Raw genomic sequence first — 72,089 nt, 5'->3', positions numbered from 1 at the left:
GTTAAAACATTGTTTTGACGATACTTTGATCTACCAATCAAACTACACCCCGAAGGTGTTACCTTTGAGTAAACCTATGATCTTCCATACACTATATGCAAATAAGATCCTTGAAGAGGTTATGGAATCTGAAATTCCATATCTAAGTTCAATTTTGTGATTTGTTGTACTTAACTCATTGTGTGAGATAAGACATCTCTTTCATTGTTGACCTATTGATAAAGATGCAGCACTGCGCTTACATGCAACCACTGAATTGGTATTAAAGACGTTTTTCCCTTACCCTGAAAGGTACTACGGATTTGGGCTAATCCCAACGCATCTCGAGCGGATTCGACCCCCTAATCCTCAGAATGATGCTTGCCTTGTTTGTTACGTTGACGCATGGTACTTATCAAACTCGCACAAGGCACATCCTCGAATGGTTATGTCTTTACCATTAGGGACATCGCAATATCTTGAGGTCCACGATATGACCTTAGTTACGAAATCTTTGAATCGTTCCAAGACTCACCTTGCTTCACTATGCCACATGTGAAACATGGTTGAGATATCTTGTTGAGCATATTCGAAGTACTTGTTGTTTTCATCCATCGTTGAGTCCCGACAATGATCCATGATGACTATGCCGCATGTATCAACCCGAACAAGACATGATACATCAAAGAAGCCAACACCAAGACATATTGAGTCTACATCTACGTCTACGTCTACATCTACATCAGTAAAGCAATAGGAGATTGAAGTCATGCAAGCCGATCCCAAACAACCTTGCTGACCTCTACACGACGTCACTACCGAAGTCAACCTTCTAGAAGCTTGTCCGAGGAATTGGTATGCCTAACTATTCATATGCAATGCTTATAGTTCTCATTTGGAAGTTCTATCAAACTTAGGGAGAGTATCCAGAAGTATACTTAGTTGATCTTAATGTACTATTTTTCCTACGATTAAGAGCATTTTTCCCACTGAGCCTTTATTTTACACACTCAAGGAGGAGTGTTGTAGTCTTATTAGATTAAGAATGTGATTGTGTAAATCCTAGTGTATCTAGAGATACATTGGAATATTCTCTAGGATTATATTTTATCCTATTAGAGTCTATGGGTAAGGATTTAACCTTCCTTACTACTATAAATAAAGGCACGATGTGGTGATACAATACACATATCACAATTACACATCTCTCTTCTCTCTATGTGCCGCACCCTCTCTCTTTGGCCTTTTGTTCAGTAAATTATGCCAACAATGTAACAGGATTTTTAGAGTGCCCCTTTCTTATTAGGTATTGAAAGATTCGACACGGGCACGTTGTCCACATTTCACATTTCACATACTCCACGAGTCCGTGATGTTGCAAGGGATTTGTAGTTGCAGTTGCACACGCGTTGAGTGAAACAGTCACTGAATATATTCTTATAAGTACAACCCTGCGAATGGCGGAAACTGTTCCCATTTCCACCGATCCTGCATTCCGCATTTTCTCAACCAACAGCAATGGCTGCTTCTTCTTCTCTCTCTTTTAGGTCTTTCTTCAGCTCCGTCGCCGCCGATTCCAATGACGCCGTAAGTGCTTCCACTCCCATTCTTGCTTTTGTGTTTTAGTATGTGTTTGGATGCCGAGAAAATGCACAAACTATTGCTGGGTTAGGGACGGATGTTTTTGAATGTGAGAGCTAGCATCCCAGCTCGCCTGACTTTTATCTCCTCCTGCCTTCTTATTGCCCCATTCCTGAAGTAGATTTAATTTGGGTAAATTCAATTTATGGTCCAGTTTAGGTGGTTCAGTTTGGAATTTGATTCAATGGTTTTAAATTAGGTTTATAATTTAGGATTTTACTGAAATTTGGATGTTTTTTAGGAGTATTTCAAGTATTTTCATTACATTTGTTATTGGTCCAATGTCTACAATAATTTACAGTCTAGTGGATCCTTAAAATTGGTTTACATCCAGTTCTAATTGGTGGATTTTTAGGGTTTAACGCCTGGGAATTTCGGACCAAGCTTTGTCGATTCCCGGGTCAGTTTTGGGTTCACAAAGGCAACCAAATCAAGGGGAAAGACGTTGTCCTGTGAGAATAAATTTCAATTCAAGTGTTCGGTGGACAGAGATATGGATCTGAGCACTTCAGCAATATCTGATGGTGTTGCAGACTGCGTAAATGGTTTGTGTGGCTCTTCTTTTGTTGTTGTTGTTGTTGTTGTTGTTGTTGTTGTTATGCTTCATATATAGTTCATGTTTGCTAGTCTGTTAAATATCTCACAGAAGTTGAGCCGAAAGAGCCAAGTATCTCAACTATGCTGATGAACTTTGAGAACAAGTTTGATCCGTTTGATGCAATGAATATGCCACTTTACCAAACAGCTACGTTTAAGCAGGTAACACACGGAGATGAAGATATAAGACTTGTTGCTAAGTTTTGTGTGGTCATGATTATTCTAACTGCTATAGTTGTTAATGGTAGTGAAGAGTTTAAAGTCATTATAGTTGAATGCTGCTTAGGGACATGATAAGCTATTGTAGGAGTGTTTTTAGTAGGAACTAATGTGTATGAATCTGACGTATTTTTAATGCACGGTGAGAATCTGGCGTGGGGTTGTTGTGAGGAACCATGGAAGTCATAACTTTATTCTCTTGTTTAAGGCATCAAGCTATGTTCTTACCGGTAGGGGGTAGGCCATTTCAGGCGAGTTGAAGAAAGAACTAATTTTTGAACATGTCTGAATGTTTGTATAAGTTTCTCTCTACTTATTATTCTTTGCATTCATAAGAGGAGGGTGCTTGTGCCCGTTGTTCAATTTTAGGCTTGAATATGTGTTCAAAGGCATCTTGATTGTGGGAGAAATCTCTGGCTTGTGATGTCTTTGTTAGATGATATTCTGTAACTGAGTTTCATATTAGTTATGTCTTCAATATGTAGCCTTCAGCAACAGAAAATGGTGCTTATGATTATACTAGAAGTGGAAATCCCACACGGGATGCCTTGGAAAGGTCTGATTTTACTTTGTTGAACGTTAAATGCTGTTCAAGTCGATTTGACAACTCTTGAATGTTTTATATTCTTATTTCTCTACATTTGTTAGCTTTCATTCCTTTGTATTTCAGCCTTTTGGCAAAGCTTGATAAAGCAGATCGAGCATTTTGTTTCACTAGTGGAATGGCTGCTTTGGCGGCTGTTGCTCATCTTTTAGGAACAGGTATTATTTTCAACTATAGTACCTTTTAATGTTGTATAGATTAGTTTAGTTACTACATTGAAGTAAGAGTGTCAGTTACACTATACACGTACTCCCTTAATACACCTCAAAATTCATCAGATACTTGGATTGGAACATGATAAATAATTAAACGTGTAAGGGATTTACCTATCAGAAAATGTATATACAAATGATTCAGGCTTTGAGGTCGTTCGAAATGTAAGTGTACATGGGAAAACGCAAATAAAACATATATAAGAAAAACGAAGGAAAAAGATAAGTCATACTTGTCCCTGAAAAATAGATGGTACGGATGATTGAAATAAAATCTGCAGATGGGCACCGTAATAGGGCCAGTCCTTGTGCAGCACAAGATCACCCTGAACTCTGAACTCATAAAGTGCAGCCCCCAAAGTTCTGGGCGATATGGTTTTGAGCTAGTTAGGCCGGATTAAGAGTCCTGATTTTTATCTTGCAAAGGGTTTTTAGCAGTTATTCTGTAGAAATCACATTAGCTGGACTAAATTTTGTTGTTAAGACCTTGCTCTGAGCAAGTTAGTTTTGTATGCGAGTACTCAAATAAATTTCATTTCTTTTTGGAAGCTGTCTGAATAGTCAATGGTAATGATGCCATTTTAGGTGAGGAGATTGTTGCAGGAGACGACATTTATGGAGGTTCTGATCGGTTGCTATCACAAGTAGTTCCAAAGACTGGAGTTGTGGTGAAGTTAGTATGATTTTCTCCTGTTCTTATATTCATTCACTTTGATTGAACTCTGAAATTATAATGATTTACCAATCAGACGAGTGAACACAAGTGATTTAGATGAGGTTGCATCTGCTATTGGCCCCTGGACAAAGCTTGTGTGGCTGGAGAGTCCCACCAATCCTCGACAAATGATTTCTGATATTCGTGTAAGATATTTATATCCTACCACTAGACAAGCTCACAAGTGACGGAGATTTTTTTATATTATTATTAGTATCTTTTTATATATGACAATATTTGATGCTTGATTGTTGGTATGATGTTTGCGAATAAATATCCATTTTCTTATGATGATCTAGGAAGTCAACTACCCTTTGAGGTTGTATTGTAAAATATGTTGCAAAGCAATAGTATTTGTCTTTAGGAGTATAGAATTTTGTAAATGATATACAACGATATAGAAGTTGAATAAATACTATTTAATCAAGTCCTTCGAGCTTCATATTATTTTTCCATCCCAAAACTTTTAGTGCTTGCTTTTCAGTTCATCAAAACTCTTGGCCCAATATGCAATGTGGTGCTTAAATTTTTGTGGCAATCTTGAATCTTCTGATCCTTGTGCTCTAATAGTGAAGTTGTATAAGAACAACTGGGAACTTTCTTTGTGCTTTTATGCCCAGGTTCCATGTACTTGGATATAAATTTATAGATATAATTTCCCTAAATTAGCTTTACGTTAGTAACCAAACAAGTCGTACCATGTAGAGTGTTAGGTTCATCCATAAATTCTTAAAAATATGACCTGAATACAAAAATATTGATAAGCAACTAACCCGGCCATTCTACTTGAATGGGTATCATATTGCATGTAACTAAAGCAATTCGGGGGTGCTATGGTATAGTAGAAGGGTTATATAAAATTCTGGCCTTAAATCTTGAAAACTAAAGGAAAATAGCCTGCGGGTTCAATAGAAGTTTGAAACAAGACCCATGGGTCACCACCACCACCCAAATGTAATGCAAAGTATAATAAGTGCCTAACTCTTTTTTATTCTATATTTGCGTTGATGCTGGGGCATATTGCTGATAGATGATGCAATAGCACTGCTGCTCACTTCTTTCGTTTAGTGATTTTCACCATTGATTGGATATACATCATAAAGTTTCTTGATCTTTTCTGTAATAACTTTGATTTCAATATCTGTCTTAATTTCTTTTGTTAACAAAATTAGGATGAGTACAACAGGGTGCTATCTTCTAAAGAAAATTTTGTTTCATGCCTATCCCTTGACAGAAAATAGCAGAGATGGCTCATGCACATGGTGCTATTGTGTTAGTGGATAACAGTATAATGTCTCCTGTATTGTCACAGCCACTGGATCTCGGAGCAGGTATAGAAAATAAGCTGCCAACTTCCAAGATTTTGCAAACTACAAATCCTTTTCAATTGTTATTGATTTTTGTTCGTCTATCATTCTTCCAGACATTGTTATGCACTCGGCCACAAAGTTTATTGCTGGACACAGTGATGTCATGGCAGGTGTTTTAGCTGTTAAAGGCGATAGGTTGAGCCTCTTACTCTATCTTTACCATTGCTTTTATGTCTTACTAGCCTTCATGCACGAGCTCACGCGTGTGCAGAAGGTTTTTTTTTTTGAATCACGGCATGGTAGGTGCGACTTACACGTTTTAAATGTATTTATATGAGTAAATTGACAAAAGGAAAGTCAAATATTTAAAGTAAATGAATAATTCATAAACCAATTAAAGCAGCTAAATTCACATAATAAAATCGGTCTCTATAGAATTTACATTAAGAATAGAGAAAATAATATTTAATAAACAATTGATTGAATTATATTATTGCTAGCTTATTGTGAGGCTAAGCTCACCTCCTTTCCCCTTTGTGTAGATAACATCGTTTATTTAAAAATAAAAAAAACAATCATTTGACAATTAATTTAAGGGGACTTTAAAGAAAAGCTCCCGGTACTGTTAACTTTAACGAAAAAACACATTTTTACACTAAAAAGTCAATCATAATACTATTTACTTTACCTTTTATTTTGTCCTTATGGTTAAAACTCAAAAGTTTTCAAGCCCTTTTCATTAGTTTTCCTTTAATTGAATCACATTATTATTTGTGTGCGAAAGACCTTTGACAACTTATTTAATCACATTGTTATCCGTGTGCGAAAAACTTTTTTTATTCTTTTATCTCTTCCCACTTATATTTATATTATATTTTATAATGATCAAACTACCAAATTACCCTTGCATTATTTGATATATTATATTGGGCTGCTTTTGGATTTTTTTGGTTGAGGGGCAATTTTGTCCTAATTGTTTTGTCGAATGGCGTGACCCCAAATTTTTGTTGGCATGCGTGGGGCGCTGGCTTTCTATGATATAGATATCCATACCTGACTTCCTACTTGTTTCCACTGTTAATAGCTTGGCGAAACAGCTATATTTCCTACAAAATGCAGAAGGCTCTGGATTAGCTCCATTTGACTGTTGGGTCTGTTTACGAGGAATTAAGACAATGGCCTTGCGTGTTGAGAAGCAACAGGTGTAGTTTCGATTGCGCTTGTAATTGTGCCATTTCAGATATCATACGTTTATCATTCTAGGATATAGATACTACATATGCTCTCTTTTCTACTGTTTTTGCAATGAAAGATTAGTGAGTTTTGTTGCAGGCTCTGTGAAAGATTTGGCTTTCCCCAAAATTTTACTGATTAGAATCTGCTGTATTTCTAATGCTTCTGCACATTTGGCAGGATAATGCTCAAAAAATTGCTGAGTTCCTCGCTTCCCATCCACGAGTGACACAAGTTAATTACGCTGGGCTTTCTGGTCACCCTGGACGTGCCTTGCATTATTCTCAGGTATGAACCTCAATAAAATTGTAGATTCATAACTCAACACGATCAGTTTTTCCAGATTCTCATACACACCTCTTTCAGGCAAGGGGTGCAGGATCTGTATTGAGTTTTCTGACAGGTTCATTGTCACTATCAAAGCATATTGTCGAGACTACCAAATACTTCAGTATAACTGTCAGTTTTGGTAATAATTCCTACTCAATTATCAGCTTTCCATTGTTCTGACAAATAGTGCACCGATATTTGTGAGTGGTAGATAGTGAGAACCGTGTCAAAAAGGTTTGTCTTTTCTATTAAATATGAATAGAGATGAAAGGGGAAGGTTCAATAGGAAAACTGATTCCGAAGGCAGACTGCACTCACGACTAGTGCATGTGTACTATGTAAATCTCTTCGTGTATAATGCGATGCATTATAATACATGATTACTTGTAGATAGACATACTGTTGATTTGCAGTGTTTTTATTCAAAACATGTGTATTTGAAAGCTCTTTTGATTATCATCACCATTACTGATGCTATTGTTTTTATGTTTTGTTCTATTAGTGAGTAATCTTGAGCATCAACATTGTTGGGTGAGAATCATGCAAAACAATTCTATAATTAAGCTGACCTTAGATTGCTTATAATTACAGGGAGTGTGAAGTCCCTTATAAGCCTGCCGTGCTTCATGTCTCATGCAAGCATACCATCTGCAGTGCGTGAGGCCAGAGGCCTATCTGAAGATCTTGTTCGTATTTCTGTGGGGATCGAGGATGTGAATGATCTGATTGCTGATTTGGACCATGCACTTAAAACTGGCCCTCTGTAGTTGCCCAAGGGTTATGACTGGCAGCCTTGAATTGGCATAATGATATCTGCCCGCCGCGAACGGGTTACAGAGCAATAGGTAACTAGTCATTCTGATTTTCGTTGCTCCCAAACAGTGGACAATAATTTTATTTTGGTTTAGTTGATCGGCTACGCAGTTGTTAGTTGAGAATGCATGTTTATTTTGGTTTAGTTGTACAGGCGTGGTGAATCGATCATAGATACTACTTCTCCTCCATATATTAAAAGAAATTAGACAAAAATAGGACATTTTCTTAATCTTAGGATTAAAATAGGATTTTTCGAATATGCACACGTCATGCACAACAATCGGACAGAAATATGATTTGTCTTGCACCTTGAAATGACCAAATTGCCTTCGTATATTTGTGTTATTTCCTCCCATTTTTTTATTTATCTCTCTCTCTCTCTCTCTCTCTCTCTCTCTCTCTCTCTCTCTCTCTCTCTCTCTCTCTCTCTCTCAAATTGATATTTATTGGATGTTCTTAGATTAGTGAAAGACAATGGACAACCCAGTTGGAAGATTTGATTTATCTGGAGATTGGGGAATGAACATATTTCATGCTTGCAGATTAGGGATTTCTTCCTCAAATCATCTTCTTCCCCAAATTCAAAATTCCATTCAAAACCCATCTAGGACAAAACTAATCTGGAGTCCAAAAAAATTTCAAATGTCGAAGAAAATCCATTATGAAAAACTAAAAAAGCCATTTTTTTTGTTGCAATCTCTCTCTCCCCTCCACCGATGGATGCCTTCTCCTTCTAAGTTCAAAGAAAATCTAAAATTTGTTATCTGTACCAATACGTGCAATGACGTTGGTTTTGTTGTGGACGTGCATTGTGCAATTAACGACGTTGGGGGATATGTGAGGGCCTAGATTCTGGAAATCCCTTAGAGATCTGTAGTTTATAATTCTTTGACCTAAACCTAGATTTTGGAAATCTTATTAATAATCATCTCTTTCCAGTGACATGCACACGACATAAACACGACATGCATAGGACATAGACATGATATGCTCACAGCTCTCTCTTCGAAATTAGAAAAATGACTTCATCACCTGTGACGTCACCACCATATACACTATAAGCATACCATATGCATAGTACACGCACATGATATGCACAGAACTGGAGATCGAGCAACGAGTAGCTTTTCTCATTAATAAGAAAATTTAACGGGATCCTATTGGTATAGTGGATACAATTAAAATATAATTGTTATGTATATAAAGTTACAGTGGCAGTTTGAAAAGTCATGTTACGTATATCAATCACTGCTTAACCGTGCACGTGGAAAATATGATCCTCGTTGTCGTTATTTCTTGGACACGCATGACCCTTAACGACCTCTAAGCTTTTTCTTAATTTTGTTTCTTGCCGAGGCTAACTAGGTTGTGGTCATACTCGCTAAATTCCGGACCACAACATATTTGCATCCTAACTAGCGAATATTCCCACTCCTCATATTAAGATGTAGTGATGTTCATTATATGCACACCACATGCACATTACGGAGAAAGTTTCATAGAATTCTACAATTGAACACTTGAAATAGAAATTGTTCCATCCCAATTTTGTAGCACGTCAAAACTTGAAATTTATTCCACAACCCATAAGCCCTAACATCAAACACAAACCCTAAATTAACTTCTAAGTATTAATTCATCTTACAAACAACTCATCTATTCCATAAACCATTGATGAAGAAACTTGGAACTAAACACCCTACCTTACTATACCTGCCGAAAGTTTAGTCATCGAAAAAAAATGGAACTTTCCGGCCAAAACAGAAAATATGGTACAAAATTCAGCTCACTATTCTCACCTCTCTCTCGCATCCCTTTGTTCAAAGTTAGAGGTATGAGGTCAACCCAAAATCTAGCTCACTCTTCTTACCTCTCTTTGGACTTCCCTTTCTTTGAAATTGGAGCTCAGAGATCTAAGCTCAATCCAGAAACCCAAAGTTCCCAAAGCTCTCTTGACATCCATTTCTTCTAAATGATAAAAGTGATGCAATGGGCTGATGATTTTTAGTATTTATATGTCGGTATTTTAGTAATTTTGGTTTTGTGTATGGTGTGCATAGCCGGTTTGTCTTATTTTTGTCCCAAGATTAAGAACATGTCATATTTCTGGTTATTTCCCTATATTACCCTATCACGCAGTCGCAGTACGTACCATCAAACTCTCTCTCTCCGTAACCCTCGCCCTCTCTAACCTACCTATTCTAGTATATATATGGTAGCTTTTGATCTCCCGTTGGGTTACAAGTTTCATCCAAGAGATGAGGAATTAGTAGGATACTCTCCTTATAACAAGGTTTCGGGCGCATCATTTAGGTATGAGCATGTTGTTCCCGAGGTCGACCTCTGTGGTAGCATATAGGCCAAAGACATATGGAATAACAATCGCGGATAGAATTTAGAAAGGGATGAAGACCTTTACTTCTTCACCAAACTGAAGCCAACGAGTACAACCAAGGTCGGTAAGGGATCTGTGTAGCTTGCACGATAGGGTCAGGGACAGGCACGGCGAGAACTCAGGGACCAAAGTCAAAGATCCCAAGACTAAGGAGACGATAGGTATATGGAAAATGTTTAACAGCAGGAATACTAAATATCCTCAAGAAAACGATTGTTGGATTATGCACGCGTTTAGTCTTAACCATAAACCGTTCATGCACATTAAATCAAGTTCAAGTGGTCGTCAAGATGATGTCGGTGAATATGTAAACTGTCGGATTTGAAAGAATTATGACAGAAAGAGAAAGGCAGAAGACCGGTATCATGACTGTGACGAGGCTAGTCGAGTAGTAAAATCCTAGAGGCATGCAACAAGATTCAAAGGCAATTAGAGAATATTGTTAAGGAGGTTAATATTGTTCACTACACTTAGCAGCCGCGGCAGGAGCAGAATAATTATAATATGAATGCGACTAGTGTTGATGTGTAAATTGAAGAACTAAGTTGAAGATGATTACAAGTTTTAATTATGTAATACTGCAGCTCATAGGCTGAGCTTATCTAATTAAAGTGTAATTAGTTTGTTAAATCTCATAGGGCTTGATGAGTGACAATTGTTCTAATCTCAGTATAGTATAGGATGAATGACTGAGATTGAAACTTGAGTTGTATCACTCTCCCTCTTCTCTCTAACGGTCATATTTTGCCTTGTATGAGCTCATATGCTCAGTGTGCCCAGGTTTTATGGAATGCAATGCATAGTCATATTCTTTATGATTTATGAATGAAAATTTTCTTTTTTCTTCTTCGAGTTTTTGTACATTTCTTTATAGCTTTCAGCACCATTTCTTCCTAATTTTATATTTGAGAACCATCACTAACATGGCATCAGAATTAGGTTGGGTTTGAATTTATGGGCATCGTATCTTTGAAGGATTGAGCTTTAATTCATGGCAAAAGCTCATACAATGATTCGAGTTCGTATTTGTGATCTAAGTCTAACATGGCTAGATCTAGAGGAGGAGAACTCAAAGCGCCAATTTTCAATGGCGAGAATTTTGATTTCTGAAAAATCAAAATGAAAACATTTTTCCGATCACACGAGCTTTAGAATTTGGTTGAAAAGGGTTTTGATACTCCAACAAAGAAGGAGAAGGAGTTCACAGACTCCGAGAATAAGCTGATGCGAGAAAATGTAGCCAAGGATGCCAGAGCACTTGGAATCATCCAAGGCACAATTTCTGATCAAATTTTCTTGAGGATTGCAACACAAGAAAGTGCAAAGGCTTCTTGGGACATTCTGAAACAAGAATTTGTTGGTGATAAACAAGTATGGACTGTGAAACTTCAAAGTCTTAGGTGAGATTTTGAATATACTCATATAAATAAAGATGAATCATTCTCTTGTGTATTTGGCTAAACTGTTTGATTTGATTAACCAAATGAGAAGCTATAGTGAAGATCTGAGTAATAAAAAAATAGTGGAGAAACTGTTAATTAGTTTGCCTATGACAGTATTATATCTGTGATAGAAAATACTAAGGATCTGGAGACCAAAAATGCTCAGGATGTGGAAGGTTATTAGCAAAGACTTGATAGGCATGGTGAGAGAAGCACAGAAAAGCTATAGTGAAGATCTGAGTAATAAAAAAATAGTGGAGAAACTGTTAATTAGTTTGCCTATGACAGTATTATATCTGTGATAGAAAATACTAAGGATCTAGAGACCAAAAATGCTCAGGATGTGGAAGGTTATTAGCAAAGACTTGATAGGCATGGTGAGAGTAGCACAGAAAAGGCATTTGCTAGCTTGAACATTGCATCTAAGCCAAACAAGTTTAATGGTCAAGCTAACAATGGCAAATATCAAAAGAGTTTTAAGCCAAAAGGAAAACAGTGGAGTAATAAGGCTGATTAGAGCAATGAGGCTATTGTTCTTGTGAAAAATGATGCAAACAATACTAGAGATAAATGTGATAAATGTAAGTTTTGTGATGAACTTCATTATGGAGAATGTTGGGTTAAAAACAAAGTTAAATGTCACAAGTGCAATAAGATTGGTCATGTTGCTAGGTATTGCAATTTGAACAAGTTTCAAAGTAATCTGGTGGTCAATGTGAATGTGTTTGGAGCATGGTTATTTTCTTCTGTTTGGAGACTATAGAGTGGATGTGTTTGATGACAAATTTCTAAGTAATCTGGTGGTCAATGTGAAACAAAAGAAAAATAGATGTTTTCGTTTGATCTTCAATACAAACAAGGAGCTTGCATTGAGTAGTGTGCAAGAATGTGCAAAAATGTGGCACATAAAACATGGTCATCTAAATTTCAGGAGCCTCAAGTTATTGCAAAATCAAGGAATAGTGTTGGGGCTGCCTAAAATCCAAGATAGTGAAGATGTGTCTCAAGGGTATGTACTTGGGAAGCATCACAGAGAGTCATTCCCTTAGGAAACTACTATGAGAGCACAAGAACCACTTGAATTGGTGCATGCAAATGTTTGTGGACATATGCAAGTTCCAACCATAAGTAGAAACAAGTATTTCCTCACATTCATTGATGATTATTCAAGAAAGTGTTGGATCTACTTTATGAGGAATAAATCAGAAGTATTTAGGATATTCAAGAAGTTTCGAGCCATGGTTGAACTGCAATGTGGTTACTAAAGAAGCTGAGAACTGATAAGGATGGAGAATTCACTTCCATTGAATTTAATGCATTTTGTGAATCAATTGGGATGGAAAGGCAGCTCACTGTGTCCTACACTCCATAGCAAAATAGAGTTGTCGAAAGAACGGAACTATAGTGGAAATGGCTAAGAGCATTCTGCATGAAAATGAACTACCCTATAAGCTATGGGAAGGGGCAGTCAACACTGCTATTTATCTATTGAACAGGCGTCCTACAAGTGCATTAAACAGTGTTACACCATTTAAGGCTTTACAATGGAAGAAAACCTGGGATTAAACACCTCAGGGGTATTTGGTTCTGTGTGCTATTCTCTAACACTATGAAATCTAAGACATAAACTGTAAGAGTCAAGTGCAACAAGGATCTTCATTGGATATGGTTCATGTGAGAAGGGATAGAAAATTCTCAATCCTGTTACAATGAAGGTGATTATGTCCAGAGATGTAATATTTGATGAGAATGGAAAGTGGAATTGGGAGGAAAACGAAGTAAAAGAGGTATGTGTTCCTCTAATTTCACTTGAGTATAGAGAAACTAGTGAAGGTGAAACTGGTGTGAGACAAGCAATGCTTAAGACCTCAACCAATTCAATATCTCCCATCTCTTGTGAAACATATAGTGCTCAGAGCACAATTGTGCAAATGAGTTCTGTTGATACACAAGCCTTTGATTCAACTCCTTTAAATTGGAGAAATCTCCTTGAAGTGTATGAGCACTGCAATTTATGCATTGTTGAACCTGAGAACTTTGATAATGCTGCACAAGATGATGCTTGGAAAGTTGCAATGCAGGAGAAGATTAACATGATTGAAAAGAACTAGACCTAGGAATTGGTAAAAATACCATTTAACAAACCAGTGATTGGAGTGGAGTTGGTATATAAGACTAAGTTGAACTTAGATGGGTCAGTTTAGAAAAACAAAGCAAGGTTAGTGGCAAAAGGCTATACACAGAAGCTTGGAGTGGATTATGATGAGACATTTGAACCTGTTCCAAGGCTAGACACTATATGAACACTGATTGCTTTTGCTACAAAGAATAATTGGCAGCTGTTTTAATTGGATGTTAAATCTTCATTTTTGAATGGGTACTTCAAGAAGAGTTGTATATGGATCAGCCAGAGGGTTTTGTTGCCAAATGATAAGAGGATAAGATGGATAGACTTCACAAAGCACTCTATGGGCTGAAACAAGCACCAAGGCTTGGTATGAGGAAATTGATTCTTATTTTGAAGAATGTGGGTTCAAGAAGAGCAGCAATGAAGCAACTTTGCATACAAAGGGAAAATAAGGTGCAGGAATGCTCACAGTGTCAATTTATGTGGATGACATCATTTACACTGGGAGTAGTGTTGAATTGATGGAAGATTTCAACGTTGACATGATGAACAAGTATGAGATGATTGATTTGGGCCTGCTGCATCACTTTCTGGGAATAGGAGTTATGCAAACTGAATCTAGTATCTTCATTCACCAAAAGAAGTATGCCACTTCTCTTCTCAAAAAGTTTCTATTGCAGGACTGTAAACCAATTAGCATTCCTTTAGTTCCAAGTGACAAATTGAGAAAATATGATGAGAGTGAAGTTGCAGATGAAACTTGGTTCAGGAAAATAGTTGAAAGCTTAATGTATCTCACACTAGCCAGAGCTGATATCATGTATGCTTTTTGTCTACTTGCAAGATTCATGCACTATCCAACAAATAAGCACTATAGAACTGCTAAAAGAGTGCTAAGGTATATACAAGACACTTTAGATTATGGCTTGGAGTACAAGAAAAGTCAAGGAGCAATGTTGTTTGGATGCTGTGACCAGTGATTGGAGTGGATCTGAAAATGATATGAGAAGTACATTTGGGTATACTTTCACAATTGGAAGTGGAGTATTTTCTTGGTCCTCAGTCAAACAATATTATGTTGCACTATCCGCTGCAAAGGCAAGTATATTAGTGCTGCACAAGCCACAACATCTTGGTTGAGATTTGGATTGGAAGATCTTGGTGAAACACAAACTGTGGCAACACCACTGAATTGTGATAGCACTTCAACTATTGTCATCACCAAGAACCCTATTTTTCACCAAAAGACTAAACATGTCAAAATGAGGTATCACTTTATCAAGGAAGCTTTGCAAAATGAGATCACTAATTTGGAGTATTGTCCAACCAAAAAATAGGCGGCTGACATATTCACAAAGGCTCTAGCTAAAGATCAATTTTGCCATCTAAAAGAACTGTTAGGAGTGAAATCAATTCACAATTTAGAAGGAGTGTTGATGTGTAAATTAAAGAACTGATTTGAAGAAGATTACAAGTTTTAATTAGTGTAATACTGCTGGTCATAGGCTAAGCTTATTTGATTAAAGTGTAATTAGTTTGTTAAGTCTCATAGGGTTTGATGAGTGACAAGTGTTCTAATCTTAGTACAATATAGGATGAATGATTGAGATTGATACTTGAGTTGTATCACTCTCTCTCCTCTCTAACGGTCATATTTTGTCTTGTATGAGCTCATATGCTCAGTGTGCTTGAGTTTTATGGAATGCAATGCAGAGTCATATTCTCTGTAATTTTTGATCGAAAATTCTCCTTTTTCTTCTTCAAGTTTTATGTACATTCCTCCATAGCTTTCATCACCATTTCTTCCTAATTTTGTATCTGAGAACCGTCACTAACAACTAGTACTCTTAGTAGTACTTTTGGTGTGACTAATGTGGATCAGCCACATTATTACTGTTCGAGCAGGAATTTCGCTAGGAAGGGTCCCTGGCTCGAGCACACAGCTCCTCAAGGAGTTGGCACTTTGGTTGTTTGTCGGCCTCCTGCTTGTCGAGATGCTTCAAGAGGAGGACACAGTTAATTCTAAAAGGTGCTTTTGCGGGGCCTTAGGTGTAGGCCTTGAGGCTCACAATCAAAACTAACTGAGTGCGAATGCGTGCCATTGCCATCCCTGTATGACAGACGTAGAACAAGTGTATTTAATCTGATCACTTGCGCCCCAAGTTATTCTGACTTCTTGTTATCAAAGGATTGTCGTGGATAGGTTAAGTTCACATTAAGTTCTTGTCTATGCCTTGAGACCAAGGACTTTTAGTTCGTTATCTTGTATGCTTAACAGGTGAAGGTCCATATCTGATTAAGTCATCAATTTAATCTATTTCAATCGTCCTATGATGATAAAACCATTAAATGAACCAGATCTGAGAACTAATGAGGCTTTGAGTCATCAAAAGACTGGAAACAATTTGAATATAAACTGGGGAATGCATTATAACAACAGATCTATTAATTGAAAGACGAAACGAAGAGAGTCAGGCAAGATTTCAACTTGTCGGGCAAGGTTAAACGTCTTACGATCTTTTCTCTTGGCAGTTATGAAAGGATTGTATGTTAAAGGGGATGACCGGAAAAGAGTTTATACATGGGAGATCAATACTACAACATTTAGGATAAGGTAGGAGAGCTTTTACATAGACAAAGGATGTCTTCCTAAGGAAATCTAAAGCTAAAAGGGTGCAAAGTCTGGACAAAGCACGGCTTTCTGGGTATTTGTTTGACTGAGAGACAAGTTGTATATTTGTTTGTTTGATTGATTGAGTGTTTTTGTCTTTGGGCCCTCTTCCTCCTTTTATAGACGAATTAGCCCGACTGCCTGTAACTTTGTTCTTACCCGAAAGCAATTGAAGGGTAGTGACTCATCAGTATTTTACTTGTATTGCCACTGAAAAATACTTTTGGGCTAAGAGTATGTTGATTTTCATCAGTTGTCACTTCTCTCGTAAGCACCTAGCCTTTGCATTAATGGGGGAGCGCCAATTGGTCTTGAGATGGACGGTCTGGGCTTGGTGTTGGGCTCTGGGCAAAACCTCTTCTTATTGAATTCTTTTGGATTTTCTCTCCTCTAAGCCCAAAGTTAAATATTAACCCAAACAACTACTAGTACGAACCACAAATAGTAATGTTACTCCCATGTCTTCGGAAGTTTTCGGTGTTAATGTTGGTCATTATTATAATCAGCACCAGTAAGAGCAGATCATTACCGACTTACCACGATACTGCTACTACCAACGAAACACAAGGCGCAATGGCAACGACTGCGGTCTCATCATCGTCATTAGGTATAGCTGCTCGGCCAGATGATTTCGTTGCAAATGCATCATGTCTCCCGCATCAGCCAAACCCCGATGCTAGGCAAGAAGGCTTCTTCAGCAAAACGGTGTGGATAGTGGTACAGGCTTGTCAACGTACCTTTACAACTCCAGCATACAAGAAGCACCAGCATGCCCTCAATTGCAATATGGCATGGACCAAGACCAAACTGCAGCAGATTTTAGTAACTTTGATGCCCGCATGAATGTAGATGACATGTGCCTTGATCGAGGTTGATGCGATATGATGCGTGTCCTTCACAGAAGTAATTCTTTATTGTAATTTCGTTGTTAATGTTGAGAATGAGTCTTACATTGATGGGAAAATGGACCTTGCAGGGGCTAATAAGAGATTGAGCTACTTTCTATATTCTCAATTGATTTTATGGTGGAATCCTAACTTCTTTCAGTTAATCCTTTTCTGTACTGTGTAATAACACTTAATTAGGAAGACATCATATATATCGTTATTATTAAAGACATGACTTTCTTTTTTAATTTGTTGGTTCCACTAATTTGCGTTTTCGTCGGCAAGTTAATGTTTAAATTACTTATTTAAGCACTTTTCCTTAATGCTCAAATTAATGGAGTTCGAGAATCAAAGAAAAAGATGAATTTGGAGTGGTATGTTTGTTTGATAGAGATCATCTTCATCTTACATCATCACCATTAGTCAGGAAATGGGGGTGGGTGAATTCACTATAGTAATATTTAATTTATTTTTTTAAATTTATATATAAAGAGTTTATGTAATTTCTCAAACGTGATAATGTTTCGTAGAAACATAATGAATCTCATAACTATTAACTATCTATTTAGTTCAAAAGGACAGCTTATGTGAACAAATCAGTGTGGATATTGATGGAGGATTTCCAAAGTTGTTTGGTGGTCAATGTCTGGGTCAGCAATGTCGATATCATTATCATTGTGGCCAACAAAACATGCGAACGTTTTATCATACATTAATGAATCACTACAAACACAATACTCATGCAAACATCCCTTCTTTCAAACCACACGCATTCTACACACAAATTTTTGATAGTTTATAGGCTTAATTGGATTATTAATCTACGTGATGATATGATAGTTAGAAGATAACCTTTGTGGTAAAAAAAATTAGGATTTAAAGCTCTACAGTGAAGTCTGTTAGGATTTAAGCTTAAATTTGAAAATTTCATCAACTGTACGTTAATTGTTTGAACATAAAGGCTCACCTCCGAGACTAAAAATAAAAATAAAGTTAGCCTCACATATAGCCCCACGTGCTAACAATTAATAGAGAGTTCTGTTTTAGCCTCATATGTGCAGCTCACGTACTAATAATTAACGGAGAATTGTTGAAATTTTTAATTTTTAGCCTAAATCCTAACGACTTAACCACAGGAGCTTAAATCATATTTTTTAACCACATGAACTATCTTTCAACTAAACTATCACTATGAGACTATCCAATTAGACGTAATCTATAGTAGGGGTGGACAAGGGGCTGCGGGCCCAATTTTGAAGGAACCAGACTGGACCTATTCTAAAATGTAACGAGGCGAGGCAAGGCGGGACGGTATAAGAATTCTGAACTTAAGAACCGAACCTAAAAACGGGTTGGGTCCACTGGTCCAATTGCTTTTTTTTTTTTTTGAACAAATTATTGGAAACCAAATTGGAAACTCAAACACCCGACTACGGGGTGGCTGCCAAATTCAAAACTAAGTCATGCACCAAAAATCTCAACCAATATCTCATCTCCACCGCATATAATAATAGAAACCAAGAGCTATTCATTTAATCACAATCAGTACCGGTTTTAGGGTTAAAAACCACAACGAAATTAATTTATTCCACAAGCAATTTGTAAGTGCAACCACGACATTTTTGAGTTAAAAAACTTCAAATTTCACCATGTCTGCAAATTTACACAATACATAAAAACTTAAAATCCCGAACCTTATGTACCCGCCCTGACAAGCGGGTCCAGGACCCGTTTGCCCATCCCTGATTTATATCTACCCACTTCAGAAACACTGATTTATATTCAACTACATTTCTTCCGTCTGACGGAAAAAAAGACTACATTTCTTTCCAGACCAAGAAAAGAAAAACAAAACTACATTTTGTATATCAGATCAACCAACCACAATACCCAAATTTCTTTATCGACTATCAACAATTCCAACTGCAGCACTGGTTTTCCTTTTCCTCCTTTTTTTAGGGTGATAGGCGACATATCACATCACGACCATCATCGTCATCAAAACAAACTACATTTGTTTCTAAGATAAAATATACCTCAAAAAAAGCAACTGAATATAAAACCTGCAGCAGCTAGCAGAATATCCAAGATAACAAAAACCATTTCCATAACGGCTTCCAGCATTGATGTCCTCTTGTTGTAAGGAACCACCCCAACTGTCATTCTCACTACCATCAGTAAGTGCCTATGTAAACCCTTCTGTCCTAGGGTTGAAATTTTACCTGTATACAAAGCCGAGGCAAAAGTCAGTGCCTATGTAAGTACATATAGTAATTTTAACAGCGTTATATGAGCTAAAACTCTTGGCCTACAAAACTTTGCATATCTGCAAACGTGATTTCCGGGTAAGCAGCTATGGAACTAAGATTCATTTTCTCTAATCACATTCAGTATAAAGGTGAAGCTACTGATGTAGTAAGTTATCATGGCCTCTGACACAGAAACTGTGAGCTTCAAATGTATCCACAGAATGAAGATCCAATAATTAGATCTTATCGATGTTAAACACAATTTCTACGTACGCAGCAACATAAAAAAAATTTGATATAAGAGGTAAAATGTATTGGAGGAAACAAAGATATATTAAATGTCGGAAAACAGAAAAGTTATACAAGTGATTAACTTACATTTGGAATTTTATAACTATTCACTGCCAAAATCTTCATAACTTACACCTTCTGAGACGGTGTCCAATCTGTTATTGTCTCCTGTAAGAGTGACGGATCAAAATCAGAAAGCCCCTTGCAGTGAAACAAGGAAAGATATGTCTAAGTCCTCACCTTGATGTTCTCTGTCACGAGAATCCAGGAAGTTGTTATTATCTGTAGCCAAGAAGGGTGATCTAGGATAGCTCTCCAGTATGTCTAAAACATTTAGAACAGGGATGATTAGATAGAAATTTCTCATGTTTAGTGTAAAGACTTCTCATGGTTAGTGTTTAGATAAAAATTTCTATAGAGAGAGAGAGAGAGAGAGAGAGAGATCACCTGAACTCTGAGAAAAGTCAGTTGCCAGATCTGAAAAGCTCAAAATTCGAGGAATCTGACCTAAAAGACCAAATGATGAACTGTCTGCATCAAGCAGTGATTCATTTAGGGGCTGTGAATTGGACTCTACGCTATTGAATGCTGCAACAGAAGCATCTCCAATAGCGGGCCGGGTTTCCAGGAGGTTTCCATCAGCACTAAACATGTACGAACTTCCTGAATATCCAACTTCTGATTTGACAATTCCCCCATTCATTCCATGCATCAGACCTATGTTGGAGATCTGGTTCGAAAGCATGTTTGGTTGGACATCAATCCTACTGGTATGAGCAGACATTTTACCAGCATTGTGCATACTGGTGTGCAGTGAAGATCCACCATTAGTAAATGCATTAGGTAGGCAGGAACCAACTTGGTGGTGTATATTTTCTGTCTTCAGCGTTGTTCCTACATGCTCTGGTGCGTAGCATGTTGCGTTTTGGCGCACTGTGAGAGAAAGTATTACATTGTCAATTTTTTTTTCAAAATTATTACACTGTTATACCCTCAGTTCGAGCATGGATGACATCTAAAAGCAAGAATAAGAAATTGAAATGAAACATGTGATCAAATGGAGTAAGAGTTGTCTACAGGATGGAAGAGGGTAGAAGGGCAAAAGATTTTGAGGAGACAAATAGTAGTCGTTACGTCTTGGTATTTAGGTTGTGCGCATCACTGTTTACTCATACAGAATTTAAATCCATATATTTCATAAGAATATGTTGCCAAATTAAGTAATACCAAGAGAAAATATTTAAGTGGTTGAATTATTTATACCAAGGCCCTACAATTTAACTGCTTAAATTGAAAATGCAGCAAAATACCCTGAAATCAGGTTACGGGTACAAATCTCTTGGTCCTGTTAATCTGTAAAAACTTTTTAAGAGACAAATCTGTAACCTTAGTGATGATATATTTCTAAATGGCAACTATTATTCCTATATGCATAATGAAAACTTAATTAAGAGAAAAATTTGTAACCTTAGTGATGATATATTTCTAAATGGCAACTATTATTCCAATATGCATAATGAAAACTTAATCACAAAGCTGTTTAAGGTAAAAAGAGAGACCAACGAAGAGAGGAAGGAGAGGGGGGGGGGGGGGGGGGGGGGAGAGGTCTGCATGCAAACTACATCAAGCATTTAATTGTGAATGCCCCTCACTACTTTCTTTCTTCCGATCTATTACATTGCTTATTTTAAGAGGCATACCATTACTGTGAAATAAGTTAAATAATCAAAACGACATATTGACAGATCAAAACCCACATGAATCTATAAAGCTTCATTTGCACGGATACAAAAAAAGCCCCTAGCTTAAGCATAATAAAATTTCCATCTAAGTGAGAAGAACTCTTACTTGATGAAATGTGAGATCCATTGGAACTAGATATTGAAGTGACTCCACTTGAGTGTAACTGACTCATCAATTCCACCTGTTGCTTAAGCAAGTTGTTATATTGTATTATTTGGTGCTTCACCATCAATCTTAAATAATAAGCCCTGAAGAATTCCCGATTCTCTTCCTCAAGTTTCTGCCAAACTGGAAGTGCAGCCGGAATTAATGTAAAGATGAGCATACAAACACAGAGAACATCACTCTAAAATTCTCTAACTATTGACACAGAGCAGAAATAGTTAAAAATAAGTTAATATTGGATATTAACATTTCATAGTCATTGCAATATAATTATATAACTAAAAAAATTCATTACATGGGACAGTTCAGAATACGAAGTTTCCTGCATTGGAGATTAATCATTTCGAAATCACTGCAGAGAAAATTCAGATTCGAAGGATTATAAGTTAGGTTTCTCATCACCACTGATCTCTCAATGAAAAAGGATAGATCTATAAGTTACAGCAACTTTGATGGCTAATACAAGACTAAAACGTCAAAGTCCACCAGATTGGCTAATAAAAAGAAACACCGCAAGCAAGAAGATTGAACTTCCAACTCAGAACAGAAGGCAATAAAAGTTGATGGCCCCATCGAGAAGAACACAACCACTATACAAAAGTAGGCAAAATGACTGAAAAAATACCCAAGAGAAAAACCATTCTGGCATGCTCAATAAGTAATGCCTTACGGGCCATAAAAAGAAGCAAACAAATTCTTTGTGTAATGTTCAGCTTGCAGAATGTTATAAAACATTTTGTGAGTGAGGGGAGAAACAAACAAAAAAAAAACCATGAAGAAAAAGAATTTCAGATTAAAGGAAAACATCGAGAAGGTAACAAACTACAATAAATAAGAAAGAAAGCAATAAAGAGGACTATAGGATATCATCTTACCAAGTTCTGTGAAACCAGGCTCTATTTTTGCCTGATCCAGTAAAGTATCTACCACTTCCTTCTGGTTCATGTAAAGCTGGAGACATCGCTCGATAAGGTTTTGCACCTAAGAATAAACAAACATTTTGCATGTTCAACTTGAATGAAAGGAATAAAACAAAAAAAGGAATTATAGTAACTTCTACATTTAGTTGAGTGAACAAAGCAAGCGTGTAGCCATTACTTGCTTTATCCTCCCTTGACTCCAACTCATTAGTCAACTTAATTAGAGATCCTTTCTTTCACGATTGTTTTAATTTCCCTACAGTAGTGGATGAAGTTATAAAGACCAATTAGCTTGAGATTACAATTTTACCTTTTCATCACATTTTATTCATGTAATAATTTAATTTTTATTTCTGGTTAGTTGCTTTAATTAATCTTATATTAGTCTTATGTTTTTATTTTATGTATGAGATGACAGAAGCAGTACTTAGCATGTTCAATTTCTTAAGCATACAAACTGTGCACACTTAGCAATATGCTAAGATTTGCTTTTTAAAGCATTTAATTTCTAATCCCATATCAGATTTGGAGAGCTTGTTAGAAGTGGGGAATACACGTCAAATATGATATTGGAGGTAAAATGGATTTTATCTAGAAGTTAATTTAACATAAATAAATAAATTTATCTAAACGTAATAAACATCACTTAGCTTTGACAGTTGAACATTCATAATTAATCTTATATTTAACTCTCTAATACTCAATGTATTTCAAACTCCTAGAAATTGTCAAACTTTGGAGTTGATTTAGTTTTGTATTCTATTTTGTATTAGGATTTCTTTCCTAGAATAGGTCTACTTCGCTGCATTCACTATGTTAAGGCATTATAAATATCCTTGTAATTCCAATAATTAGAATAACAAAGAGTAGATGCATAGAAAAGTTTTGTTTTACAGAGATTGGAATTCTAATCCTGCGATGGGATTACTTTGGAGAGAGGCCAAAGGTTTGGTTAGATGCCAAAATTCTCGGTGAGAGGCCAAGAACAAGTATGATGCCCCTCGAGATATTCCAGTTATCTTTAATTTTCATTTAGTTTCAATTTTATGCGTTTTTTCGCTTCCACTAAACTACTCGAATCTAAACCATGTTGCCCAGTTCTGTCCTACATCAAGAGAAACCAAGATAGAGTTACTATAAAGAAAGGCCATGAAAATTCACTTGGTTACCTTGCACTTTGTCAACTACTTACATTTTACGTCCCAATAAATGATTTCACAGAAGAACTAAGATAAATTATACATGGGCACTTAAGGGAAAAACAAGGAATAGAAAAGAAAAGATGTATTATAACAAAGCACTGTGTTGCTTTCTTCCTATTTCATTTTGCAACTTTGCATCAGAAAATGTCTCACAGTCGCTGTTCCACTATTATAGCCTAGTTTAAATGGTTTACGTATTTTTCTTTTTGTATTTTTTTTAACAAAAAATACAAGCATAAGTGGATAATCTATGATATAGGTCATCAACAAAAATCCAGTTCAACAACTTACCAGTTGTATATCTTCACGTGAGACCCGTCTAACGGATCCACTAGACATATTCCAAGGTTCCAGTAGGAAGATTCTTGTGTAAGAAAGCTACGCTTATTGATTTTTAAACTTATAAATGAATCCTTCTTGGTTGTAAAACAAATGCCGCAGATGACCAGTGAACTTTGAGACTGATGGATCCTTCACTTCAGCTTCAGATATATCATATACATATAAATGTGATGCACCAACCTGATGACAAAAGAAAAATAGGGATTCATACTTGAATTAGCTCTTCAAATTTATTGGTTGAAAATTAGCGCTTTACCAATAATAGAAATTAAATAAAAGGGCCCAGGCATTAATATGGTATCAAATACTGTATAATATGTGTTCCAAAGAGAGCGAGAGCGCGTGCCTGTGCACACAGCCTATACATAACAAATTTCTAGAGAAACATTTAACAAATAACAAAAAACAAAAATGGCAAGCTACATCTTCGTTGACATTTAAAAACAAAAATGGTCGAATTATTCATTTCCCTAACTACATCTCTTGTAACAGTAAAATTTTAAGTAGTAAATTGTTTACGAACCGGATTCCCTAACTACCACTTCTCACATTAGATCTAAGCATTTATCTGCAATGGGATCATGAATGAAATATCCGTTTCAAAACGGTACTTACTGAAGAATACACTTCCACACCACCCGATTCACATGTTAGAATCCTAAAGCATTAGAATATTTAAGTACTATCTATTTCTCCAGCCTTCCCAAAAATCAGCGAAATCGAAGAACCAAAAAAAGACAGCGACTGAAACTTCCCCGCTGTACTAACTAATTTTGTTTACATAAATCAAAACATGAATAAATGCTTGGCACCGTGACACCAAATAAAATATTATTCAATGCTAGGACTGTATTGCTTGTTCGGTTCACAAGAATGCCGCGAAAAATCACATATTCCTCACGTGCATGTACAGAATAACTTATATGGGATGAAAATAAAAATGGAGTCCAATCAGAGAAACAAAAAGTATTTACCAAAAGAGGATTCAATATATGGTATGGGAGTACACCAAAACCATTTGCAGTTTCAAGTTCTCGAAAAATTCCCACTACTCGGAACCACAGAGAAACTCAGAGCGATTTTCTCTTCAACCAAACAGACTATTAGGTTAGGGTTTGATCAATTTACATCACCGAATCGATCACAACCAAAAATGATTTTTTTCCATGATTACATGAAATTACTAAAGCAAAACCCTAGACAAATCGCCCCAATTACAGACTGATAAATACAGACCCATACATACACAATCACACACATGCAACACAATCACAATTCCGAAACCAAAATACGAAATATCAAACCAGAAAAAAAAAAAAAAAAAAAAGGGGGAATCTCTTGGAACAATAAGCTGGTTTGCAGCTGATCTTACCTGAATTCAGTGGAGCTTTTGGGAAAGTGCCAGGGCTTTTACTGGGAGAAAAAGCTTCGAAAGAGAGAGCGCCTGATCAGAGAGAATTGGAAAGTGTAAGGTGACGAAGCCCTCTACTTTTGATGGTGGAACTCCTCTCGCTCCACAAAGCTTCTGTTAAGTTGTCTCTTTTTTTTTTTTTTCCTTTTTTTTTTTTTTTTTTTTGCTCTGGGGCAAAATAGACTGAGGGAAGCGGGGATTCGCGCCACGTGGCGGTAGCGGAGAGTGGTGGGGGGTCCTACAGTAGGCGATCAGGATGAATGGGACTTGTATTTTTTATTTATTCTTATTTATTTTTAACCTTATCCAATCATAGAGAGAGAGAAAAGAGTTTCATCAAAAATCATTACCAACGCTGATTAGTCATTGACTGCTTTGACCAGCGGTGAAAGGATTTGGATCCTCTTCTAAGTCCTAGAAGAGAATCCTCCTGATTAAGGTTATGGGTCGTAGAATTTTCATCTAACGATTATAAATAGTAGAATCTTTTAAAGTTATAATAATTATAACCGTTTGATGAAAAATTTAACAGCACACAATTCTTGACCAGGAGGATTCGCTCCTTAGGCTCAAGAGAGGATCCAAATCCATGAAGAAATGAGAGCAACCCCACCCCTAAAACCTCCTAGTCAAGAATCAATTCAATTCACCCAAATAAATAATAATTGACTGCAATAAATAGTAATTGTTCAAGTGTATTTTTACTCTTAAAAGAAATTATCTAGTCAATTTGTATTAAAATATTATTATTTTCTAAATTATAAAAAAAAATTAAAAATAAATAATTTTGGATAGATTCTTTTTATCAATATTGTCTCACCACGTGTCATTATCCAAAACTACAATTTTGGTGTGTTTATGTAATTTTATTTGGTAGTTTTTTTTTTTTTTTTTTTTTTTTTGAGTTTATTTAGTGTGTTTTTGTAATTTTATTTTGGTTGAATAAACATGCTCTTAATTTAAATAAAGTACCCAATTTAATAAATAAGAAATTACATAAAGTATTAAAAATAAATAAGAAATAACATAAAGTACTAAAAATAAATACGAAACTACATAAATTACTAAAAATAAATAAGAAATTACATAAACTCTGAGTACCTAGGATATATGGTGCTAGGATCTTCGTTGTTAGGATTTGTGTAGCTATGACCCCCTACACTTGTACCCTCGTTTCTTGCATGCCTCCTTCTAGAGGCTTGTTCATAGTGTCACGATCTTGTTAAGTCATTCCTTTCTTCTCTAAGCATCTCCATTTCTTGATTAAGTAGTTGTCTTTGTCTCTCATCAGCCGCATCACGTCTCTCAGTAGTTACAAAGATTGCTTGCATATTTACAGCTTGTGCCTCATCTCTAAACGCGTCCCACGCCAAGTTCAATTCACCTTGGCAAGCAAGTTCGTCCATATATTTTGTTTAGTCACTTTTGGAAGAACTCCATTTTTCCTTTGCTGCCTTTTTACGTTTAGGCCTTAGGACGGACGAGTTAGCTCCGGCACTTTCAGATGTCCCTTCCAGTACTTCAAATGCGTCACCTTCCTGTTGGTCTGGGTCTGCTTCTGGTGGAAAGTGTAGAGGGATGCTGTGCATGACAACTTCTGGACCAGTTGGCAAAAATTTGTATCTGGGACAATCTTTGACAACATTCCTATCGATAGAATGATTTGGTTTTGTTGTTCGCACTGTACTAAACTTGTGCTTGAAGTGTCTATAAAATGCAAGAGAAGACAATTTTATAATCAAGGTAATTAATGTTGGATAAGACAATATTTAAAATGTGGGTGTAATACAAATAAATAGATAAAAATATTGTCACCTGATCCGCTAAACTTTTGTCACTACTCAGATTATTGGCAACTTGAGAGATGGCATTTTTTCAACAAGTAAACGATTGGTTGAGTTTTTTTCCAACAACCTTGAACACCTTGAGCACTTCTTGAGCCTTTTACAAGCTTCTCGCAAAAAGATGTTGTAATTTTACTCCCAAGTTCTCGCAATTGCATCTCATTACCCATAATCGAGTCATGAGTAGCTTAAACCCAACATTCACACAACGTAACATCTTCGATAAGCATCCAATTAGCCATTTTTTTAACACAAAAGTATATGAAAACTTTATTGAAAGTGTTGAAAATATTGAAATATGGTGTTGGGTGCAAGATGATGGTTAGGTATTTAATAATAATAATAATAATAATAATAATAATAATAATAAATTTCATTTTATTTTTTTATGTATTTTTTAACAATTTTTAATAATTTTTTATCAATTTTTATTAAGTTAATTAATATGGACCTTTGAATTTCAAAAAGATCGAAATCCAACAACCCAAAATTGGACACGTGGCCAATGGTAAGATTTTTTACATTTTCTTTTTTTTTTTTTTTAAATATTTTGGCAGAAAAACCTAGACCGTTGATCTAGAAATCAAATGGTCCAGATTTTACCACATCACTAACCGTTAGATTTCAACTTCAATTTTTATTTTACCTTTGGAAATCCAACAGCCATCGTGGCGCCTCATGGCCTAAATCCCGCGTCCCCATTAGTGCACCTACAGTATGGCCCCCCATTTGCCCGCTGTCGAGAACGCACACATGTTTCCCACGGGCTAGTCATAAAAAAAAAAAAAATTAATTCACATGGCTGACGTCAACCTGGCGTCATGTAGGCCAGTTTTTGGGTCAGTCAATTCTAGGTTGGGCTCAAAGTTGGCCTCCACTTTGGGCTAGCTAATTAGATAGGGTGGAGTGGGTTTTCAAGGGCTAGGGGAAAAATGGGTTGCTGCCTAGCTTATTTGTGGAGGGGTGAAGTTGCTTTGAGTCAGGTCGTCAACAAACTAAACGTCCCTGGTGTGTGTTTTTATAGTGCTTGAATTTTAGGGTGTGTTTGTTTGTGATTACTAGATCTTCTTGAACTGGACTAACTAATAGTGTAGTATCGTATTTGTTATTCATATGGACTAGCTTTGATAAGATTATGAGGGACTAGCCTTGACTAAATGGTCTTAATGAGCCATCTTCCCCCTTCCCCGAAGAACAGAGTGCTGCTAAAACCATCAACTACAATCTCGTCTGCTTCACTTCGCCAAAACCTAGTAGCGCGAATTGATTGGATGTTCTCTTCCTCGAGCGAATCCTCATATCAATTTCTTCTTTTAGGTCTCATTTCTCTCTCTCTGTTTCTTCTATTGTGATGGGTTTTCTCTTTCGCACCAGCAATAGTAGCTGTTCCCCTTCTCCATCACACATCAGCACCAGGAGCTGCTGCCCTTCTCCTGTCACCAAATTAGTCAATTTCCTCGTTGGGTTTTTAATTCAGACCAAAATTTCAACTGGGTTTTCAACTTTTCTATGCATATCAAAATCTCAACGAACTCCCCTATCCATCTTCATCTTCTTACTGTCGTCATCTTGTCGTTGTCTTTGTGTCATCTCCTTCATCTTCTTGTTGAAGCTCGTACTCAATTTGAAACCATCGTTACTGATCTCACCATAGTCGCAAAATTTGTATTTGGGGTTTTTGGTTTCTCTGCAACCTAGGTGTGATTTACTTTAGAAATCAATGATTTTTTCAATCATCTTTAGACTGCTCATGTAATGGACTATAATTCCTCTAACTAAGCTAAAAAACTGCATTCCTTTTCCATGGTGGTTGTGATTTGTGTGAGAGAGAAGTGATCGTGGTGGCTAGCATGGCGAGGTTTCAGTTTTTTTTTTTTTTAAGGGCCAGCTAAATTAAAAAAAGGCAAAATAAAATATATAGTCTGTAACTTAATCCAACACCGCATCAAATGCTTCACTATTTTTATACTGTTTAGTCTATGCCAAGCCAGTTTAGAAGTACCTAAACCTAGTCCAATCCGAGATAGTCCACCCTAACAACTGGAGCCTAACAATATATTTTAACAAGAGAGAAATTGAGTGAGGGTTTATAGAAGGGGCATGCAAGGAAGATCATATTTTGTAAAACACATAAAATCTCTCTAATAGAGGTAGGATCCACAATACAAGTAGATCTCACTTCTGTGAAAGAGATGGTTTACATGTGGTCCACAAAACATAATCTCTCTAACATTTTCCTTACAGAAATTCATATGAGACTTGATCCTTGTTCTTGAAGTCATTATTATCTCTTTTGAGTCAACTTGATCCTTGGTTAGATAACCAAATAGATCCCATGCCTAATTCAGTCATCACCACCACCAACTAAAAGTGAAATTGCTTTTATGTTCCAAGGCTTGAGCAGTTCCCTATCATATTTGTACTGTGTGTTAGCAAAATTCAACTATCTTCAGTCTTGACGAAATTGTACCTACAAAACAAAATAAAACCTTTTATCAAGGCCAAAACCTCACGCGGGGAGGTTTGGCTAATGGATCTCGTATGTCTAAGTCAGTTGCTCTGAAAAGAGAGAGGATTTTAGGACTTAAGTGTGCAACAAAAACTTATCATACATTAGTGTTGATGGAGTATTCATAAGGAGATAGCCAGCCATGAATTTAGGCACTATTTTAAAATAGGCCTAGGAGCGGACGGTCGGATACCATCGCGATTTACTCCTAATCAGTTACAAAATCAGAAAGCATATTAAGTGAATGCCTAGGTGGGATCAGGTGGAGTTGGGCACACATAGGTGGGGCTAGACGGTAACTAGGTGGAGAACGCAAGAATTTAGGAAAAAAAAATATTACAGAGTCTGCGTTGCAGTCGCGCATAAAAGAACATTTTTTCTCTTTCACTAACCCACCTTTTTTCCTCGTTTTTATCTCTATAAGATGGTCTCACCATCTTCCCAATTCATCCTTCTGTATTCCTTTTTATTAACTCCACATCTGACTCCTTTTTCACCGAAGAAAATTATTTTCCGACTCTTTTGTTTGTGAAATTTGCAGAAAAGGATGATCAACGGAGGAAGGAGAGACGACGTTGTGAATGTGATACATCTAACGGTAAAGAAAGAAATGTGCATATGGTCATGTGTACTAGAGAAGCTCTCCCACAAAGAGTAGTAAAGCCTAACATCACAATGGGCTTTTTATGTAATCAAAATGGCCTGCTAGGTTGGATCCATTAGTTTAGCAGATTACTTAATTACCAATCCACATTTTAAGTTCATGCCCCATTAGTTTGATTAATTAACGTTGATAAAGCTAAAAGGTAATGGACTTGTTAAACTGAATATAATGTTATCCACACACTTATTTTTACCTCTTATACATCTTATTTAATTTCGGCTGTCAGATCGAATAAATTGAAGAAAATTAAAGGATGTAAATTAAGAGGTGTGTGTGAGGTAAAAAATAGCAAGTGGATAGTACCACCAAACTTAATTGTCATGGGTTTAACTGTGAGGATTCCCTCTCATTCGTGTTGTGGGAGAAGTGCTATTTACAGTGACAAAGATGAAGTGTTGGGGACAATGTCACGACCTCTTCCCGGTTTAAAAGATGCATTAGAGGCAGAACAGGGGTGGTCGGGTGTGCCTTAGCTTTTACCGCAGTTTAGAAAATGTTTTTAGCGAAAATTATAGGGGCCTTGCCACCTACAAGGCTCTTAACTCACCTTAACTCACATGAGAAAAAAGACTTGGATGAAAGGGTTTTACGGGAGGAATTTTAACGTTAGAAGACCGGACTTAAAGGTATCGTTTGGTATGCAGGACGGGACGGAACGGAACGGGATGGGACGGGACGGGACACGACGGAACGGAACGGAGCGGGAGCAAAGATGTCTTCAGATGGAAACAAGGAGGAAGAAGAAGGAGACGGAGAGGTTATAATTTTGTGTTCCACGGATGTGGAACGAGTCGTTCCAGGGGGTGAGGTGGATTGAAAATTCACCCAAAACTCATCCCGTGGAACAGCTCGTTCCACCTGTTTTAGGCGCACTAAACGTGGGACGGAACGCCTTGTCCCACTCTGTTCCGTTCCGTCCCACGTACCAAACGGTACCAAAAACCTTGACCCACTGTTGGTCCCACCTCCTTCTCACACCACCCTAAATCGAGCTCCCGCACAGAAGAATTTCTCATTTTAGGAACAGTTGTACGATATTGATATCGAGGAGGACGTGAAAGATATGCTCTTTTTGTTTTGGTTTCAGACTCAGGAGGCAAATGATGTGGTACATGCTTTGCAATTAGGTGACTGCTTGAGCGTGACTTGAGTCTTGAACCTTTTATTTGTATTTTTTTTTTAATTTTTGACCAAAAAAGAATAATTTACACTAAATTTATAAAAATTAAGATTTTTTTTTAAAATTATTATTATTAAGGAAAAAGAGAATGTTCGAAGCTATTACAATAAACGAAAGAAGGAAACAAGGAAGGAAAACACTCTGTCGATCAACAACATCCAGTAATCTTGTTTCATATACATGATTTATTTATTTAATTTTCTACTTTATGTCATTAATTTAAGCAGCACAACAAAATTGGAATGAACTATTTCCATGTAAATTGTATACATGCAAAAAAAAAAAAAACAAAAAAAAAAAAAAAAAAAAAAAAAAAAAAGCAAGAAAAACCCTTTACACTCATTTCGGCCAGTGTCAACCAGCAGCTGAAATGGAAAAAAACGAAAATGGGTAATAGAATTATACAGTTCAAATCACAAGGAGAAAAAAAAAAAATTGGACACCTTCATCAATCAAACCAGAGTGGCGATTCCACTGTATCTTGGTCTAGTTATATCAGGTGAAAACCCCTCTTCCACCGCCTTCCTCTTGTTACTGTTTGGCGGTATCGGTTGCAGTTGCGGTTGCGGTTGTTGTTGTTGTTGTTCTAGTTCATGATGCTCCTGCTCCTGCTCCTGTGATTGAGTCTCTGAACTTTCAGATTCATCTTCTTGTTTTTCTTGGTTTTGATTGTTGGACTTGGCTTTCATCAAATGGGGTCTAAGCCTACTCAAGTCTGATAATCTCACTGGCTTTAAAAAAAATTCTTCTGCCCCTTCTTCCAAGCATCTGTTATTAACCACATAATTAATCGGCTAAGCTTTTCAGATTTAAAATTTCCAAATCTCTACAATACTCTATGGTAAGTGATTTTTGCGCTCTCATTTTTTTTCGTTCTCTCTGCTCCTCTCTTGTAGACAGAGGAGTGCAGAAACAGAAAACGGAGCGTGAAAATCACTATTGGCTACGTAAGAGAGAGAAATTGCAGACGAAAAAGGTTGCAAATCAGGTTTGTTCTTTTGTCCTCTGTTACCTGTTGATTCTTGAAGGCACATTCTCAGATGACATGATCACAACAGGTATGTTCCTCAGAGATGAAGACTCCTGAAAAATAAAAATAAAAATTCCTATAAACTTTTTGGAACATGACAAAGGAAATCTTGTGACTGACATCTGGAACCTGATTTATTTTGGGATGAAAAATTGAAAGGGAAAATATTCCAGGAGATTTTAATTGATATTTCAAACCTAAGTGGGCAACTCGACAATTCTAAAACAGAGTACGATTCTCTCTCCTCTAATCTCTCTCTTCTGTCCCTTCTTATTTAAATTGTTAAGATGAAGCTAGAAGCTTATATTATTTTTTTTTACAGAGAGATAAAGACAAAAATAAAAGTGCAAGATAATGGAAGAAAAGGGTAGGAGAATAGGAAACTGTACTGGACAGATGGAAGGAAAATCTCAATGGGGAAAGAAAGATTGAGAAAAAGAAAAAAGCAAGGGAATATAATGATGAAGGAGAAAAGAGGGAAAGGAATACAAGAAAATAAACAAATAAAAAGCACACCTTTATTTTCCTGAGCAAATCATATCCTGTCATTCCAGGCATACAGTAGTCTGTAATTACAAGATTCACTCCCACTTCCTGCACAACCACAACAAAACAAATCAAATTTAGTAGCCCATATTTTTTTATATAATTTCTTCACGCAAAAAGAAGGAAAAATAGAGAGAAAATTAATTAAAAGCTTGGGAATTTGAGACATTGAGAGTAGACTGGAGAAGAAGATAGTAGTACCTGTTGATTGTTTGGGGAAACAGAAGGTGAATCTGAACTGCTTTGATCATCCTCATACAAACCCAGAAACTCTAAAGCCTTACTACCAGAATCAACTGTAGTAACTGCATTCAACAATCCAAACCCAACATTAATATAGTAAAACAATGAGAACCCAACACTTGGAATTTCATCAGATTTGCTCTCTTTTGTTCTTTTATTGGAATGTCGGAAAATCGAACTCAAAACCTCAAGCGCAGAGGATTTATTTACCTTGGTACGATGAGCTCTTGAGGAGCCTCTCGATCAGCTTCCGATCGATGACGCTGTCATCAACAGCTAGAACATGGAACTGTGAGTCTGTGGCAGCCATCCCCATTTCACACAGATGAAGATGAAGGTTCAAGAGCAAAGCAAATACCAAAAGAAATAGCTAGAGGTTTATTTTATTTTCTTGTTTTTGTATGGTGGGTGGTGTTTTTCTATGGGAGGAGGAGGAAATGATGAAGAAGGGAGGTTTGTTGTATTGAAATAAGAAGAGGAGGAAGACCCACCAATATCCACATCCCACCAAGCAAGATCCGACCAGATTTCATCCCAAATCTTTCAAATTTTTTCCAACTTGATTTTTGAATTACAGGGCAAGCAATGAAAAAAGAACAAAAGAAAAAAGAAGGATAAATCTAATTTAATAATCCCAATGAAATGAATAATATTTAATTATTGGTTGACAGGCTAAGGGTGGTGGGTTATATGTATTTATGCAAATCACTAGACATATGAGGAGCACATGGTGGAAGACTATATTTTGTAACTAGATATAATGAAAGTTGATAATTGAATTATAACTTAAACGTTGATAATTTATTTAATTTTATTAATAACATATTGTTTAGTTTGTAAATTTTATCTACAAATTTAATCTTGTTAAAATTACACGAGCAAAGAGAGGTTTTGTGCGAAAATAGAAAGTGCGAACCAAAGGGAAAAAAGTTGGAGGAGTGAGAGGGGTGTGGTGGGGAAGGTGGGGGCCCATGAAAATCCTCCTAAGAGATACGGGTGACGTCAGCAGAGGTGCCTTTTTTTCCTGGGTGTGGAAATCATGTGGCGCTCGCCATATCTCGAGCAGGTGGGAAGTGGTGGCAAAGCAGAGCAGGCAATTTCTTTTGATTCCCTTTTAAGATTTGCTTCCCATGGCATGCATGATCATGTCACCATGCCCACACCCAACACACCCATGCATACATTCAACATTATATTCGTTGGATCCCACTCGAATTCTCTTTGGAAGGATGTTAAGAATCATCACATCATATTCGTTAATTGTATATCGTGTGGTTATAAATTATTTTTTAATTTTTTAATTTAAAATTAAATACAAATAGTACCTAACTGTGGAGCCAAAAATAATTGAGAAAAATATGGCGGCGACACGTGGATTATAGGGTAAAAATGACAAAATTACTCTTGAGGAATACTATAACTCCTACGCACGAACAGTGGACAATCATGACTCAATTAAGGCCAAAAGTGCTCAAAATAGGTAATCATTCAAAACCTATTTCATCCATCCTCATCAAATCTTCTCCACAAGGTAACCCTCAAATCATTCCTTTCAAATTATATTAATTAGCTAATTAAGTGATTTATTACTCAATTAGTTTATTAATTAGCTAACACATTATGAATCACACCCAAAAAACCATCCAAGTGGCCGGTCCCCATCCTCCCAAAGGGGCCGGCCATACCCCTATAAATACTACCTCATTTTCTCCAAACTCAATTCCAACTTTCTTGCAAAATTTTCTAAATTCTCCAAACAATTTTCCCACAAAATTCTAATCTTTGGCATCGGAGGTTCTTCGGCCAAAGCCCCCGTCCCCCCCCCCCCCCCCCCCGCCCCAAAAAAAATCATCGTGGGTTTGTGAGGCTCTTAGCCTTGACCTAAGGTGTTATTTGTTTTGTAGGTGCAATTTTGTCTAAGAATAAGAAGGAAGAAATTTGCATCCACACTATCGATTTTTTACCATAAGATGTACGATGAACAGATAGGATATGAGGATCCCTAGGATCCTGACAAAGAGGATCCGAAGAGGATCCTCATCCCCTTTTCAAATCTTAGTCCAGTAAATTCAACTTACCACTTGTTTTGGGGACATAAAGTACATATATTGGTAATAATAAACATTTCATATTGTATAACGTAAAGAGATTTAGCATGCAGTGTAACTATTACACCGCCACATTGTATTAGCAATCAACATGTTATATGGATGAATCACGTAGTTGATGGATTAGGGCAAGTCGAAGGGTATAATATTATTTAAAATATTTACTAACTCCATTCACTTGGCGTACTATATAGGAGTGCACAGGCGATCTTGAAGGTGAGTGAGATGTATCATGTGCAAGTTACGTGATGAAAGAAATGTGAATGACGATATATGCTTGACTATTTAGTAGAATCTCCCCAAGTTATGTGCAATTTGATGGGTTTATTCTTGAGATTTGTAAAACGGGTAAACTAAATCAAGGTCTTCGAATTATTGATGGTGATTAAGTTGTTTGATTTTTTCTAGTTACATTGAATTTTACCATGCGTCAATTTGAATATTTACAAATCACTCACTAGTGATCTCACTTTTTATGTAAAAAGTTGAAAGAATTATAGAAGGAATTTATGGTTAAGTGGTTAAGAGTGTTTAACTTTGCAATAGAAATTTGATAGGGCTTTGCAATAGAAATTCCAATATGGCTTATATGTCTATGAATCACTTAGTTGATGTGGCAAAATTTTTAAATTGATATGCATCAATTTCTTGGTTAGATTCATAAACATAGAAATTAAGAATTTTTGCGTTGAAAAAAAAAAAATTTGAAATTTGGTACCTCAAATTCCAAGTTTAAATTTCATATAATTAATTGTCATTTTCAAATTTCCATGAATAAGAGTTTAAATATAAAAAAAAATACAAAAAAACTCAACTATGAGTGGCTACCACCATCATTGTCACCATCATGGCTGCCGTCACCACCCATACTGGTGTCTCCCCCACCAATGTCGCCGCCACCACCCACTGTCATCACCAGCATCACCACCGCCACCGCCACCGCCACCACCCACCATCATCATTGCCGCCACCACCACCCACCATCATCACCATTGCCACCACCACCACTACTAGCATATTTCTTAACTACTATATCACATTTATATATTAATGATCCTATACGCACAATATAATCCGTATTTAAATATTGTTCTCCTTTTAGGTTAACCAAACAGAAGAATTCACTAATTATGAAAAGTAAAATCCGGTCATTCAATTTTTTTATTTTAAAATTCCTTAACTTTTTAAAATTTTATCATCCAAATGCAATGTAATATTTTCAACTTAACGTGATACTTTAAAAAATTATCACGATTCTAGGTAAAAGGTGGAGTTATAAACCAGTTAGAAGAAATCCAACACATGGAAAGAGACTGATCACCCTTATTATAGTGTGGAGAAAATAATTGCTCCTAAAATTACTCAACATGTTATGGTATTATTTTTCTTGATCCAAAACACTGTATCTATCAAATATAGTCAAAATTCCATCTAAATAGATACCAATGCTCTCAAATTTAACAATAAAATAAATTAAAGGCTTTTTAGCCAAAATGATTCGTGACTTTGACATAACTCCTTAATCTAGTCCTCAATAATTAATGATAATCAATAGTAGTGTTCTTGAATTTGTTTATCATGAATTATTTTAATCTTTCCTTGAATTTGTCCATCGTGATCATTTTAGTTTTTTCGTGAAAAATCTGCCAATTGCTCTGTTAGTGTAATGATGTGGCACCATGTGGGTCTCACAAATACAATCATATAATGATATGTGTATTAACTTTAAAAACTATTTTTATATTTAAAACTAAAAATGATATTAGAAAGAAAAAAGGCGTTGAAGGCATGATTAAAATTTTGCTGCTCTCACTTGCGGTAACTGCGACGGTGCTCAATGTCGGTGATGAGTTGGGTCTAAGGGGATAAGGTTGTGGTGGTGGAGTGTAGAAGTGAAGGTGAAGTTGGACATAAACCTGAGGCGACAATAGCTAAAAAACCTTTAATTTATTTAATTGTTAAATTTGAGGGTATTTGTGTCTATTTAAGTGAAATTTTGGATATATTTGAAAGTTTTTATAAAAAGTGATATTTTTTAAATTAAGAGTTAATTTTTGGCTATATTTGATAAATACTCTATATTAATTCAAGTAAAATTGTAAGATCCCACATCGCCTAGGGGAGTGATCCTTATATGTATATTCCCATCCCTACCTAGCATGAGACATTTTGGGAGTTCACTGGCTTCGGGTTCCATGGGAACTCCGAAGTTAAGCGAGCAGAGTGTGAGAGCACTCCCATGATGGGTGACCCACTGGGAAGTTATCGTGTGAGTTCCCATAAACAAAACCATGTGAGCGTGGTTGGGCCTAAAGTGGACAATATCGTGCTATGGTGGTGGAGCAGGCCCGGGATGTGGTGGACCCCGGGTCGGGATGTGACAAAAATACAATTTGGCAGAGGAAAAAAAGAAGTAAAATACAATTATTTGTGCCCTTTTTGAGTCGTCTTATCCTATCATGTCTAAATTAGCATTCTTAAAAAATAAAGGTTGGACATGTTAGTACTACGGTTTAGTGGTATTCCTATTATATTCAAAGGCGACTTTGAATAAAACTATCATGGCTAGCCCATATGAGGCTTAACCCATTCTCTCATTTGTTAGTGTAGATAATATTCTATGTATTAAAAAAAAATCACAATTTATGAATCTACTGAGGAACTGAAGTTTTTCATTATCATCATATTTCCTCAAAAAATATTTGGTACAAATGTGTTTCAATTTGTAGAATTATAGACCCGTTTGATAATCATTTCAATTTTTTATTTTATGTTTTTCAATTTTCATTTTTAAAACTGATAACTTATTTAGTAACTATTTTAAAATGTTTAAAATAAATACAATTGAATGCTTGCAAACTTAGCTTTCAGTTTTTATTTTTATAAAAACTAAAAACAATTACTAAACAAATTAATGAAGGATCCAGATTCTCTCCAGATCTAAGGATTCTGATCCTAGGGATCAGTTGATCTGGCCCATTGAAATTTGATCCAAAGGCTACAATCAGGGGGTTCCACTAAAAATTCTAATAATTATAACCGTTGGATCAAATTTCAACAAACCAGATCAATTGATCGCTATGCTCAGGATCCTTAGATCCAAAGAGGATCTGGATCCATTAATGAAATAGGTATTAAATGACACCTAAAGTGACACACCCCGACCGAGATCGGAGCGTGCTGGCCGTCACACCAAGGTGACGTAGCCATGTGCACGTGCGGAAGCTAATAAAGTAGTAATATAAAAGTACGAATAAATTAAAACCAACTAGCAAATAAAGTGCTAAACAAGTGCTAGCGTAAGTGAAAGACAATTTCCAGAGTAGGTCTACAGCAGTCCAAAAGAAAGTTGCGACAAAAGTACACCCGAAGGTGACCCTACGCTGGTGAGTATCTGTCAGAAAAGCCGGGAGAATCCTCTGGGAAAAACCACCTGAACTGTTACTCAACTAGAACCTGGAGGGGCGCAAAACAAAAGTGTGAGTGGGCAAAAACAAAGCTTTCGAAAACCATTTATAAATACTTTCTAACCCCTCGCCGTAAAACCTGTATACTTCCCAGAAAATAATCATATATACGTATGTATAGATATGCCAAATATGCTCAAGGGTATACCAATCATGCTCAAGAATGTGCCATGTCAAAGTCTCATAATGATATGCAAGTGCTCAGGTATAAATCAAATCAATATCATGTAATCTGGCAGCCGGAGTCACCTAACGTGACCTGTACGACTGCATATAGAGCTCAAATCTCAAACTCAATAACTGAACCTGCCCACGAGTCGGAACTACCTAAAGTGGTCTGTACGACAGGCCTGGGTGTAATACATATGTACGCTCTAGTGCTACGATCACGTGAAGACTGTGCGAATAATCGCGGGTCACCTACGAGTCGGAACCACCTAAAGTGGTCTGTACGACAGGCCTGTGCACCTACCTTGAGTCCAAGGTGAGCATAAGGTGCGGGAAGTGAACATCACGTGAAGGATTGTGCCCTGGCCACGGGCGGGAGCACTAACACCGGGGGTGCAGGTTATGAGCTCTCTAACCACCTCAAACCACTACTGAAACATAAACGTGAATAACGCTTACCTGACACTTAGCTGTGCGTCCACTGCACCCAATATGCATATGTATATGCAAGCCTCTACTAATGCATGCCGTTATGCATAACCGATAATAATAAAGTGCATGGCATAACGTAAATAACCCTTTTTAAACAATTTCTGGGAATATAAAAGTATATAGGTATATACGGAAAACAAAAGCCCACTCATTGGTATGTAGAAGGGTCGTAGCCCCCCTGCCTCGCATGTGCACGCTCGTCCTCGGGGTACGTGTCACCTATATGCGAAATAGCTATAAAAACGTTAACTTTAAAGCACATAACCAACTCCTCGTAATAACTTCTCATACATTGCTCAAAATGGACAAATGAATATACCAACGTGCTCTACACAACCTCAGGATCACAACCATATTTTAAAAATAATTTTTGGACCTCTCACGCGCCCCCACGCGCCGAAATAGGCACGGACCTATGCGCCTCCCACGCGCGGCCACGTGCCATGCACACTGACGGTGTCAATTGACGCCGTCAGGAATATTCCGTTAAAATTTGGAATATTTCGTTAGACTTAACCGGATACCGTTACTGTCGTTAGGAATATTCCGTTAAACTTAACGGAATATTCTTGTTTCTTCTCCGGCCTACCCTCGCCGGACTCCGGTCACCGGAAAACTGGGGAAACTTAAAACTCACTATTCTCCTTCGTTTTTCATCCATTTTTCACGTACTTTATACCAAAATGAAGCCCTAAACATAAACTACCACGTTGGACAAGTTTTAGGGCCTGAAAACAATGGAAACAAACTTTTCAAAAACATGAAAATTCGGCCAAACTTACAGTTCATGGTTCCGACGTCCAAATCCGTCCAACGATGCACTCCCAAGCTCCTTGGGACCTCACCAACACATCTACAAGCTTCAAAAGTCCAAAAGCTAACTAGATTAAACTTGCATGAACAGTACACAATTCGGACCACTTCGAAACGACGTGAAAATGGTAGTTTTCTTACCTGAAAATGGTACCACTAGACTCCTCTCAGCCTCACGAGCTTGATGGTGTACTTGGTTCCCTCGATCTGCTAAGGTTTGAGGGGTTTTGGGGTTTGTCCGTACGTATGGTGAGAACGGGAAGGGAGAGAGAGAGAGAGACAGAGACAGAGAAAGGATAGAGAGAGACAGTAAATGTGCAGGTGTGTGTGTGTGGCCCAACACATGCCACAACACACAAAGCAACCAAAAACGTGACGAAAAATGCACTAGGGGCAAAATTGTAAATTTCATACGTACGTTTCGATATTTCCGGGACGGGATGTCACATAAAGTATATACAATTTGATCCACAAAATTTAAATTTTTAAAAATTTGTTCATCCTTCCAACACAAAGAAAACATGTTCATCCAACGAAATTTAGAAAGGAAAAAAAAACCACAAATTGGAGGAAAAAAAAAAAAAAAAAGCTTATGTTCTGTCTTTAAAATGGAAGTTGGAACACGATGCAACAAATAATTTATCAGATAATGCTAGGAAGACTAAAATTTTAAACTAAATTTATAAATCAAATAATGTATTACCAATAAAAAATAATCATGTTAATTAATACTTAATTAATAATCTAATTATCAACAAACACATTATTTTATTTTAAAATTTTAATTTATAAAATTTGATTTTCGTAGCATTATTTTAGAACAGCCATTTTGTTTCTGTTATTTGTAGAAAAGATTCCCAGACACACTTTTATTTTTCGTTGTACAACAACCTGTCACTCACAATCCACGCTTGTTAAACTTGTAGGGCCAGTACCACATTGGAGACATAACCTGCCGTTGCCAGACATGATTGTTGATCCCTTGATCCCATGTTGCTCGGCTCCACCAACAACGATGGACTCAAATTTAACGAATTTTCCCTCTTCCCAGTCTTGTCATGTCGAATTATACCAGCATCATACGAGAAAATCATTTAAATTAAGAAAAATTAATAAAAAATGTTTGAAATATTTGAATTTTAACAATAAAAATAAAATAAAAGGTAAAATAAATAATACTATGATTGAATTTTTAGTGTAAAAATATTACTTTTCATTAAAATGAACAGTATCGTGACTTTTTAGTTAAAGTTCCCTTTAAATTATTAGAATATCAAAAAACTAAAATTAATCTCATTTTACAACCTTAAAGTTTTTTTTATTTTCAACATTTCATACATTAAGTTTTTTTTTGTCCCAATCTGATACCTAAAATTATAATTCTAAGACATTTTTATACATCTGTTAAGCTATCTATTAAAATAACCGTGAACCTGTGACGTGACGCCTATGTGAACAATAACTGGATGTCACGTGTTAATACGAGCCTATATGTATATTAAAAAATTTAAAATTAATAAATTAATAAAAATAAAAAGTAAAAAAATTTATCTCCCTCTTCCCTCCTCGACTCCAACAAAATTGCACCCGAATCTCGGCCATCAGCCCCAGCCTCACAATCTTCCGTATCCATCAACAAATTCACAGCCCGACCCAAAAGAATCCAAATTCAACGTGAAACCTTTCCAATTCCTGAAATTTATCATAAATCTAGTTGGCCTTGATTTGGATAAATTCGCAAACCCTAACCCCTCAAGTTCAAATTGAAAGATGATGAAATCGAAAGAGAAGAAGAAGGAAAGCCTCGCACACACAGAATCCGACTCGAGGGTTTCTCCGAAACTAAAAGGGTCTTCAAGTATTTTATTATTATATATTTTTCACAATTCTACGTAAATTAAAAAATTATTAAAAGCCTTACTACAACAATAGCCAAATGATTTGATCTCACTTATGTGAGATTAAGTCTTTACTGTTGAATTCTTTGATCTCACTTAGGTTTTTAGTATTAGGTTTTTCCTTTATTATTTATTGATTTAAAATATATTTTCTTTGATACTACCGGAACAGGTCCTATTATCCGAATTAATGGGTCAAGTTCGGGTAAGGTAGCACCACAACGCCCAGTCCAATGCGAAATATATGCTGAAGTGCGTTTTACAATTAGCACTTAGAAATCTTAAAAAGGATAATATATACGTTTCTAAGTTCAAACTAAAGTGCTATAAATAAGGAGAACATTCTAAGTTCTTAGCTGAACTTTCTCAGTAATCCTAATAAACTTTACTATGGATCTGAAATATACAACTGAACATGCATGCAAGCTTAAGCCACCAACCAATCACTTAGCACGAAAATTGGCCAGACCCCATTGAAAACCCCCTCCCCCTCACAATTATTATATAGAAGACGACCACAGATACAGATAGATTTTCTAGTATACTCGGAAATATTTTATCTGGAGTTTTTAATCTGTTAAAAGATTTCGAAGAACCGAAAAGTTTTTCGTCAAGCTAATATATTCAACACTAGGTGGTAAGAGTGAGAGATGTATGGACAGAAGTAGGCCAAATATTCGCAGTTTGGCCGTGGTCGATCATTTGTGACATTACTGGTTGTCCACCACAGCAGGCCCCCCAGGAACCTTGCATGTTCTCATTTCATGTATTTCATCATATGACATCGTAACCCTACCAACGCCTGCATGACATATAATTGTTTACGTTCAAACTCATGGACCAATACATATCGATTCTGAGATCTTGTCACATGCATTGTTGTTGACTTGTTGATTAGTAGTTCTTACTTCTTATTAATTAGCAGCTCATTTTATTAATTAATAATTGTCACAAAATATAATCACGATCAAAAGATTAATACTGATGATTTTGTCACCGTATAATCACGATCAACAGATTATTAGCAGCTCATACGCTTTCAGTAAATCATTAAAGACAAAGGGGAGAAAGGGTAACAGAACTTAAACATTCACTCTTACAAATAACCATTTATCGATACGTCATATAATCATGAATCAAGAAATCGGTCAAATCACATTCCTTTTCACTGCGATAAAGCAAAAGGAAAACGTGTGCATAGTTAGTGGGCATGCTATCATGAAATGCGAATTGGCTTATTGCTAGCAGAGTTTGAAATAGCAGGCATCTTCGATCAACTCACCACATGGCTTGTCACGTACTACTTATTGACAGGCAAAACGAATACTGATTTCCCCAGGATCCTATCCCAATCCTTTTTATGAGGATCCTTAAATCGTGTCAGTTCATCTTATATTGTAAAAAAAGATATGTAAGAGCGTCTCTAAATGAGATGTCAAATAGTCCACATCAGCAATAATAGTAAAAAAAGACATCAATAGTGTTTTCCAACCGAAATGCCAATTCCTATATGACATGACATGACATGAAAAGGCAGAGGAAGTTGCCGTCAAATTTGACAGCAGCTTCAAATCTATTTTTTGTAATTAATAAATGCTTTTCATAATTTTTTATACTTATCTTTTGTTTTAAAATACTAATTACAACTACAAAAAGTAAATAATGTAATAAATAATTGTTTAAATTTAACATATTGGTTGGGGAACAAAATAATAATAAATAAATAAAGATTAATGTGCCACATAAGCCTTCAAATTTAAATTTTATGTTTAAAATTTAACATCTATTTTGGAGATGGTCTAAGTTGATAGTTGAATGATCACTTAAACGTTGATAAATGTGCTCATTTTATATTGGTGACACATCATTTGGTTTGCAAATTTTGTTTATAAATTTAGTCTCCCTAGCATTACTTACTTAGAAATATTTGAGTTCAAGAAAATGACGAACATTATATTCTAAGAAACATTGAAATTTCATCATAGCAATTAAATCGGCAAATGGTTTCAGATTCAATTGAATTTTAATTTGCAAGGATTATCTCCGAATCAAGACTACAAAATAGACGATTCGAGTCGTTAAAATTCGATATAAAATGAGTCTCATAACTAGTCCTCCATTTCTTTAAAAAAGGGGGATGCCTTCCATTAAAAGGCAATACATATACATGGCGTGTGCGTGCGTGCGTGCGTGTGTGTGTGTATGGTCCCTCTTCTTCCATGTCTCAGGGCTTTTCCTGGTTCATGCCTTCATGGTCCCCCTCCCCACTTTACCTTCATCAATTTGTTTTTTCTCCATGTCTAAAAGAAGTTACCTGAAGTTGATCTCGGGTACCACATATTATGTGTAGTGGGCACTCATCATGATCTATTATGATCGTAGCTTAGACTATTACATGCATATTGTTTCACCATGAACTCTATTAATTTGGATTAAATGAATTAAAGCCAATTTAATCAATCTCTTTTTAGTGTGCATGTTCCATTTATTTTCTTACTAAACTCATTTCAATCGTTTTAATTTAAACCAAAATGTTTTTTTTTTTTTGATAGAAAAAAACTTCATTAAAGAGCAAAACCCCTAGGGCAATCCGTTTGAGTACACTAAAAAAAGAAAGCCGTCAAAGAAAAAGTTTCATCTCAAACATTAAAATCATCAACTAAAAAACCAACACTAGTGATGGCATTCGCCAGGAAATTTACCCCTCTAAAAACATGCCTCCAACAAATGTTTTTTGGTCATTCTAATTAGGTACATCATTTTGATTTTATAGGACATTATATAATATAATATACCAACTGTATTCATCCACCCGAAATGTTTAAGGAAATATTAGTTTACTCAATCTTCCTAATAGTCCTAATTAATGTAGTGCACATCTTACGTTGTCACGTAATATTAATTTATTTGAAGCATCTTTTTTATTTGAACTTCCATGTTATATGTGCTTGTAGCTGCATTGATTAGACATGTATGTACTCTTTCTTATGCATCCGACTCTCTCTCCATAGTAGTAATATATATGTGTGTGTGTGTGTGTGTGAGAGAGAGAGAGAGAGAGAGATAAAGAATTCATGTTATTATTGCTATTTTCCTAAATAAACATTTGAAAATCTTAACATAGGCATATCCACAACATAAATAACATGAGGTAATGGTGATAAATATATAATCAAAGAAAAATGTTAAGGAGACGACATTGTACTACCTCTTTAGCATTACTTATAATTAAAACCGCTTCATGCTAGAGTTCTAGATAATTAATTATAATTCCATAAAAAATAAATAATGACTTATAAAAAAACTCAGCAATGACATTTAGCTGGGAGATTCAATTTTTTTTTTTTGTCTTCAATAAAATTACATCATTAACAATATATGACACACCCTGACCCAGGAGGTCCATCTGGACTTTAAATCAAGCTGTATTGGCCGACATCAGGAGGTGATGAAGCCATAAAGTGTAGTGATGTGAAAAATGTGGATAAATTTAAACCTAAAAGTGCCTAAATAAAAGAGTGCGCTTGTGAGCAAACCCAATTCACACGTGATGTAGAGCACAAGTAAAGTACAGTCGAGTACATTGAGAATTATACCATTGAAGGTAATCTCCAATACCAAGATTGCCAATAATCCCCGTCGATACGAAAGCTTAGCTACTAAAACCTAGAGGGCCAAAAACAAAGGTGAGTGGGCCGAAAAAATAAAGCTTTGTAAAACCTTTTCAAAACGTAATAACCCCTCGCCGTAAAACAAGTATAATTTCCAAATATACATACTACACATAGTATGGAAATACTTACCATGGCCTGCAACTTCTCAAGAATTCAATGTGTCATAATATATTTCATAAAGAAACATCTAACGTCTAGAAATCACATAATCTCACATAGACAAACATATCATATCGAGTGCTCATCGACATATACTGACACACGAGTTCATGTAGAGTTATTCTGACATGAACATGACTGGGTGTAATAATGAATTACGCTCTAGTATTACAATCACGTGAAGATTGGCACTATGCGAATTGCATACGAATCCTAATTGCCTATAGCAATCTAGGACAGGACTGGCACCTGCAATGGATCCAAAGTGAGCGTACGGTGTGATGTGAACATACACGTGAAGTCTGGCCCTAGCCCAGGCGAGTACAAACACCAGTGTAGCACACGATGAGCATACAACGTAAATATAGTCATACCACAGTGATTCGATAAATCTAGTCAACAACATACTATTCAAATAAAATATTGATCATGGCCGTATATAAAAGTTCATAATAGTACACATACCAGTGCATCCCGTAGGATTTAGCATACTTTCATAAATTTCATCATTTCGCTAATTCTTATAAATGTTAATCTAATCTAGGTATACGTAGTAAATTCTTTATTAAACATATATATAGAAACTAGATAAATATATATAGTATTTAAAAGAAAAGATCCATTCACAAATCATGTCGTCAAGTCGAACCCACTTCATGGGCATTGAAGATCATTGCAATGTGTTTCACCTAGAAACGAAACCATTTACGTAAATATATGACCTACTAACGTATAAACGCGTTTTTGTACAAAGTATGACAAATAAAGAAACTATTTTAAAACGGTTGAATTTTGAAAAACGAACGGTTGATTCAAATTTGGCACGTTGAGAAACTTAGGGAGGGACCTCAGGTTCCCCTATGCATTGCCACTGGATGGCGGCCCAAGAGGCCACGCGCCGAATTGAGTCACCGAAAAGTTAGTTGGAAAAGTTGTCTGCGTCCGCCATGGACGACAGTGGAGCATAGTAACTCCTGGAAGGCGCATGTGCTCCACGCCCCGAGCACTGAAGCACCACGTGTAGCCTAAGCACTTGTGAGTACAACAGTACTCGCCGTCTTCGCGAAGCACATGTTCGGCCTGATTTCTGGGGCAATTTCCAGGGCTAATATCTAGCTCGATTCACCACCAAAATCGACGATACAAAAACCAACTTGAAGCTAGAAATGTAAGGAGTCAATCCATACCTATTGGTAGCTCAGTCATGGTCGGTGTTGGCCAGGAAGTTGGTTTGAAGTGGTCGGATAGCCACGGTTTTTCCCTACCAGTTTTTTGGAAAATTGTCCCCAAGGTTTTTCTACCTTGAACACCACCAAAACAAGCGCGTAACTTCAAAAGTAAACTCAGACAACAAGGGAAAGATCGAGGAAGTCCTAAGGCTTACCTCGGTCGAGATCGTGGAGAACTCGTCGAATAGAAACGATGCTACAGTGATGCGTAAGGTCTGGTCTAGGTTTGATGGAAGATTTGAGTTTAACACAGGTATGGGGAATGATAAGGTACGGTGGTTTGACGATTTGGCTCGCCAGAGCCGACGAGTGATGGTGTTCAGGTTTGCATGATTCTCTGCACTAGCAGAGAAAGACACAAGATGAAGCTGAGATGAGAGCTTGAGTGAAGAGAGATAGATCTGGATTTGTTGGAGAAGAAGGAGACACACGACAGAAAATGAAGGGAGAGCTTGGGTGAGGTGTGGGTCCCACAGGCCTAAAAATATTATTAAAATATTAAAATATCCCCCAAATAATATTAAAATAATAATATAATAATAAAATATTATTAAAATAATAATATAATAATTATGAGAAATATATAAAATAATAAATAGTAATTTTTAGAAAAGTATTTTTCGGATTCGTAGTTCCGTAAATCTCCATCGTAACTCCAATATCGATTCCTCTTACGCCTACGCGTTCGTATCTTTAAGTACTTCGAGAATACAATAAAATGATAGGACATACGTGCTACGAAAATACGGTCAACAAAAGTCAACAATCTCGCATCAAGGGCATTTTCGTCAAGTCACTCCCTTAAAATTAATAAAATCGTAAAATTAGGGAATGGTTGTTACAATCTACCCACCTTAAAAAAAAATTTGTCCCCAAAAGAGATTGTCATTCCGTCACGTACTCCGAAGATATGCGTGTAGTATCTTTGGATCAAGCCCAAACAATAAATAAAAATACTAAAGTAGACGAGAGTACTTGCCCACTTGATTAACGAACCCAACGAATAAGTTATCGATATTACAATTTGCAACCCCGTAACACTGACAACTCATTATTATCTCGATAAGCAAGTAAGAAATTCCTGAGGGTGCATTATTACCATCATGCCCCCCCATTGGGGAAATACACGCGTATATCGTCTGATTTAAGCCTCAATTGCGCACACACACTACCCTTTCGGCGACAAAGTCAATAGCACACAATATTGCTACATCGTAATCCCAATCATTCGTATTCCTGTTCGTAATACTCGTCTGTCAAACATGTACTGTACGTAAAATCTCTATACAACAACTCAAATGGTACCATACACATAAACGAAATAATAACCGTAGTTACACGCAGCTCTAACAAAGATAAATGTCTGTTACAACCATACCAAGTCTGTATAACGAACATAACGCAACATGTACACCAAGGTTTGGATAGTTTGTTCAAACTAACCGTTAGTCTAAGGGTGAAATGTGGTACTAGCCAAAAACTTAGTGCACATGGTCTTCAAGAAGACTTCCCAAGACTTGGAAGTGAAACGTGCATCAAGGTGAGATACAGTAGTGACATGCACACCATGTAATCGAACAATATGGTTCACAACGCCTTAGCAAGCAGATTCATAGTGAATTTCTCTCAAATTTAGCGAAAAATTATGTCGAGAAGGCTAAAAGAACACTCAAGAATTTGAGGGTCAAAACTAGTCCATCAAATTTAAAATATAAGGTAACTGGATTAAATGCATATATCTCACTACAATTGTAGCTTTTGGAATATTCAATCACCAATGATAAAGATTTATTTAGCAAAGTATTTGTTGGGTGATTGAGGAATTAATGGTCACAACGAAAGTTTAGATGTTCGAGCGATTTTCCTAAATGATCTGTTTGCATTATATGAAGTGCAGTTGGATAAACACATACCTAACGTCGACTGGAATGTTTTCTAGCACAAAGAGGTGAATATGGAATCATAGTCAGAATAGATGTTGATTGAAACGCCAGAAAATTTGATAAATTCAAGAATGAGAAATTTTACCAAGTGGTCTAAAATGTAGTCCATTTGGACCAATGGAAAGTAAGCTGACTTGTCAAGTCGGTTGATAATCACCGAAACATCATCATAATCTCCACATATACAAAATACCTCATACCGGAGGTTCATCATGATATTTTCCTATCTCCATTTGAATACAGGAAGTGATTATAACCTCTCAAATGATTTCTTGTTGATTTGTAGGCAACGTCACGTCAATACTCATGAATTCTAATTGAAATAAGGTAGGGCAGGCAGAAAGTGTTCAAGCATACATGTGTCGTTTACTGCGCTCATCAATAATTACATTTGCACAACTAGGGTAATACACGACAGTGCAATCGTAGACGTTGATTTGGTTCTTCCATCATCACTGTCAGAAATTTAGCTTATTTTAAATGAGAATGTATTTGAGAAGTCTAAGGTTGGTAAAGATTATGGGCACGTTTCTCCACAGAGAAGTGTCATCCGATTTTCAAATGAAGGTGTTAATTGCTGACTCTAAGTCATAAATAAGATTGTTCATTTTGTACAGGTCCAACCATTGGGAAGCACAAGCTGTACTTCGTCGTGATGCATCTACATAGACAAAACATCCAAAGAAAATGTCATCGTGGATTTTGAAATTATCGATGTTATCGAAAAGTGTACGAACAAGGGTAAGAGATAGATAACACCTCAGTTGTTAGAAACTTTATTCGCATTTAACGTCTAAAATTAAACCAACTTTCCTCAGTCAACTTGTGAGGAGAAACGCTACAGCTAAAAAGTCGCTAATAAATTGCCGATAAAAATTGACAAGGTCAAGGATATCTCATAATTTACAACAACACTTGGTGAGGATTTCAATTTCTACAGTTACAACCTTTTGGGAAAAGAAATGAATATTGTTTGAAGAGATCATGTCTCCCAAAAAAGTACTTGATCTAAATAAAGCTACACTAGAGGAATTTGGTATAAAGCTGACTGTCTGTGTTTAGAAATTTTGATTTCATTGCTTGGGTTGATAAGAAAGTCATTAGTAAGACTACTACGAATTCATCAGGCTATGGAAGAAAACTCGGACTCTAAAAGTTGGTTGGGTAGACCATCAATTCGAAATATGGGTATCAACGGTTTTAATTGTCACCCGATTGAGTTTCTAAAATCTAGGTACGATCCTAAGGTTGAGTCTTTCACCTTTGCGAATAGGTTTGAGATTCTCTAAAATAAAGTGTTTGGTTGGGTACATTTCTAATTGGTAAGTTCTTGTAACTAAGTTTTCTCAATGACGTCGAAGTTGTTCAATGAGATGCAAGGAAAATAGGTGTAATACTAGAAAGTTGATTGATAGTGTATTCTACTTCTCACTTCAGTGGTATCTTAGATAAATTCTGAGAAGTGACGCCGGATATATATGCCCTCGAAACGTACCATACTACTTCTTTTCACAAGGCTATGTACTAAAGGCCTTCACAACTTCCTCAATACTCATCTCGTTCTTACAATGGGAGTTTAACTAATGCTACAATTCTAATGTTTGCATGTGGAAGTGATCGAAAATATGGCTGGTCGAAGAGGTATGGTTACCTAAGTGGAAAGTAAGTTAAAACAACTACAAGTTTACTGTTTTCCAACAAGGCTTGCTCCTAAGTTTCCACAATTTTAATTTATTCGGCTCAGGTTGTCATTGTTAATTAGTCTATCAGTTGTGCTGCTAATTAATGTAATAATGCTATTTTGATATTGTTCGTTACTCAGAAACTGTGAACCGGCATTCTGGCACAAAGGTATCACTCCCAGATACTAGCATGAGTTCGGTATTAGAAATTATACCGCCTGAATACTAGTTGATAGCTTCTGGATATCTGATGGTGTCATCGATTAGTAGCCCCACTGTAGGTTGATTACAGGTTAAAGCTCGCTCGTGTGGATGGTTTTAGATGGTTGGTAAGGAATTGATCCTAAGAGTTGGTTTCGTTGGTTCTAGGGGAAATTGATTACTGCTTCTGAAACTCGCACTCTCATGCATATACTCATCAAAATGGCGAGTACAGCATCGAAAGAAATTCTGGAAACTAATGTTAATTGAAATGTCCTAAAGCCAGAAAAAGGAATTTGCTAATAACCTACTTTAGAACAGATATAATGAGATTTGATCTTCCTCCTGAAGATCCGAAATTATAACTAGTACGTTTGAGAAGATTAGTGCTATCGGGGACCAAAAGTGATTGTCCCCTAGATGTTCTTCTATCGAGTGCTACCACTTTAGCACCACATTGTCACTTAAGACATTTCTGGAAATTTCGATGGAAGGAAAAACTTCATAGAAATTCCAATAGGTGGCATACTAATGGGTGCTGCCAAGGAATCAAAACTATTTCTGGTTTCCTATCTCGAAATGGTTGGTAATGATGACGAGACAATAGTAGTAGGATTGATTAGTAAATCTTTGGTGGCACATAATTACCGATACATTAGCCTTGGTTTAGAGCTAACAATCTATCCCAAGTTGGAATTTTTCCTTGGCAGAGAGGTTCTTTATTTAAGTCTAAAGGCGGTCACCAAAATGTTTTTTTAGAAGGTCGATAAGTCGTCTAAGTAACCCAAAACTTAGGAAAAGCTACCATTTTTTCTTTTCGTATTACACAAGGTGGCATGGTTCGACATTAGGTTCAAAAACCGAAAATGCTTACATCACGTGTGCGATGACCACAATACTACCCAAACTTATGCTTTGATACCAAACCAACACACCTCGACCTGGAAGGTCCACCTGGACTCTGAATCAAGCTGTGTTGACCAACGCCGGGAGGTGATGAAGCCATAAAGTGTAGTGATGTAGAAAATGTGGATAAATTTAAACCCAAAAGTGCCTAAATATAAGAGTGTGCTTATGAGCAGGATTGAACCCAATTCACATGTGAGTACAACTAAAGTACAGTAAAGTACAATAAGAATTATACCATCGAAGGTAATCTCCAATACCAAGATTGCCAAGAATCCCCGTCGATACGAAAGCTCAGCTACTAAAATTTGGAAGGGTGAAAAACAAGGTGAGTGGGCCTAAAAAATAAAGCTTTGTAAAACCTGTTCAAAACATAATAACCCCTCGCCGTAAAACAAGTATAGTTTCCAAATATATATACTATGTATAGTATGAAAATACTTACCGTAGCCTGCAATGTCTCAAGAATTCAATACGTCACAATATATTTCGTAAATAAACATCTAACGTCCGAAAATCACATAATCTCGTATAGACAAACATATCATATTGAGGGCTCATCTGACACACAAGTTCATGTAGAGGTATTCTAACATGAACATGACTGGGTGTAATAATGATTTACGCTTTAGTACTACAATTGTACTACAATCACGTGAAGACTGGTGCTATGCGCATCACATATGAGTCCTAATTGCCTATAGCAATCTAGGACAGGATTGGCACCTACAATGGAACCAAAGTGAGGGTATGGTGAGATGTGAACATACACGTGAAGCCTGGCCCTGGCCCGGGCAAGTACAAACACTAGTGTAGCAATGAGCAGACAACGAAAATATAGTCATACCACAGTGATTCGATAAATCTAGTCAACAACATACTATTCAAATAAAATATTGATCATGGCCGTATATACCTGTGCATCTTGTAGGATTTAGCATACTTTCGTAAATTCCGTCATTTCGCTAATTCTTATAAACGTTAATCTAATATAGTAGTAAATTCTTTATTAAACATATATATGGAAACTAGATAAATATATATAGTATTTAAAAGCGAAGACCCACTCACAAATCATGTCATCAAGTTGAACCCGCCACGCGGGCATCGAAGATCCTTGCAATGCACTTCACCTAGAAACGTAACCATTTACGTTAATATATAATGTACTAACGTATAAATGCATTTTCGTACAAAGTATGACAAATAAAGAAACTATTTTAAAACTGCCGAATTTCAAAAAATGGATAGCATATTCGAATTCGGCATGTCGAGAAACTTAAGAAGGGACCTCAGGTTCCCCTAAACGACGTCGCACGCGCGCCCAAGCACCGCAACGGGATTGCGGCCCGAGAGGCCACACGGCAAATTGAATCGCCAGAAAGTTGATCAGAAAAGTTGTCGACACCGCCGTCCATGGCAGCGAAGCACAATACCTCTAAGGAGGTGCGTGTACTCCACGCGCAGCCCACAGGCTTGCGAGTACAACAATACTCGCCGTCTTCGCGAAGCATAGGTTCGACCTGATTTCTGGGCCAACTTCCAAGGCTAATCTAGCTTGATTCACCACCAAAATAAATGATACAAAAACCAACTTGAAGCTAGAAATGTAGGGAGTTGGTCTATACTTATTGGTAACCCAGTCGTGGTCGGTGTTAGCCGGGAAGTTGGTCTGAAAGTGGTCGGATGGCCACAGATTTTCCCTACCAGTTTTCTAGGCTCCCCGAGGTTTTTCTACGCTTGAACACCACCAAAACAAATGCGTAACTTCAGAAGTAAACTCAGAGAACAAGAAAGGAAAGATCGAGGAAGTCCCCAGGCTTACCTTGGTCGGGATCGTGGAGAACTCGTCGAAAAACTCCTTGAACAAAAACGGTGATACAGTAACACGTAGGGTCTAGTCTAGGTTCGATATGAAGATCTGAGTTTAACAAAGGTGTAGGGAATGATAAGGTGTGGTGATTTGACGGTTTAGCTCGTTGGAGTCGGCAAGTGATGGTGCTCGGGTTTATAAGATTCTCTGCACTTGCACAGAGAGAGAGACAAGAGAGAGTTGAGAGATGAGAGCGTGAGTGAAGAGAGATAGATCCGAATTTGTTGGAGAAGATGGAGACACACGGTAGAAAATGAGGGGAAAGCTTGGGTGAGGTGTGGGTCCCACGGGCCTAAAAATATTATTAAACTATTAAAAATATCCCCCGAATAATATTAAAACAATAATAAAAGATTATTAAAATAATAATATATTAATTATGAGAAATATATAAAATAATAAATAGTAATTTTTACAAAAGTATTTTTCGGATTCGTAGTTCCGTAAAATCTTCATCGTAACTTCGATTTCGATTCTGCTTACACCTACGTGTTCGTACTGTCGAGTACTTCAATAATACAATAAAATGGTAGCTCGTACGCATCACGAAAATACGGTCAACGAAAGTCAACAATCTTGCCTCAAGGTTATTTTCGTTAATTCACTCCTTTAAAATTAATAAAATTGTAATATTACGGACGGGTTGTTACAACATATGCATTATGGTTGACCTAAAAAAAAACCATTTATACATTAGCCACATGTGGAACTTAATTATCAAAGGAGAGGTGTACCTACCATTTTCATGTTTCTTTTTATAAGTAAGTCCTAATAACAAACACCATGTTGCCACTAAGTACTACTATCTAGTGATATTCTTCTTCACTTGTAAGTGAGACACCTTATATAGATTCGGTTTTCAGCAAAGACAAATTTGAATCACATTATTGCTAACTCATTGTGAGGCTTAACCCACTATCTCACCCTTTAATGTAGATAATATCGTTTGTTCCAAAACAAGCACCATATTTTGATTAATTATTGGTCGACAACACAGTTTATCATCCATAAATAACAAAGGAAAAGAAGGATGATTATATATAAACCATTACAATTAGTATTTGACTTGTAATGAAATATCAAATAATTAAGTTTGCGGGTCAATGTCAACAAATTGACAATATTGACGCGCCACATGAAATTGTTCATGTGCAAGATATGGTGGAGGTTAGTCTATTCATATGGAAATGTGACATAGACGTGCCACTTGAAAAAGTTGAACCTAACTTATTACCGAACTGCTAAATATGAATAGCTATTACTATTTAAACAAACAAAGCCACATTTTCCCTTTTTTTAAACGAGCTCGTGGCGAAGCCACAATAGTCAACTCTTTTGAGGGTCAGAAAGATTTACGAAAATATTTTAACATCTCTCTTACCATCCTTGTGTGATTCACTAACATTATGAATCGAATGCAAATCAAAATGTACAACATTAATTTATTTCCTTCAACCTTTCTTAGAATATTGCAGGTAACTCGTGTCTCCAATTTCTTTATAATACATCAGACGAACGTTATCAATCCTTAATCTATTGTACCTAAAAGATTTGGATTCATTCTAAAGAATATATTTATGGATATGAATTTATTAAATTAGAAAATTAGTATATGGAGCCACATGAACATCAAAGCACTGGGATAAAAAAAAAAAAAAAGAACTAAAAAATAAGTAAAATTAAAAAAGAGTTTCTCATATTGTTGAACACACTCTACATTAAAACTATTAATTATTAATGATTTATATACAATAATATACAACGACAATTTTGATCTTACATAGTTTAAAAAAAAAAAAAAAATCTAAATACACTCCAAATTACTTTTAACATACATATGCGAAGATTATTATTTTCTTCAACTCTAACTATTTAGTACTATAGTCTAGTTGTATTCCTCTTCATTTGTAAGTGAGAGGTCTTAGGTTCGATTCTCACCAAAGCCGAATTTGAACCACATTATACTAGCACATTGTGAGCCTTAGCGCCCCCCTCCCCTTAATATAGATAATATCAATTGTTCAAAAAAAAATTAAAAAAATCTCAAAGCCACTCACACCCTTTCTCCATTGTAGAACAAAACCCTAACAATGAACACTGTAAGCTTCACATGAAATAAAATTTCATATCTTTTTCATTGTTTTAGAGAGAAACTAATGAATTATTAGACTTGGTAACACAACTTTTTGGTTTTATTATCAGGGAGTAGGCTTGCAAATGTTGTCAGTCCTTTTTTCCTCGGTTGGTTGTTAGTTTTCTGGTATGACTTCATTTTTTTTTTCTTGGACTTGTCTTAGTGCATGCAATTTAGTGCGTCAGAACATGAGAATATAACTGCTTCAAGGGTTACGGTTTAGGAAATATAAGTGCTCCATAACATGATTGATAAATTTTTTACGAAATGATAAAAATTGATATATGGTGGATAAATTTAAAAACCATTTTTATCATATTTCAATGTCACAGACAAAAGTGAGAGGTTATGCTAATCTCAAATCATTTTAGCTAAAAAGCCTAAAACAACCCTTAAAAATAATAAACAAGAAATGCTTATAGGTCCTAATATATATTTAGTAATTGAGGAGGTTCACCCAATCATGATTTAGAAGTATAATTAAGAAAGACTTGTCGACAAATACAGTGAACCCACAACCAAAACCAAGGCTGTTAAATTAAGAGATACAGTTGTCATTTTAAGATCTTTGAAAACATAAACAAATAATTTAAAAGGTCGGATCAAGTTGTTTAAGTGATGAAATTTTTGTGTGTGTCGGGAAGACAACTTAGAGCATCTCCAATTGAGACCCTAAATAGAGTCCCTACAACAGTATAATCTCTAAATACAAGGACAAATGACTTCCAATAGGCCGGAATTGAAGTCCTCAAAGTATCTTAATACATAGGGACTCGCCGGATACCTCAAAAGAATTCTCAAATATGAGGACTACATATTGGGACTCAAATAGTGGACTTCATATTAATTTTGAGTGGCAGTAGTGCTGCTATTTATGGCTTTTTTCTTGTTTTTTGAACCCGCCCAAGTGGGGCAACTTCTGACTCTAAGTTGGTCATTCAGTTAGTGTTGGATCGGGGTGCGACGCCATGGAATCTGGTTCCTATTATAAGATATCAAGTGGACGGCGACCAATTTTGATTGCATTGACTAGAAACATATTTATAGAGAGGCTAACTTTGTGGCGAATGCCTTCGCTCGCCATAGCCTTCTTATTATTGATTGTCATATTTGAGATCATTGTATTCCTTTTGCTCTTCATGCTCTTCAGTTTGATTCTGTAGAGAACGGTTGTACTCGAGGGTTTTCCCTTTAATATATTTTTCTTGATTCAAAAAAATAAAAGTGGGGCAACTTCTCATTTGCCTTTTCTTTTTATTTCTTCAAAAATCAACAGTAGAGATAGTTTTTTAATTTTATAAACGATCACAATATTTCAATGGAATGAAGAGCAGATGCAGCCTCAATTCCTTTCTCACTCACGATGAAAGCTAAGAGCTTGCTCGAAGACAGCTAGATTTTACCTCTTTTTGTTGAATTGATTCAGGCGCTCAAAGGTAGGCTCCTAAAGTAGCAAGATCGTGCCGAGAAAGTCGAAAAGCCACAGCCACGGGCTCTCGTCCATCTTACTAAAAGAAGGCCGAATTGTATGCGTGTACTTGAAAACCCATTTCTCGATCGGTTGCCTCCTCAACTGAACTTCGGTGAATACGAAAGTCAGAGACAATCTAAACCAAGCAATCAACATTGATGTGTGAATTCTTTCAAGGCAAGGGACGGCCTGATTCGGCATACTTGTTTACTCTGATCCAGTCGAGGTGGTTTTCATTTACCAGCGCATAGGTGGTCTAAGTTCCTATGATCGAGTCTTTCTGGTCCCTGTGAACATCTTTTATTAATGTATTAAAGAGGGCCTCTCTAACCGGTGAAAAGAGGTGGGTGTCCACATAATATTTTTTTAATATTTTAGTCCCTATATTTAGGGATATACTATAAGGAATTTTCATTGTAGACATTATTCTTTTAGAGACTCGAATATTCCTCTAAAACTCTAAAATGAGTTCCTAAGTAGGGACTCCCATTGGAGATGCTCTTAGTACACTAAGTATCATAATACAAGTGATTGAAATTTTTTTTTCCAGTATCCAACCACTAGTATTATAACATTGGATGTATTAAACTGTGTTCCCAGCACACAAAAAATTCGCTCATTGAAGTGGGCATGATATTAGGTTGAGGGGGATACCAATTATCAAGGAAAAGTTAATTATGCACGCCCAAAAGTGACGTAAAGAAACAATCACAAAAGCCTAACGATATGCCAAAGTTGGAAAATTAGTGCCAAAAAGAGGCTCATCAAAGAAGGCCATTGCATTTTTGTATAGGACTAGGACTATGATGGCTTTTCAAAGTCTTCTGTAATCAAAATTGGTTGTACCCTGCCTTCTATTATAACACATGGTTTCGATGTTTACTTTGTGATTGCTATAGGGGATTTGTATGTTATTAACAAAAATTAATTTGGACCACATTATTGTTAGTGAAAAATCTTAGGTTCGATTATTGTCAATGGTGAATTTGAACCGCATTATTGCTAACCCATTGTGAGACTTAACTCACTCTCTCACTCCTTAGTGTAGATAATATTGTTTGTTAAAAAATAAAAAATAATAATAAAAACTGAAAATTTTGAGTTTTCCCATTTAGACTAACTTTTTTTGTTTTTATCAAAGTTTCAAATTTTCAATGCTGCTGTTCTTTGATTTTAATTTGATCAGAAGATAAATAACACAATACTACATGTTGATGCTCTTTTTAACATGATCTTGCTGTTTATATATGTTTGTGTTTGAATTAATTTACCTCTATTTTCTTGCAGCTAGTTGTTGTGACATAAAATTAGAAAGAGGGAAGAGGAAGAAATCGGCAAAGAGAGAAGGACAGAAGGGGCTTGAGAAATTATGTGTGTGATATTTCTCACGCCATATGCCTTTATTTATACTAGTAAAGGAAAGAGAAACTTGCTCTCTAAGTAATATAATAGGAAAGATATTCTAGATCTCATAGGATTCCTATACATAATCTACCAGGATTTATACAATCACACATGAGATATAATTATAACCATAGTACTCCCCTTGAGTGTGTAAATATTCAAGTAGATGGCACATCAGATCTTCAGACAATTGTAGAAGCACTTAATGAAGTCATCTTGTCTAGTCAATGCAAGTGGCAAACACAAGTCTCATGTAGACTTTGCATATAAGTGTAAGTCTCACCAAAACCTAGCTATGGTAATACTCAACGGGGCAATAACCATAGTCTACGGAGAAAAAGATAAGTTAATGCAACATGTCGATACTTAACATTTTTAGAATGTAAGTAGTAGAAAATGCATGCAAGGGTATGACCATCCCAATGTGGGCGCCTCGTCAAAACCTTATTAGGTTAGCAAAAGACCCAATGGAAAAAAAAAATGCTCTTGATCTAAGGGAAAAAAAGTACAATAGGTCAAAAGTATACTTCAGGTTACTCCCTTTCAACTCGACAAAACTCTCCCTGAGAACTATAAGTGTTGCAAATGAGATAGTAACACATACCAATTCCTCGGACAAGGTTCTAGAAGGTTGACTTTGGTAGTGACTTCATGAAGAGTTATCTTGGGATCAGATCTGGTTGACGTCAACTTTTGATACTTTGCTGATGTGATGTAGATGTAACAAGCTTGACATTGACTTTATTGATGCATCCTTACTTGGTTTGGTTAATATATCCAATGTTGTCTTCATAGATAGCTGTTGTGACTCAACAATGGATGAAAAAGCACGGGTACTTTGAATATACTCACTCAACAATAGCTCTCAACCATTTCTCTCACATGTGATGTAGTGATGTGAGGTGAGCTTTTGTCCTAAGAGAAATCTTCGAGGACACCAAAATACCCAGAGAAGGCAAGTTTGGAGCAAATTGGGAAAAACCGTACAAAGTCGTTGGAGTAGGAGATAAAAGGGATGTACAACCTTGCGCACTTGGACGGAACTCTGATTGCCAAAAGCTGGAATATCACCAAGCTTTGACGATATTACTGAAGTATTAAGCGAACTACAAGTGGCTTGCAACACAAACGGCTCAAAGCAGTGGCTCGCGCGAATTTAGGGTAAAAAACCCTAATTTTTAGCTTCTTTTTTTCTTTTCTTTTTTCACAATATTCAATTCACAATAGAATATATATGAAAAATAATGTGAGCACAATTTAAGTAGAATCTATCATTCGAAAAGCGTAAAAGTTGGGTTCATGTATCATGCAATCAAGGCTGAATTTTTTTTATTTTTTTGACATTTATGATTGTATTTTAGAAAAACTTGGATGGGTGATGAGGATTGTGAACTGGTTTGTAGCAGAAAATATCTTTCAGATTCCTTAGCGCACCGTTAGGAGCGTGCTTGATAACATGTTGTGGCCTATTTACTGAAGGGAGAGAGAGTGGAGAGAATATGGCTTAGAGAAATTGTAGGATGATATTCTCCTATACAAGTGCCTTTATTTATAGTAAACCATAAAGAGAAACAAATTTTCTCTCTAAGTAATACAAATTCTAATAGAAAAAATGAGTACAATAAAAAGTAATCCTAAACCAAATTCTTAAGATTTACACAACCACACTACATAAAATATCAATTACAACATTATACTGCATCCTTGAATATATTCACCAACACATGGAATATATGATTTGCAAGAGGTCAAATACTTTTTAAGAAATGCAAATCATAAGTTATACGTAACAGACTCATTGTCCATTCACATGCATGAATATAGTACCATCCATCCTAAAAAAAGCAAGACTTGGTATTGAAAGCAAAGGATCCTTGGCATATTGCAAGTTTTCAAGTTCAATGATTCTTGCCGGGTATAGTGGGTCAGTCAGACTCAGGCCTGCTTTTTATAAAGAAGAATCCAATTGTGGCAGTCAATGCTAGAAGAAATGGGTTGTGGTTGCCCTCCATCCAAAAGTCTCTTTTACCATTTCCCATTTCCCATTTCCCATTTTACTAATTGAAAGTGACCTATCCATTCTCCAATTTCCAAATGCATGTACGAGTATGATATTGTAACAAAATTTAACCTTTCAACTAGTTTTGCATGCTTAGACAAATAATAATAATAATAAAATCTTGTAGGGTTAGGATTGAGGGTCATACATTTTTTTACACACATTTTGTGAGGTTCAATTCGTAATGAATTTCAACAATCCAGTAATCTATCTTTTCTATCAAAAATAATCAAAATCTGAATTCATGTGACCCAAATCATAGTCATTTTAATGTTTCTTTACAAAACCATATTCATCTATTTTCTTCATTACAAATGAATGTCTTAACGAGTTTAAATTTTTCTATTTCCTTTATTTGTTTTTGCAAAAATATTTATAAGTGATGACGGAGTGGGCCTTCCAAATGGTGTGTCAAAAAATAGGTGGCTCCCAATCCTAATTCCTATATATATATATAGGGTTAGGATTGGGGGACATCCATTTTTTGAACATTCATTTTGATATCCGCTTTGCAAGGCTCACTTCATAATTTTTTTTCAACGATCCGAAGACTCTATATGTCAATTCATCATACATAGATCATTCTTTGAAAAACAATTAGACAATCCAAACCATTAAGCCATTCATTTGTAGTGAAGAAAATAGACGAATACAATTTTTCAAAGAAATACTAAAAAATTACTAAGGTGACTATCATTTAATTTAACGGTCGTATGATATTTGATTTTGATTAGTTTTGGTAGACATGTTCTATGAGAGAAGATCTAAAAGATCAATAGTTCAAATTGTTGAAAAAAGTTACGGAGTGAGCTCTGTGGATGCAAATTTCTGCCATCTTCTTCTTGGACGAAAATGCACCTACAAAACAATCAACACCTAAGATCAAGGCCAAGAGCCTCATGCGCCCACGATGAATGGGGAAGGCTTTGGCCGAAGAATCTCCGATGCCAAAGTAAGAATTTGAGAGAAAGTGTTTAGAGAATTTTTGGGAGAGAATTAGACTTAGGTTTTTTGAGAAATGAGGGGCTATATATAGGGGTGTGGTCGGCCCTATTTGGAGAAATGCGGACCGGCCACTTATGGTGGTTTTTTTTCTCTAATTGCAAGATATTATGCCAAATAATATCTTGCAATCAATTAGGAAATTAATCAATTAATTTTGGTAATTAATCCCAATTTGAAAAGGATAATTGGAAATTACCTTATGAGTGTGGATTTGATGAGGATTGATGAGAGAGTTTAAAAAAATACCATTTTGATCACCTTTGATGTCGATTGAGCCATTAATGTCCATTGTATGCACGTGGGGATCCCAATGTGCCTTAAGGGTAATTTTGTCTTTGTAACCCAAAAGTCCATGTGTCACCTCTATAATTTTCTTGATTATTTTTGGCTCCACAAATGTCCCCACACCTGTTGGGCTACTCGCAGGAAAGGGTAGCAGGTGTAAAGATCTTCCTTTGCTTTAGGAAACTTAATATTGTTTCCTATTTTGATGTAGATTCCCTCATTAATTGGAAATTAGATCCTTCTAGGAAAGGAAAATAAATCACTTCTAAAGTCTATTTAAGTCTACCTTAGGTAGATGATTAAATTAACTCCAAAGAGCAATTTATTCTACCCTACAAAAAAGAGAAACCTAGAGGATATTTGTTCCCCCTCCCCTAGCAATCTTCTACACTTGCCCATGAAAAGGACCGTCTTTTGTTGCTTTCTTCGTCTTTTCCGCACCGCACCGAGGTAAGAAAAATTTAATTTTCCTTGTCTTCTTCTTGGATAGTGTTGTCGTGAGGTAGCCGTTGGGATGGTGCGGCACGTCGGCTGGCAGGGGCCAGGAGTCAGCTTGGCATGGGCCAAGGTATGTTATGGTAGAGACTACTGCTTGGGCTGTTCAGCTTGGCTAGAGCCAAGGGCAGCTGTGCAACTGGGGCCGCGAATGGAGGCGCTGGGCGCAGTGCTAGGCAAACCGCATGGCTCATATGCTTTGGGCTCTTGGACTTGACTCAGGCCAACAGAAATGAGGAGGTTGTGGGCTTCATGGGCTCCTGGAATGCTGGGCATGCAGGCCTCCTGCTTGCTGGTCCGAGAGAAAAAATGAGGAAAAGCTAGCATGGGTTGAGCTCCCCTACTAAGTATCGTGAAATGGCGTTGGTTGCTTATTCTTCTTCACTAAGAAAAATATGGGCTGCTTCCGAGAAATGAGTATCAAGGTGGATGCATTGGCCTCATCTGATCGCTGTCATGGGTTGAGCTCCCCTACTGAGTATCAAGGTGGATGCATTGGCCTCATCTGATCGCTGTCGTGGAGCTTACTGTGAATGAAAGTGGAAAGAAAAGATCTTCCATGCCTGTTCAAGAGATACCGGTTGAGAAAAAATTGAAGACTTCCTTCGCTGCACGTGAAAGTCTGCCTGTTGTTGAGAGGTCTGTGATTGACTTGACTTCTTCCAATAGGAAGAAAAATGAAGTTGCTAAATCTGAGCCTGTGATTCCTACCTTGTCGAAAATGGCTAGTACGATTGCTGATAAGATTGCTTAGCGTAAAGGTGATGTTATGCCCCTAATGCTGAAGTCTGTACTAAGACATCTGTTGGAGCTAAGTCTAGTCCAGTCCACCTTTAGAGAGGCTTGCTACTATGAAGAGCGATAAGGTGGACTTTGCTGCTAAAGTGGCGCCGAGGCATATTTCTCTTGCTGCTGAAACTGGTTTGCCTGCTGAGAAAGAGGAGGCTATTCGCGTGGGCAGTTGTGATAAATCCACCAAGCCTGTTTCTAGAGAGGCTGCTGAGATTTGTGCACTTTTGAAGCCGGATCTACTTGAAGACATGGACATGCGTGCCAAGCTTATTGATGGTGTTAGAGGGATTATTTGCCCAAGTTCCTTTGCGAAGCATACGACCTAATATCGAATAACTGCTCTGCTTGTTATAATGCAGATCTAGCAAGGCTATCAAGGAGGTGGCGAAGATTATGGCAGTTGAAGCTTATTCCTCTACTGAGGAGATCAAGAGGTTGGATTTTGACCTCGTTGCTTTGAAGGGGTCTAATATCTCTACCCCCACTTCTCTGGAGCTTAAGTCGCTCGCTAAAAGACCATTGACTTGAAGAATAGGCTTTACACAATCCAAGTTAAGTATGAAAGTGCAGAGAAGGAGATTGGATGTTACATACCTTATCAAGATCTTGACCGTGCCGTTTTTGAGCTTCATTATGCTGCTTACGCAAAGGATGAATAACTAATTGCTGCTTATAATAAACTGATTCACTTTAAAAAGATTGTCGATGAGCTTGAACCCCAAGTGTTGGTATTTCAAGGTGCACTAAATATCAACGAAAGTTTAAAAAAGGAAGTGGATGAGCTGTAACGTGTCTGTGTTGGTCTGCTCGAGAAGAACGAATAGTTGAAGGGTGAGAAGATTGGGCTCCAGGTTTCGCTTGTTCAGAGTCAGGTCAATTTCTACAAGCTGGGTTATGTAGATCATCTCTTTGGTAGGCTATCTGACCTTGAGTTTACTGGGAAAGACTTCGATACCTTTTCTATTTCTCTGTAAGACTTGATTGCCTTTACTTTTGAGGCTTCCATTGGTGAAGTAGTCGGAGAATTTGGTGCCCAGGCTGGGGCAGCTGAGGGTGAAGCGTCGGATGATGACGCTGCTAAGAGCGTCGCAGTTGCTGAAGGTATGGTGACCGAGTAGTCGTGAGATGTCCAAGCTGCTGAAGAGTAGTCTTCTAGGTAGCCTTTAGGATTTTTTTTGTTTTTCTTGTTGCTTTTTGCTTTGCTTGAACTTCTTCGGTCTTTGCTAGTTGTTTATCAATTTTACTAGAAAATTTAATAAACTTGCTTCCTTCGCTCTTCTTTTGTTCACACCCAACTTTTAACCTTTAGACCAGCGATAAACGTGCTACTTTTCTATAAGAAAACAAGCCCGCGTAGCCTATGTAGCCATGTGTGTTTGTGTAGAACTTTTGCAAAGTTGTTAGCCATAAGGTCGGCAGCCGGATGCCTTACTTACAGAAGCAGATGAGTTCGCGTGACCACTTGACTGTTAACCTTGGCTTTCTTCAATCATTTGAGTTGTTTGTGGTCTGCATCACAACATAGTAAAGATTTTTGGGTCATAAAATTCGCTAACCTTTCGTATCATAAGTACGCGGTTGTATGGAATTTCGTAAGCAAAGGCCCGAGAGAACTCCTTACTTTTTATGTAACCAATTATGTGGGTTGCATAGCAAGTATCACAACACTTTAGGAATTAGTTTAGATCTAAACAATCATTCCGCGCTTGGTAAAAGTGAAGCTTATCGACTGCGTAGCATGTCAGCAATGGATAGAGCTTCGTATATGCACGCTAACTTGTTTAACCTTTCACAAAAATGTGCGGTTATATAAGTTTAGGGCAACTTATTGCTCGAAGGGCAAGCCGTATGCAATCTTCTGGAAACCATAGGCTACCTTAGTGCAATTGGTAGCAGGTTTAGGGTTCCAAGGCAGTCGTCCATAAGGCGTACTGCATAATGTGCCTTCTCCGTCTCTAAGGCCCAGTTCCTCACGGATTAGACCAAGAGACCCAAAATCCTTCAATTAGCTAAGCCTTGAAAAAGACCATTGTGGCTACTTCTAGGAATCCTGGCGTATGCCATCGTGCACCTAGTTATACCAGGGCAGCCCGACTCATCCACATCTGGATATTTAGAGCGTAAAGTTTATCTTCCCGCATTGGAAAGCAAACCATGTGGATGTTGGGGAATTGATTTACCCTCTCGCACTGAAGAGCAATTAGTTTATCCTTTCGCACTGGAGAGCAGACCCAGATAGGTGTCGGGGAATTGGTTTACCTTCCTGCACTAGAGAACATGGTTGGTCCCCAGGGGGTGCAATTCCAACGATAAGTTTCTAAGAAAGCGCAGTCTTCTTTTGAAGTGCAGGAGTGATCAACCGAGCCAAGTTATAGATTACTTCTAAATTCCTCATTGAAAAACGAGTGAAACGAACGAAAACTTAGTTGTAAAGTAAAAACTGCATAACAACTGGATAGTCCTCGATTTATGAGGTGGTGCCCGTCGAGCTACTTGAGTCTTCGGATTTTGATGTAGTGGAAGGTCACGCATGGTACTTCCTCAGATTGTAGGCATTCCACTGTTTTTTTATCTCTTTTTCGTTCATAGTGGCGAGGGTGTAACTACCATTGCCGCTTACTCTGCTGATATTGTATGAACCTTCCCAAATGGAATCTATCTTTTTGAAGCCTTCTCTACGGGCAGTGATGAAGGCTTTTCTTAGGACCAGATCTCTAAGCTGGAACTGCCGGATCTTGGCTCTTTTGTTATAGTTGAAGATGAGCTACTACTGGTAGGCTGCGATGCGGGTGATAACTTTCTCGCATTTCTCCTCTGCCAGATCTAAGTTTGTGGCCATCTCCTTTCTGTTTCACTTGATGTTTGGCAGTCAAGTGCTGATACTTGGCACGATGACATTGAGAGGAATGATTGCTTCTGAACCAAATGCCAAAGAGAAATGAGTCTCACTGGTTGCTCGTCGTTTATTTATGCGATATGCCCATAGACATCTGGGAAGTTCATCTGGCCATTTTCCCTTCTTGTCGGAGAGGGATTTTTTTAGGTGGTTGAGAATCATCTTGTTGGATGCTTCGGCCTGTCCATTGCCTTGGAGATACTTCGGCGTGGACATGTACTGCTTAATGCCATATTTCTAGAAGAACTTTGCCAAATCTTTGCCTACGAATTACGGGCCGTTGTCTGTGACGATGGATTGAGGAATGCCAAATCGACAAATGATGTTCCACTATATGAAGCGTTGTATATCCGTCTAAGTTGTGGTTATCATAGGTTATGCTTTTACCTATTTGGTGAAGTAGTCAGTTGCCATGATCATCATGTGTCTACTTCCAATTACGAGCGGCATTAACCCTGCCAAGTCGATTGCCCACTACATGAACGACCAAGGTTTGCGAGTGTAGTTCACTAACAGCCAATACTGGTGTCGGCTTGTAGGGTTGGCAACGGTTGTACTTTTGTACTAATATCCTTAACGTCTTGATACATAGTAAGCTAGCAGTAGCCTAGATTAAGAGCGTTCTATGCTAAAGATCGGCCTCTGGATTGATTTCCACGAACACCTTCATGAATTGAGCTTAGAACCTTTAGGTCGTCAAGAAGCGTTAGGCAGCGGAGATGTGGTATAGTGTAGGATCTTTGGACGAGAATGTCGTTCCATATGTAGTAGCGTTCTGCCTTTGTTTGGAGCTTTCTAGACTACAATCTGTGACACCTCGGCTGCTGGATCTACCTATATGCGTAGCTTATCTAGATACTTCACCGAAATAGAGCATTTAAGTTGGTGGTCAAGGGTGGAGCCTAAGTCGGCTAGCACATCCGTGTGGCCGTTGTCTGCCCATGGAACTTGAGTGAGGGTGTAAGTCTGAAACTCTTCTAGTTGCTTTCGTACATCCTCTAGGTAATACGCCATCTTCGAATGTTTTGCCGTGTACTTCCCAGTAGTCTGGCTGGTGATTAGCTGGGAATCAGAATGAATTGCAAGTTTTTTTCACCGCCAAGTCTTTTGCCATTAGGAGGCCTGTTAGTAAGGCTTCGTACTCTACTTTGTTGTTGGATGGTTTGAAGCCTAGAGTGATTGCCTGCTCGAGCATCAAACTATCTGGGGTGACAAGGACCACGCCTGCTTCCGAGCCCTTGTAGTTGGATACGCCGTCAACGTGCAAATGCCAGAAGTCTTCATTGGGTGAGGCATACGTGGCTAGGGCTTGCTCGGTTACCTCCGAGGTATTATTAGGTTGCTCTGTTGTGTCACCTAGGCTAGGGATGAAGGTGCGGGAGGGAGTCGTGGAGCTGGGGCTATGTTACATGCAACATGAGATGCTCAACTACCGGTATTGGGCCACTCTAGAGCTGAATTATGGAGTAAAGGTCAGTTGGGGCCGTGTGACGCACAGCAAGAGGTACTGCTTAACTGTTGGTATATGTTGATCCTATATAGAATCTTTTGGGGCGATGAGGACAAAACTTGCTTCTGAGTGTGTCCTTCTAGTGTTCGTCTACCCTTGGTGCGCCTTTTGGGCTGAGTTGTTGGGTTCGTTAGAAAACTTTGCATTTGCCAGTGTCTGGGCCATTATTGTCGCGTGTCTAGATTAGGCAGAATAGTACGTTATGAGGATGATTGCGTAGGTCTGAAGGTATAACTTAAGCTTCTGAGTTGCATCAATTGTCGCCAAAATTAGCTTTTGAATTTTTGGTAGCTGGTTTCTACATCGAGGAGAGTTTTTCAACTGTGGAATACAGGTAATCGAGCCTCCAACTCTTCTCGTATGAGGGCAGAGCTGATGACACTTTTGTTGTGTTTCCTTAGTTATTTTAGTGTTTAAAGTCACTTTTGTGTGTTTTCAGGTTATAAAGCCAAAGTGTGCAAGAATATGCAAATTAGAGTCTTTTGGAGCAAAAGAGGAATGAATGAGTTGAAGACTTGAAGAAATATGAATTCCTAATCGAAGATGGAGTCCTACTCACATGAGGATTCCTAGAACAACAAGGATTCCTACTCCAACAAGGATTCCTACTTGAAGTAGGAAAGTTAACCCTAGGTTTCCCATTTTGGTAACCTTTCCTAATCTTAAACGTCCGTATTTTCCAGCCACTTTGAAGGCTTTGTATGCACTTTAGGACACAAAACAAAGGCCCTAGACCACTTACACACCTTTGCCGCACCTCTCCCTTTCTCTCCTTCCCTTGCCGTGCAAGGGGGGGTATTTAGGTCCTATTTTATGCACTTAAACACATTGCCCTTTCTAAATAAAACCCTAGCCGCCTTTTTCAACCACTTCCCTTTTAATTTCTGATTTGATTTCCTAATTCTAGCAGCCTTTGACTTAATTTTAGTTAATAAAAATAAGCTAGGGTTTTAATTTCTGAAACCCTATATATTCTTGCACTTAGCCGCACCTTAGGGATCTCTTTTCATTCATCCTTTAATCATTCAGCCACTTCCCACTCTCTGCCGCAGCCACCATCACCCTAATACCTTCAATCCACCACTTCTCCATCCATTCCAGCAACCTTCCATCTCTGCCGCAACCATTCCTCTACTCCAGCCACCATTCTACACCTCCATACACCACCCACAACCCTTGCCGCACCACCATACCATCCTAACTCCCTTCCTAAACCAAAATCACATCCAAAAATCCCCAAAAACCTCTCTACCGCAGCAAGGAGAAGAAGAAAGAGGAGCTTGAACGTGCAGAAATTCAAAGCGGAATCGTTGGGCGTTTTAGGTGTAATCAATCTTTTGTTCTCTATGTTTAATTTCAATTTTGTTTCTCTTTCTGTGAACATGAGAGGCTAAATCCCTAGTTAGCTAGGGGTGATTCAAAACCATGTCTATGCTTGCAATATAAATTGATTACCTTCAGTTGGAATTTCACGAGTTGTGGATTCAATTTGTTTAACTACTTGATTGATAACTTATTTGTGTATGTTTATTGAGAGTGCACGCTTAGTTTTCATGCATGAATATGATGCTAGAATATAAGGGAGTTTCACCTAATAGTTACAAACTTATATTCACAAGTAGTGGAGGTCGCTTATAAACGATCGCGTTAAATGAATTCTTGGCACTAGTTTCATGCTCATCATAGTAACGAATGCCTCGTCAACACTTATAGTTTTCATGTTGCTTAATGATCTTTGATTGTATCTTTATTGTGCTTTTCACGTAAAGGACTTTTGGAGAATGTTTTGAATTGTTGTATGCGCTGTCCCATCCAATTCATTAACTTAAGGAGAACTTAAAGGTTAATTTAAGCGAACCTAATTAACCTGGGGTGTTGAGTTTCATGATTCATCGAAAGACCAACTGAAAATCATCTTGTATGCAAGTGTGACATGTGTGGAGAAAAACCTTCTAGCTAGCATTCCATCCATATTTTCATCAAATTCGTTTTTACAATCTGTTTTTATTACAATCTGTTTTCTTTGTTTTAATTTCGTCAAAACTAAATCCCCCTTTACTTTAGTGTTTCAATTTAGTGAGAAAGTGTCTTAGTTTGTGTTTCTAAGTGTTTTGATTCAAGTTATAACCGAAATTCGTCCAAATTAGGTTAGGTGTTCAAAACTGCCCAGATTGTGTTTTTAAGGCAGTTTTGAGTGTTTTGTTGCTGTTTTTGAGTCTTTTGGTTTGTTTTAGTGTTTTAGTGGTTAGTTTTGCATTCTTTGAGTCTAGTTTAGTGTTTTAACCTTTGTTTTACGTTTTTGAGTCAGTTTTCAAGTGATTTAGCAATCCCTCCTAATCCCCGGGTTTAGAACGATCCCTATTTATACATATACTACAATTGTCAAAAGAGGGTTTTAAGTTGTGTGCTTATATATTTTGCATCAAGAGCTCACTGCTACTTCCAAGATTGCTAAGTAGATGTATAATTCTTCTACTGCTTCCGGTTTGGATAGTAAGGGAAATGATGTGAGACATTTCTTTAAGTCTTGGAAAGCTTTTTCAAATTCATCATCCCATGTGTCTCATTATGCCCTCTCAATTGCTTTGAAAAAAGGCTTGCATCGACCAGTGGATCGCGAGAGAAAGCAGTTGAGCGTGGCTGCTCGTCTGGTCAAGCTTTGGATCTCCTTCAAAGATGTTGGAGACTTCATCTCTAAGATTGCTCGGATCTACTTGGGATATGCTTTAATTCCTCGTTAGGTTACTAGGTACCCTAAGAATCTACCCAAACATACTCTGAATATGTATTTGGCGGGATTGAGCTTCATCTTGTACTTTCTAAGGATGTCGAAAGTTTCTGCCAAGTTGTTGATATGGTCTGACAGCTACTTTGGGTCAAGAAAGATGTGCTCGGCGTCTCTTGACCCCTCATCGATTAAAGTAGAGTTGTCTTTCTACACTTTAGTGGCCTCTACGAGGGTAAATGACTTCTTCATGATCAAGCAAAATGATGAATATTCTTGGGTGAAAACCAAAGAAAGTTCATCGAAACTCCGGATAGATTATGGCGACAGGGTGTGGAACTAATCTTACTCCTCGCTTTGTAAAGTGGTGGCGAATATCTTGCACATGAGAGTGTCGTTGTTTCGATAAAGGATCATTGTGCTTCGGTAGTGCTTTAAGTGCCTATCTGGGTCTCCATTACCTTTGAAAGATGTGAAATACGGCATGCTGAACTTGAGTGAAGGCTCTGCCTGCTTGATCTCGTCTGTGAAGGGTGACTTGCTTATGTTGGTCATGTCCCGTCGTAGTGCCTCATTAATGACCTCGTTGCGTTAGAAATTGCACAATTGCTCGATCAAGAACCTCTTTACTTCTTCCTGAATTTGCCTCGGCTTCCCCCGGTCTTGACCTGTTAGTCTAAGCTACTCTTCTATATGTTCAGTTCATCTACATCGCAGCTACGATATATCTCTAGCAGGCGAGTAAGTTCCTTGCAGGCTGCCGGTTGAACTTGAACCAGATTGAATAACTGCTTCTCTCCATCCCTTTTGCTGCCTACTTTGGTGTGAGGTGGAAGATGCTCCTTGTGGGTATAGCCGCAAATGAACACTTCGCCTAAAGGGTTGCTTATGCTGATTATCGGAGTATGGCCCCAACTGTGAATGTATGCTCGTCCGTGGGCCTAGCCGAGAGTGCAAGCTCCTCCACACGCTAAAACGAGAGTATACGCTATCTTGGGGGCCCAGTCGGGAGTGCACACTGCCCGAACGCTCGGTACGTGGCTGGTTGAGGGGCTGCTTGTCGGGATGCTGTTGGAGAGGTTTGTTGTTTGCCCTTGTCCTACTTCAGGACACCTCGTTTGGGGCACTGCAACTTGGTGTGCTGCAAGAGCTGATTCACCAAGGTTGTCTGTTGTGCGAGGG

The 72,089-nt window shown here is 37.2% G+C and overlaps 3 protein-coding genes across 3 annotated transcripts; 1 reads left to right on the top strand and 2 right to left on the bottom strand.

Annotated features, from left to right (window-relative positions):
* The first annotated feature begins 1,304 nt into the window (after window positions 1-1,304).
* Window positions 1,305-7,992, top strand: CBL (cystathionine beta-lyase). Its single transcript, XM_068485066.2, has 13 exons — window positions 1,305-1,566; window positions 1,976-2,165; window positions 2,267-2,379; window positions 2,922-2,992; window positions 3,107-3,198; window positions 3,838-3,925; window positions 4,002-4,113; window positions 5,202-5,298; window positions 5,391-5,472; window positions 6,362-6,479; window positions 6,691-6,798; window positions 6,877-6,979; window positions 7,432-7,992. The coding sequence occupies exons 1-13, from the start codon at window positions 1,498-1,500 to the stop codon at window positions 7,605-7,607; spliced, it is 1,419 nt and encodes a 472-aa protein (XP_068341167.2). The 5' UTR covers window positions 1,305-1,497; the 3' UTR covers window positions 7,608-7,992.
* A 10,739-nt stretch (window positions 7,993-18,731) lies between these two features.
* LOC137745187 (uncharacterized) lies at window positions 18,732-25,658 on the bottom strand. The gene is made up of 8 exons (XM_068485094.2): window positions 25,464-25,658; window positions 24,041-24,271; window positions 22,503-22,608; window positions 21,568-21,750; window positions 20,167-20,652; window positions 19,960-20,043; window positions 19,807-19,887; window positions 18,732-19,401 (listed from the first exon to the last, which is right to left on the bottom strand). The coding sequence occupies exons 2-7, from the start codon at window positions 24,086-24,088 to the stop codon at window positions 19,823-19,825; spliced, it is 972 nt and encodes a 323-aa protein (XP_068341195.2). The 5' UTR covers window positions 24,089-24,271; window positions 25,464-25,658; the 3' UTR covers window positions 18,732-19,401; window positions 19,807-19,822.
* Window positions 25,659-31,864: 6,206 nt separating this feature from the next.
* LOC137745994 (two-component response regulator ORR10) lies at window positions 31,865-34,192 on the bottom strand. Its single transcript, XM_068486036.2, has 5 exons — window positions 33,729-34,192; window positions 33,477-33,580; window positions 33,246-33,323; window positions 32,712-32,782; window positions 31,865-32,467 (listed from the first exon to the last, which is right to left on the bottom strand). Exons 1-5 carry the CDS (start codon window positions 33,832-33,834, stop codon window positions 32,152-32,154), a joined length of 675 nt encoding a protein of 224 aa, XP_068342137.2. The 5' UTR covers window positions 33,835-34,192; the 3' UTR covers window positions 31,865-32,151.
* Between the last annotated feature and the right edge of the window lie 37,897 nt (window positions 34,193-72,089).

The sequence above is a fragment of the Pyrus communis genome, chromosome 12 (genome assembly GCF_041283825.1).
Source record: "Pyrus communis isolate YQ-2024b chromosome 12, ASM4128382v1, whole genome shotgun sequence".
In the NCBI taxonomy this organism is placed as follows: domain Eukaryota; kingdom Viridiplantae; phylum Streptophyta; class Magnoliopsida; order Rosales; family Rosaceae; genus Pyrus; species Pyrus communis.
This window is presented reverse-complemented; position numbering and strand designations above follow the sequence as displayed.

Bases quoted from the DNA above. Each gene is read 5' to 3' on its own strand.
- CBL (XM_068485066.2), top strand. From the start codon at position 1,498: ATGGCTGCTTCTTCTTCTCTCTCTTTTAGGTCTTTCTTCAGCTCCGTC. The intron at 6,480-6,690 runs GTGTAGTTTCGA...CACATTTGGCAG, and splicing joins TGCGTGTTGAGAAGCAACAG to GATAATGCTCAAAAAATTGC. The intron at 6,799-6,876 runs GTATGAACCTCA...CACCTCTTTCAG, and splicing joins GTGCCTTGCATTATTCTCAG to GCAAGGGGTGCAGGATCTGT.
- LOC137745187 (XM_068485094.2), bottom strand. From the start codon at position 24,088: ATGTCTAGTGGATCCGTTAGACGGGTCTCACGTGAAGATATACAACTG. The intron at 22,609-24,040 runs GTAAGTTGTTGA...GTTTATTCTTAG, and splicing joins CACGTGAAGATATACAACTG to GTGCAAAACCTTATCGAGCG. The intron at 20,653-21,567 runs GTAAGAGTTCTT...TTTCTCTCACAG, and splicing joins TGGATCTCACATTTCATCAA to TGCGCCAAAACGCAACATGC.
- LOC137745994 (XM_068486036.2), bottom strand. From the start codon at position 33,834: ATGGGGATGGCTGCCACAGACTCACAGTTCCATGTTCTAGCTGTTGAT. The intron at 32,783-33,245 runs GTGTGCTTTTTA...TTTATTTTTCAG, and splicing joins ATTTGCTCAGGAAAATAAAG to GAGTCTTCATCTCTGAGGAA. The intron at 32,468-32,711 runs GTAACAGAGGAC...GGTTAATAACAG, and splicing joins GTGCCTTCAAGAATCAACAG to ATGCTTGGAAGAAGGGGCAG.